The sequence below is a fragment of the Canis aureus genome, chromosome 11, assembly GCF_053574225.1.
Source record: "Canis aureus isolate CA01 chromosome 11, VMU_Caureus_v.1.0, whole genome shotgun sequence".
Classification (NCBI taxonomy): Eukaryota; Metazoa; Chordata; class Mammalia; order Carnivora; family Canidae; genus Canis; species Canis aureus.
Window position 1 is genome coordinate 9,371,213 of NC_135621.1, and position 71,623 is coordinate 9,442,835.

The 71,623-nt window shown below is 41.5% G+C and overlaps 1 protein-coding gene and 1 pseudogene across 3 annotated transcripts; both read left to right on the forward strand.

The window, feature by feature from the left end:
- Positions 1–424: 424 nt before the first annotated feature.
- On the forward strand, positions 425–42,384 carry TBK1 (TANK binding kinase 1). 3 transcript variants are annotated; one of them, XM_077913692.1, is made up of 21 exons: positions 425–579; positions 2,905–3,019; positions 8,511–8,651; positions 12,734–12,863; positions 16,106–16,287; positions 20,845–21,005; positions 24,328–24,438; positions 26,737–26,916; positions 30,349–30,545; positions 31,519–31,577; positions 32,014–32,105; positions 35,449–35,550; positions 36,339–36,417; positions 36,980–37,101; positions 37,201–37,277; positions 38,000–38,039; positions 38,538–38,639; positions 38,754–38,850; positions 39,248–39,354; positions 39,572–39,643; positions 41,590–42,384. In XM_077913692.1, the coding sequence occupies exons 2-21, from the start codon at positions 2,933–2,935 to the stop codon at positions 41,639–41,641; spliced, it is 2,190 nt and encodes a 729-aa protein (XP_077769818.1). In that variant the 5' UTR covers positions 425–579; positions 2,905–2,932; the 3' UTR covers positions 41,642–42,384. The 3 variants fall into 3 exon arrangements, with proteins under 3 accessions (XP_077769818.1, XP_077769819.1, XP_077769820.1); XM_077913693.1 differs by lacking the exon at positions 425–579 and adding an exon at positions 7,054–7,212 and having other exon boundaries at positions 2,907–3,019; XM_077913694.1 differs by lacking the exons at positions 425–579; positions 2,905–3,019; positions 8,511–8,651 and adding an exon at positions 15,125–15,272 and having other exon boundaries at positions 12,732–12,863.
- Positions 42,385–61,488: 19,104 nt separating this feature from the next.
- LOC144322944 (ATP synthase F(0) complex subunit k, mitochondrial pseudogene) lies at positions 61,489–61,984 on the forward strand (annotated as a pseudogene).
- Positions 61,985–71,623: the final 9,639 nt, after the last annotated feature.

Consider the following 71,623-nt stretch of genomic DNA (forward strand, 5'->3'; position numbering starts at 1 on the left):
ACTGCGCGGCTGCCCGCTTCACCCTTTGAGCGCGCGGGCGAGCAGGGAGGGTGAGGCCCGGGTCGGACTCCGGGCGGCACCCGCTCGGCCTCCGCTCCCCGCCCCGGCCCGCCCCACCCCGGCCTCACCCCCTACCCTGGTCTCCCTCCCTTCCACGCCTCCCCCGGCCTCCTTCCCCCGACCCCCCGCAGCCTCCCCCGCACTCCCGGAGCCCCCTCCCCTCCCCCCCCGGCCTCCCCCCGCCCCCCTTGCCCCCTGCCCCGGGACCCCCCGCCCTCCCGGAGCCCCCTCCCCTGCCCCGCCCCGCCCCCCTCCCCCGGCCTCCCTCTCCTCCCCGCCTCCCCCGCCCCGCCCCGCCCGCCGGCGAGCCCCGGGAAGGCAGCGGCCGCACCAGCGCTCCCGCCCTGTGTGCGCCGCCGAGGCCGCGGCCGGTCCGGCGGGTGTGCGCAGGCGCACCGGCGCGCGCCGGCCGTCGGTCACGTGGCCCCCGGCCAGGGCTCGCGAAGCCGGAAGTGCCCCGAGGCTCCGGGAGGCCGCGGGAGCCCGTCGGAGGTGCTGCGACGGACGTGGGCCGGCGCGGTGAGTCGGGCGGCGCGGGCGGCGCGGGCGGCGCGGGCGGAGGGGCCGAGCGGCGCGGGGCCCGGGCAGCGGGGGCGGCAGGGCCCGAGCGCCCCCGCCCCCGGCCGGGAACCGGGATGCTGAGTCAGGGCGGGGGGGGGGGGGAGGGGGGGCGGCGACCGGGGCCGAGCGCCTCGGGACCCCGGCTGCCCGGACGCGCCCCCGCGGGCCCGCATCCCCGGGTCGGCGCGCGGCGGCGACGGACGGGCCTCGGCCTCCTGGAGCGGGCCGCTCTGCCCCCGCGCCTGCGAGCGTGGACGGGCGGCCGGGGGGTCGGGGCCGGGGGGTCGGGGCCGGGGGGCGGCCGGGGGGCCCGCCCGGAAGCTGAAGCCGCGCGGCGATGCGGGCCCGCGCCCGGGTGTGGGGCACCCGCCGCGCCGCGACTCACCCGGCCGCTGCCGCCCCCGCGCGGAGCGGCCGCCAGCGCGGGCCCCCACCCCGCCCCCGCGGCCCGACCCCGCGGCCGGTGCGAGCTGCGGCAGTGGGCAGCCCGCCGCGCCCCGCCGCGCCCCCTCGCGGACCCGCTGAGTCACCGCCCCGCCGCGGCTCCCGCGGGCCTTCCCGGTCGTCGCGAGACTGCGCGCGCATCCCCTGCAGGCAGCACGCACCTTGGCCGACACAGGTGTCTCTCTCTGCCACTCACGACCCGGGACAAGGCTCCGAATGACACCGTTTTTTGCATTTTACAGTTATCTCAGCCCCTGGACTTGGGGCAGGTTTTTTCGTTCCTGGAAAATATCTGAGAAGACAGTGGAGGAAGTCCCCCCGGTTCCCTCCAGCAGCATATGTGTGTCTGCCTTACTTGTGAAACAGCGCATCTCCTTTTTCTTGCTTATTGCCACCACATTGCTGCGTGTGACATTTCCTTATCTAAATTAGACGGGCGGTAAGATTAGACGTCTTAATATGCGACCCTGTTGCAAATGGGCCATTCATGATGTCCCTAAGCCTTCCTGGAATATGGGTAGTCATCAATTAATTCGTCACTGAACACCCCACTCTGCTCTGATGGACTGACTACAAAGGAATATGAAGATCTGTCCTGATCTGATACTACCGCAGGTTGAAGGGGGCGTGGCGAGGCTACATTTCACGCTGATTTTTATTCCAACGTGGAGCTCAAGTATTTTTAATATCCTGATAGTCATAATAGCTTTTCTGTGTTAAAGGTGAAGGCTAGGTAGGGGGGGTGATGCTTTTTTTTTTTTCCTTAAATAAACTTTATTTCTTTTTTTTTTTTTAAGGTTTTATTTATTTTTTCATGATAGAGACAGGCAAAGACACAGGCAGAGGGAGAAGCAGGCCCCATGGCAAGAGCCTGACGCAGGACTCAATCCTGGGACTCCAGGATCACACCGGAACCGCTGAGCCACCCAGGGATCCCCTCAACTTTATTTCTTAGAGCAATTTTAGGTTTACAGCAAAATCAAACAGAGGTTACAGAGATTTTACTTAATACTACATAGCCTCCTTTCCTTGTTTTTTAAGACTTAGTAATAAACACTTAATATGTGTATTTTTATAGACTTGGAAGTTGGGCACATTATCCTCTAATTCCAGGAGAGTTGATAACCTTTAAGGAACAAAAAAATGTTTCACTTTTCTATTATGATTGTGAGGCTATGTGCTGGTGAAATTTTACCTCCTGGAAATGTTCTGCAGTGGCAACAGTTTTCATTAGTGTAGCCCTGCCCTTAAAGAAACAAAGTATTTTCTATATTTCTGTTACGTTTTACATTGTTACATTAAAGCACCTTATAATTCATCATTGAGGGGATGCCTGGGTGGCTCAGTTGTTGAGCATCTGCCTTCGGCTGGAGGCGTGATCCTGGAGACCCGGGATCGAGTCCTGCGTCGGGCTCCCTGCATGGAGCCTGCTTCTCCCTCTACCTGTGTCTCTGTCTCTCTCTGTGTCTCTCATGAATAAATAAATAAAGTTAAAAATAATAATAATAATTCATCACTGATTAATCTTCCAGGACATTTGAAGGAGTTAAGTGGCCAGTATCACTCTCTCCGAGATAAAATTAGAAGGGACATAAACATTTTTGCAGCTCTGTGATAAGTGAGTTAAAGCAAATATATAAGATGTCATTGGTTAATGTTTTTTTTCAGAGCCCACACAGCATTTTAGCCTTCAATATTGTTGGAAACTGATTTTTATGTGAGACTGTACGCTTCAGTTTAACAATAAGTGGTGATCTTCCTGGAGACTAAAAATAGCTCATGTTTGTTCCTTAAATGTATTATTCCCTTAAAACATGCAAATTTTTTCTTCTCTCTTAGCGTAACAAGATCTCCTGACCAAGCCGAGATGCAGAGCACTTCCAATCATCTGTGGCTTTTATCTGATATTTTAGGCCAAGGAGCTACTGCAAATGTCTTTCGTGGAAGGCATAAGGTTGGTTCAGAGAAAACCGTGAAGGCTTTTTATCACTGTATATGTACTCTTCTGAGAAGCGCACTTGTCCTAAAACGTGAGACAGAATGTTTTTGGTTATACTGTTTAAAGAGAGTTCCTGTTTTTGTGGTTAAAATATAGCTTGTGGGATCCCTGGGTGGCGCAGAGGTTTGGCGCCTGCCTTTGGCCCAGGGCGCGATCCTGGAGACCCGGGATTGAATCCCACATCGGGCTCCCTGCATGGAGCCTGCTTCTCCCTCTGCCTGTGTCTCTGCCTCTCTCTCTGTGTGTGTGTGACTATCATGAATAAATAAATAAAATCTTTAAAAAAAATAAAATAAAATATAGCTTGTGTCAGAGATAGTGATACTTACCCAGTGGTAGCACAGATTATGTGTTGGGAGTGGAGAAAAAAAGAAGATTGGTTAAAAAAGAGACTAGGAAAATTAGTGTTGTACCTTTTGATTTCTTTCCCCAACCTGGTCCTTCTATGGTAGCGAGTGATCTCACTAGCAGAGAAGTTGGCAATGCACTGAGGTGGGCTACACACAAGGGAGAAGTATGGGAAGGCAGACGTACAGTTTGAGGTCAAGCCACAGGATTCTGCTAGGCGGTACTACAGCTACGTGTCCCAGTAAACAGCATCCTACAGGGTAGATTGCAATAAAATGAGATTATCAGCAAGGAGCCCACCCTTAAAGGGTATAAGGTAAACAGAACTTGTTAATGGACATTAGAATAGAATAAAAGGGCTAATCTCGGAGGCACTTCAAGAACCAAAAAGGTTTTCTGTCAGATTCTATACTGGAGGATGAAAATAAAGATAATTAAAATAATTTAAAATGAAACTTAAGGTCATTAAAGTTCCTATTCTGGAAAGTAAGCTGGAAAAGTAATGGACTAAAAACATTCTTTTATAATGCAAATAATCCACTAATTTTTCACACTGTGTATTTGTTTTGAGCTTAATGATGTTCAGAGCCTTTTAAATTCTTATTTTGAGAAACAAGAGCTTAAAATATTTTAGTAGGGAGGAGTTTCTTCATGTTTTCCTTCGTGTTTTCCGGTAGCCTTGTGATTACCAATCAGTTCTGTCGGAAACCATAAGCACTCAGAAGGGAGGGGCTGTTTCCTCTGGAGAGAAATGAGGACTGTAAACAGCCTCTGGTTCATAGAGAATGAATCAGAAGTGTGATACGGCTTTTAGCCTTTGCCCCTCTGATTCCAGAATTGTCCACAGGTTCTAGTCCCTTGATTCAGTTTGTTATGGTCTCTGGGTCCTTTATCAAATCCATTGTGGTCGCTTTGGATATTCCTATCCTAGAAATTTTTGTGTTGTACTCTATCCCAAGAAGAGAAAAAAAATGGATGATGACACAGGATTTAACATTGAGACCCTATCTGACTGTCTTCCTGTGACCCAAATTAACTTAACTTTAATAATCACTTGGTATGTGACAGGCACTGTGATGGATTTAGTGAATGTGCAGTTCGTTCCCACAAAGAGTTTTGGGTTTAGTAGCAAGGTTGGTATTGGAAGGGATGTAAATTGGAAACTGATGGCTTGATAAGTGGTCAACAGTGACAGAAATTGGGTGAGGCATAATTCATATATTCTGGTCCTCTTTCCTTAGATACTCGGTGTCCTTAAGTTCCTGTATATAAAAAAAAAAAAAAAAAAAAAAAAGTTCCTGTATATAGTATGCATTCTGTAGATGTTTGTGGAATGAATGAATGAATGAATGGGGACAGATTGGACTACCCTAAGATAAGCTAAAGTTCTTCTTCAAAGGAAACAGTGTATTTTATTCAATATAGTCAGAAGGCCTAAAATAGGGATTTGAGAGTCCTAGGAATTTACTAAAAGATTGTGAAGAGTCAGTTTAGTATTCAGGCCCTAATATTCTTCCCAGGGATGTATTTTGAGAAACCATGTTTGTTCTCGGTAACATCAGTTTCAAAGGTTTAGGACTATACCCACAAAAATCTTACTTGCCCTTAGTAACTAAGGATTTTTAACCATGGTATTAGTTAAACCTTTTTATATTATTTTTATATTATTGCCTAGAATGACCCAATTTCCAAATTTACTACTGGTTATTCAAAGTATATTATCTCCTTCAGCTGTCTCTCACTGAGTTGTTTTTAGTTACTAGTTTATCTGATGAATGTGTATGTGTGTGATGACCATGGTGAAGTTGAAGAGAGCTGTAGGAAGGATATTTGATCTGCCTGTATTTATACATTTGGTCCTTGAACAACATGGGTTTGAACTGTACGGGTCTACTTACATGTGATTTTTTTTCAATAAATACAGTATAGTACTGTAAATGTATTTTCCTTATGAGTACTTTTTTTTTTTTTTTTTTTTTGAGATTTTATTTATCTGAGAGAGAGCACAAGTGAGAGAAGAGAAGCAGGGGCAGGGGCAGAGGGAGAGGGAGAGGTAGAAGCAGACTCCTTGCTGAACAGGGGGCCCAATTCGGGACTCAGTCCCAGGAATTTAGAATCATGACCTGAGCTCATTTAACCAGCTGAGCTACGCAAATGTTTCTTTCTTTAAAAAAAAAAAAAAAAAAAAAGGGATCCCTGGGTGGCGCAGCGGTTTGGCGCCTGCCTTTGGCCCAGGGCGTGATCCCGGAGACCCGGGATCGAATCCCACATCGGGCTCCCGGTGCATGGAGCCTGCTTCTCCCTCTGCCTGTGTCTCTGCCTCCCCCTCTCTCTCTCTGTAACTATCATAAATAAATAAAAATTAAAAAAAATAAAAAGAAAAAAAAAAGATTTTATTTATTTATTCACAAGAGACACAGAGAGAGAGGCAGAGACACAGGCAGAGGGAGAAGCAGGCTCCATGCAGGGAACCTGACATGGGACTCGATCCTGGGTCTCCAGGATCAGGGCTGAAGGCAGCACTAAACCGCTGAGCCACGGGGGCTGCCCCCAAATGTTTCTTAATAACATTTTATTTTCGCCGCCTGCAGCCCAGGGCGTGATCCTGGAGACCTGGGATCGAGTCCCACGTCAGGCTCTCTGTGTGGTGCCTGCTTCTCCCTCTGCCTGTGTCTCTGCCTCTCTCTCTCTCTCTCTCTCTCTCTCTGGCTCTATGAATAAATAAAATAAAATCTTTAAAAAAATAAATAAATAACATTTTATTTTCTGGTTTACTTTATTGTAGGAGTGCATGTAACATGCAAAATTTACCTTGTTTATGTTCCCAGTAAGGCTTCTAGTCAACAATGGGTTATTAGTAGTTAAGTTTTTGGAGAGTCTAAGTTAAATGTGGATTTTTGACTGCACGGAGGGTGAGCACCCCTAACCCTCACATTGTTCAAGGGTCGACTATATATATGCACATAGATCCTCTAAGTATTACTCATCTATGCTTTGACTTAGGGACAGTGACTGTGCAGTTGAAAAAGGGAGAACAGTACATTCCCACACATATGCCAGTGATCTCAAGGTATGATACAGACTACAAAAGTTTACAAAATACTAGCCTTAATGGCATTGGGCACTTTGCAACATTGTCTTATTTTCCAGTTGCTCCTCTGTTAGGAATCTCCTAATTTTAGACTAGGTTGGAAACAAGTATCTTCAAGAAAAATCTTGGTGGTATACATCTGGCAGTGTTCTTATACCGATTAAACAAATGGAAAAACAATGTAGTTTAACTGTGGTTCAGTTGTTACTCTATTTTCATATTGTCTAAAAATGGGTGGTGGGCAAGAGTGAGGGAAGTGTGATCACATCACATAGGTGGTGGTCTCCAAGTAGTGATCTTGACAAGATGTTGTGAAGCAGTTAAATGGTTTTAAGAAAAAAAAAGATCATGAGGTTTCTGAAGTGAGAAAAAGATTGTGAGCTTCTGATGTAATCATGGCTATAAGTGGTGAATCTGTACGGAAAGCTTTGGAAAGGGCATCAAAGCAGGCTCAGCACGGAGATCCTGACAGGCAGCCATGAAATATCTTTAGGCAGGTGGTGCTTGATCCCCAAAGTCAAAGAGGAAATGATCTTTCCACTTGCTTCAGGGAAGTTCAACCTTGGATTGTGGGAAAAGTAAGATTAAACTCAAAGAATCTGGACTGACCACCAAGGAGAGGCTTGCGGATTAGAATGATTGGAAGGAAATGGGAGGGTCTGGAAGAGAGAGAGCCTTAAAGTAAAGTTAATATGAAGAACATAAGAAGGTAACGTTTACCTGAAATTCAGCATATATTTCTACTTCTAAGAGTCCCAGCTACCGCTGTGCATTGTAATTTTCTGTGTAATCTATTTCAGTATTCCATGAGAGAGTAAGAGTGGAGTGCTGTAGCTACATCCAGAGAGAAAAGGAAATATCTTTGATTCTCTAAGAGAAAGCTCTATAAAGAAACAACCTGGGGCACCCGGGTGGCTCAGTGGTTGAGCATCTGCTTTTGGCTCAGGTCATGATCCCGGGGTCCTGGGATTGAGTTCCACATCGGGCTCCTTGCAGGGAGCCTGCTTCTCCCTCTGCCTGTGTCTGTGCCTCACTCTCTGTGTCTCTCATGAATAAATAAATAAATTCTTTAAACAAAAAAAAAAAAAAAGGAAAAGAAACAATCTGCCCTAGTCATCTAGATGAAGTCACAGAAAGATCTTCAAAGTAGCAGTGATGCAATCGATCCAAGGACGATAGGCAACTTGAATTCAGCTCCTACTTCCACATAACACATCTACACATACAGTATTGCAGCTAGGGAGTGTTTCTTTTTTTTTTTTTTTTTTTTTTTTTTTTAAGATTTCTATTTATTTAAGAGAGAAAGCACACTCATGCAGGGGGAAGGACAGAGGGAGAAGATCTTCAAGCAGATTCCCCACCAAGCGCAGAGCTCAGTTCCAGGACCCATGACATCGTAGCTGAAACCGCACCACCCGGGTGCTCTCAAGTGTTTCTTAACAGTTAATTTCATTACCTTGAGTTTCTTAGTGAAATTTCATATATGGAGTATTGTTTTCAATCTCTCTTTTGCTGTTTTGTTTAGTTTTTAAATTATTAGGCCCTGGAGAAACCCTTCTGAGTTTCTTATCTGACTTTCTTATCTAAAATATACTCTCAAAAAAAATACAATAAAAATAAAATATACTCTCACATCGGGTATTATTAGAGTTCTTTTTTTTTTTGAGTTCTTATCTTTTATGTAAATGGCTGTCTTTGCCTCAGGTATCATAGTGGAAGCTTTTTTTTTTCTTTTTTTTTTTTTTTTAACTTTTATTTACTTATTTTTAAGTAGGCTGTAGGCCCAATGTGGGACTTGAACTCACGGCCCTGAGATCAAGAGTTGCATGCTTTTAACTTTAAAAGGAAATCAAGAGCCCTACTACAATTACCTATGCTGAAAAATATTTGGGTGTTCTATAAGACAGATAAATTGTTATAGCTAATTCTAATAGTATTTTTTTAATCTTCATTATAATATTATAAATAAATAAGACTTTTCTCTCTCTCTTTTTTTTTTTTTTTTAGAAAACTGGTGACTTATTTGCTATCAAAGTGTTTAATAACATAAGCTTCCTTCGTCCAGTGGATGTTCAAATGAGAGAATTTGAAGTGTTAAAAAAACTCAATCACAAAAATATTGTCAAATTATTTGCTATTGAAGAGGAGGTAAGTAATCAAGTTTTAGGTAATCCTGTCCTATTTGTTGTAGTTATTACAATCCAGGAGGTATGACCTAATATAAAAAATTGTTTTATAAACAATGAGTTTTTTTAAATGGTGAAAATGAGAGCTCATATAACCAAACACTCTGTCATCAAAGATTCTTGAAGAGATAAAACAATGGAAATGAAGTATCATATAATCCAAAAAAGTAGTATAAGAACTAAGAGTAAAGAATATGGTTATCAGGGCAGCCCCGGTGGCGCAGCTGTGTAGCACCGCCTGCATCCCAGGGTGTGATCCTGGAAACCCGGGATCAAGTCCCACATTGGGCTCCCTGCGTGGAGCCTGCTTCTCCCTCTGCCTGTGTCTCTGTCTTTCTCTCTCTCTCTCTCTCTCTCTGAATAAATAAATAAATCTTAAAAAAAAAAAAAAGAAAGAAAAGAATATGGTTATCAGTATTTTTACTAAAACCAAAAACTGGGATCCCTGGGTGGCGCAGCGGTTTGGCGCCTGCCTTTGGCCCAGGGCGCGATCCTGGAGACCCGGGATCGAATCCCACATCGGGCTCCTGGTGCATGGAGCCTGCTTCTCCCTCTGCCTGTGTCTCTGTCTCTCTCTCTCTCTCTGTGTGACTATCATAAATAAATAAAAATTTTAAAAAATTAAAAAAAATAAATAAATAAAACCAAAAACTAGGTGAAGTTAAATTGACATAATTATAAAAGGAGCAAATCAAACAATACAAAGAAGCCTTTATAAAAGAAGAATCCAGAAATCAATACAGTATATAAAGTATATACTATATATGTTAATATAGTATGTAAAAGATAGAATTGACTTTAGGGAGAAACAGTGAAAATAAGAATGTCATTAGGAAAATTCTCTAGAAGTAATGGAAATAGAAATTTAGTTTAATCCCTTTAGATATGAGTAATCAATAAAATCATACATTTTGAATAATAGTTTGGCAGTTTGTATTCCTTATACTGATTTCATTTTTAGTGAGTACTTAGGAACTAATCAGAAATGTAAATTACAGTTTTATGCACAAAGATGTTCATTACTGCCCTATTTACAATAAAGAGTGGTAAAATAAGTTAGAATATGTGATGGATAGTTATGCAGTTTGTTTTGCTCAAGGTTAAGAGTGTAGCCCTCCAGATTGCCAAGTTTGTTCAAGACTTTTTTTTTTTTTTTTAAGATTTATTTATTTATTTATGATAGACATAGAGAGAGAGAGGCAGAGACACAGGCAGAGGGAGAAGCAAGCTCCATGCGGGAGCCTGAGGTGGGACTTGATCCTGGGACTCCAGGATCACGCCAGGGGCAAAGGCAGGCGCTAAACCGCTGAGCCACCCAGGGATCCCCTGTTCCAGACTTCTGACGCCAACGACCAAAGAGTTTGACGCCATACTACACAGTCAAAGAGAACAGTCCCCACAGGACTCCGCTCATTCAGACACTAGCTGAATGAGTTTCCTAGGGCTACCATCACTTCAGACCAGCTGGCTACAAATTTGGGGCTCCTCAGGGATTTCTGGGCGGCTCAAGGGTTTGGCCCCTACCTTTGGCCCAGGGCGTGATCCTGGGGTCCCAGGATCGAGTCCCACCTTGGGCTCCCTGCATGGAGCCTGCTTCTCCCTCTGCCTGTCTCTGCCTCTATGTCTCTCATGAATAAATAAATACAATCTTAAAAACAAACAAACAAAAAAAAGGCAGCCCTGGTGGCCCAGTAGTTTAGTGCCGCCTTCAGCCCAGGGCATGATCCTGGAGTCCTGCGATCGAGTCCCACATCAGGCTCCCTGCATGGAGCCTGCTTCTCCCTCTGCCTGTGTCTCTGCCTCTCTCTCTCTCTCTGCGTCTCTCATGAATAAATAAAATCTTTAAAAAAAAAAAAAATGGGGCTCCTCATGACTACTCCCAGATTTGACAATTTGTTAGAATGTTGAATGATTCAGGGCGCCTGGGTAGCTCAGTCAGTTAAGTATCCGACTCTTGGTTTCGGCTCAAGTCATAATCCTACGGCTGTGGGATCCAACCATGTCAGGCTCTTAGCTCAGCAGGGGGTCTGCTTGTCCCTTCCTTCTGCTCCTCCCCCTACTCATGCTCGCTCGCTCTCTCTGTCAAACAAATAAATAAAATCTTAAAAATAGAATGTTGTATGACTCTTAGAACTCAGGAAAGCACTATGCTCATAGTTACGGTTTTATTGTATAGCAAAAGATACAAATTAAAACCAAAGGAAAAAATTCATAAGACACTATATAGGAGGATTTCAAACATTAATCTTGCTTGTCCTCATAGATACATAATGATGCATGACAGTATGCACTGAAAATCACTAGCCTCAGAAACTCACTTGAGCCTTTGGTGTCCAGAGTTTTTATTGGGACTTAATCACATACTGCCTGCCTTTAGTGTTTAGCCCTTTCCAGAGGTTCAGGTCAATACCTTTAGTCTCAATTTCCTCTGGAAATTGAGATAGACGTGTACATCCTAAAACCCCTGTTGTAAAAGTCACATCATTAAACTATTACATGGCCAAAGCCCTCATTGAAAGAAAGACTTCTAGCAGACAAGATATTCAGATGCTTAGTGACCACCTCTTAGTAGCCGTGGGCAGACAAATGCTTTACCTTATAGGATAAAATTTATTCTTTGCTACACAATAGTTAAGCAGTAATGAAAAGAGAGATTTACCAAAGTTTTAATCACCTGGGAACGTGCTTGTGTGTAATGTTATGGTAGAAAAACAGGATTAAGACTAGATATGCGGTATGATCTGGAAAATACAGTATTATGTACAAATAGTGTTATGTATCTATAATGTGATTTGATATATAGGAAAAAGACTGAAAGGAAATGCACCAAAATACTCTCTGGGTGATGGAATTATGAGTATTTCCCAAATTTTCAACAGTCAACATATTATTTGATTATTTAGAAATAACAGTCTTTTAAAGTTATTTATCTCTTCTTATAACTAATAGTAGAGAAATACAAAATATTTTATAAAACTGTTTTGGGAATATGTAGAAAAAATTATAAAAGAAAGGATGAAAAATTGGAGATGAATGCTGGATTTTAACACTCCATAATCACATTTTCAAGATCCTGAAATGGGCATATATCTTATAATCAGTATATATATGTAATTTGGTGGTTACTTCTTTTTCCCTCTAAAGCTGTTCTTAAATTGATGGTGTATCTTATAATCAGTGATACATTAAAAGGTTTAAAACAAATCAGTAGCTCAAATGCAGATGGATAGACTAGAACGTTGTTACAAGAGGGACTACTCGGCCATCTATTTGTTTCTAAGACTAGCACTGCATTCCCTGAAGTAAAAACACTTGTCATGAGAAGAATTTCAGGTGTTTTAAAAGAGTTGTTAGAGGATTAATGTCCTAAATGAATTATTATGTATTTGAAGTTAAAGGTAATTTTTAAAGAACCATTATAATAGTATAGCAGTGATTTTCTAATTCAGATTAGGCAACTTTCATTGTGGTTTGATAGTCTTCAAAAAAAAATCCAGGGGTTCCTGGGAGGCTCAGTGGGTGAGCGTCTACCTTTGGCTCAGGGCGTCACCCCGGGGTTCTGGGATCAAGTCCCACATCAGGCTCCTTGTTTTGTTGTGTTGTTTTGTTTTGTTTTGTTTTGTTTTGTTTTGTTTTGTTTTGTTTTCAGGCTCCTTGTATGAAGCCTGCTTCTCCCTCTGCCTGTGTCTCTGCCTCTCTCTGTGCCTCTCATGAATGAATGAATGAGTGAGTGAGTGAATAAATAAATAAATAGATAGATAAATCATTTTAAAAAAACAAATCCAATAGTAGTTTAGATGTTAGTTTAGATGTGTTGTATATTTAGAAGATGTTAATTGTTAAAAAGGAGGGGAGCAAAGATGTTAATTGTTATATGTTAAATATTTACTGATTGTAAATATTTAACAAATCCCAGGTAAAGCAGTTCACAGTGCCTTCATCATTGTAATAGATTCTCCATTTAAGTGAAATCAGGTAAGTACTAGCAAATGATAAAAACTTATTTTTTATATTGAGTCCCAATTAGTGATTTTTTTTTTCCAGACAACAACAAGACATAAAGTACTTATTATGGAATTTTGTCCATGTGGAAGTTTATATACTGTTTTAGAAGAGCCATCTAATGCCTATGGACTGCCAGAGTCTGAATTCTTAATTGTTTTGCGAGATGTGGGTATGTTTATTTATATGATTTTATAGATATATGCATATATAATTTAATGACATTAAAAAAATTTTTTTATGGGCTCCACACCCACCATGGAGCCCATCACGGAGCTTGAACTCACTACCTTGATATCAAGACCCAAGTTGTAGGGATCCCTGGGTGGCGCAGCTGTTTGGCGCCTGCCTTTGGCCCAGGGCGGGATCCTGGAGACCTGGGATCGAATCCCACATCAGGCTCCCAGTGCATGGAGCCTGCTTCTCCCTCTGCCTGTGTCTCTGCCTCTCTCTCCCTCTCTCTGTGACTATCATAAATAAATAAAAATTAAAAAAAAAAAAAAAAAAAGACCCAAGTTGTAATTAAGAGTTGGACCCTTAACTGACTAAGCCACCCACATGCCCCTAATGACATAAGAATTTTTAAAGATAACATATTCTTTTTATATTCAAAACCAAAGACCTTTTAGCAATACTTTCTTAGATATGACATCAAGAGCATAGGTACAAAAAGAAAAAATAGGTAAATTGGATTTCATCAACATTAAAAACCTTTATGTTTCAGAGGATAATATCAAGTAAGTGAAAAGACCGGCCATAGAGTGAGAGAAAATATTTGTAAATCATATATCTAATAAGGAATTTTTATCCTGACAACAGTCAAAATACAAATGAGCCAATTTAAAAATGGGAAAAAGGAAAAAATAAAGTAGGCAAAAGATTTGATAATGATTTCTTTAAAGAAGATACACATAGGTGGCTCAGTGGTTTAGTGCCTGCCTTTGGCCCAGAGCGCGATCCTGGAGTCCCGGGATCGAGTCCCACGTTGGGCTCCTGGCTTGGAGCCTGCTTCTCCCTCCTCCTGTGTCTCTGCCTCTCTCTCTCTCTCTCTCTCTCTCTCTATCATGAATAAATAAATAAATAAATCTTTAAAAAAAAAAAAAAAAGAAGAAGATACACATACATGGCCAAGAACACATAAAAAGATGCTCAGGGCTATTGGTCATTAGGGAAATGCAAATCAAAACCACAAAATGATAGCACTTCATACGTACTAGCATGACCAAATCAAAAAGACAAAACAGGGGCATCTGGGTGGCCCAGTCAGTTGAATATCCGACTTCTGGTTTGGGCTTACGTCATGATCTCAGGGCCATGAGATTGAGCCCCGCTTTGGGCTCTGTGCTCAGCAGGGAGCCTGCTTGAGATCCTCTCCGTCCACCTCTTCCCCTCCTTGTGCTCACGCACACACATACGCGCTCTCTCTTTCTCTCTCAAATAAATAGAATTTTAAAAAGACAAAAACAGGTTTAACAAGAATGTGAAGAAGTTGGAAGCCTCATATAGCTGGTGGGACTGTACAAAGGTACAGCCACTTTGGACAACAGTCTAGTAGTTCCTCAAAAGATTAAACATAGAATTACCATATGGAAAAAAAAAAGAATTACCATATGACTTAGGAGTTCTATTCCTAAGTATTTACCTAAAAGAACTAAAAACATATGCACACAAAAACTTGTACACCAGTATGCATAATACCCAAAAAATGGAAATAGCCCAAGTGTCCATCGACTGGTAAATAAGCAAAATACCCATTATCCATGCAATGACATATTACTCTTTCATGAAAAAAAAAAAAAATGGGGCGCCTGGCTGGCTCAGTCAGTAGAACATACGACTCTTGGTCTTGGGGTCGTGAGTTCAAGTCCCATATGGGGCCTAGAGCTTACTTTAAAAAAAAGAAAAAGTACTGATACATGCTATCTCATGGATGCACCTTGAAAAATTATGCTAAGTGAAGGAAACCAGACACAAAAGGTCACAGTATTTATGATCTCATTTATAGGAAATGCCCAGGATGGGACACTTGGGTGGCTCAGCAGTTGAGCCGCCCAGGATGGGACACTTGGGTTGCTCAGCAGTTGAGCATCTGCCTTCGGCTCAGGGTGTGATCCCGGTCCAGGGATTGAGTCCCTCATCGGGCTCCCTGCAAGGAGCTTGCTTCTCCCTCTTGGTCTCTGCCTCTCTCTGTGTCTTTCATGAATAAGTAAAATCTTAAAAAAAAAAAAAAAAAAAAGAAATGCCTGGGATAGGCCAATCCATGGAGACAGAGAGCAGATTAGTGGTTGCCAGGGGCTAGAGGGGATGGCAGACTTGAGTGACTGCTAATGGGTATGGGGTTTCTTTTTGGAATAATGAAAATGTTCTGAAAATAGTGGTGATGGTTGTACACTTTGACTCTTCTAAAAATTACTCAATTGTATACTTTAAAAGGCTGAATTTTATGATGCGTGAATTTTATCTCAAAGCTATTAAAAAAAAAAAAAAAGAATATGGCACCCAAAGGGAATAATATCTTCTTGACGAGGAGTGAATCAGTATTTGAGGAATGGGAAAAGTCCAGTGATAAAGAAGGCATAAGGTTAGTGGGAATTCTTAAACTTGACACTAGAAGCAGTGTGGAGACCCTCTAGGCAAGGATAAGATGAGAGAGAAGCAATATATGCTACAGCCTGTTTAACCAAGTAGAAGTTATAAATAATCTATGACTTCCTAAGAATACCAGTAGCCCTGAGTTTCCATAATTGAATGTGATGCCCCTAAACTGATTTTCATGTTATATTTGGACATTCACCTGTCAGCTGTCAAATGTTTCAAACTAGCATTCAGTAGCACTGCCAGTCAGTTAGCTAAACAGCTTAATTTCAGCAACGTAGCCATCTTTATCCTGAAAAAAGGGGGAAATGGCCTTTGAAGAACAGCTTTAAACTTATAAGAAATATATTCTTAACGGAAGCAAATCTGACACTTTGCCTCTATTACTTTTTTACTGTTTTATGTATTGAGTCCAGTTTACTTTCTTACGGAATTTTTTCCCAAGCTAAAGAAATATGAAATTATGGTGAAAATTTGATATCTTTCTCAGAAATCATTATCCTTAAGTTTAGGCAGGTTACCTTCCTGTATATAACCAAAAGTAATTCAGAAAGTCATATGCTTAAGACCATTTTGTTCCTTTTTTCCTAATAGTATTTAATTAAGAGAGATTAGATTCTTCCCTAGACCATATTGATCCTTACTCAGACATGAGATATAAAATGTAAAATACCATCTATTCCTTCTTTGGCAAAAATGACTTTAGACCAACTTATGGAAAAACATATTGAATGAATATGAGTGAATGATATCAATGAATTTGATGTTCACACATATATGCATAGATGCCTACATTATGATTTCTTTTGTTTTATTAAGTGGGTGGAATGAATCATCTCCGAGAAAACGGCATAGTACACCGTGACATCAAACCAGGAAATATCATGCGTGTTATAGGGGAAGATGGACAGTCTGTGTACAAGCTCACAGATTTTGGTGCAGCTAGAGAATTAGAAGATGATGAACAGTTTGTTTCTCTGTATGGCACAGAAGAATATTTGGTAAGTCATGTATCACTAACTTATTTAAAGCTGAATATGCTGTAAATATGGGTAACTGCTCAACTAGTTCACTATAAAATGTAGCTTTTATGACAAAGATAAAAATTTTATTTTCATTATATGATATGTAATGAGGGAATTAGATATTGGTATCTAAGGATGCTGTTATTTTTCTGGTAAAAGATTCTTGTTTGATAACACTCATAAGTTAATTTTACTAATGATATAGATCTATATTAAAAGAAAAGGCTGGGGCGTCTGGGTGGCTCCATCGGTTAAGGGTCTGCCTTTGACCCAGGTCATGATCCCGGGGTCCTGGGATCGAGCTCCGTGTCAGGCTCTGTGCTCAACGGAGTCTGCTTCTCCCTCAGCCCTTCCCCCTGCTTATATTCTTTTGTTCTCTCTCTCTCTCTCTTTAATATAAATAAGTAAAATCTTTTTTTAAAGAGTATATTTATTTATTTATTTTTTTTTTTTTTTTAAGATTTTATTTATTTATTCATGATAGTCACAGAGAGAGAGAGAGAGAGGCAGCGACACAGGCAGAGGGAGAAGCAGGCTCCATGCACCGGGAGCCCGATGTGGGATTCGATCCCGGGTCTCCAGGATCGCGCCCTGGGCCAAAGGCAGGCGCTAAACCGCTGCGCCACCCAGGGATCCCTTAAAGAGTATATTTAATTTTTCAAAGAATCCCCATACTATTTCAACACAGTGGCTGCACGAGTTTACATTCGCAACAATGGTGCCCAAGTATTCCCTTTTCTCCACATCCTTGCCAACACTTGTCATTTCTTGTCTTTTTATACTAGCCATTCTGACTGGTGTGAGGTGATATGTCATGGTTTTGATTTACATTTCCCTGATGATGAGTCACATTGAGCATCTTTTCCTGTTGGCCATCTGTTTGTCTTCTTCAGAAAAATGTCTTTTCAGGTCCTCTGCCCATTTATTAATCAGATTATTTGTGGGGTTTGGTATTGAGTTGTATGAGTTTAGCTTTTGCCTCTTAACAGACTTTTAAAATGGAAAGAACTGAACATTAAATTAACTCCCCAGAGTTCATGCTGTACTACAGGTTGAAATTTTACTCTAATCTCTTTCTTATTTCAGACTATGCCCAGTCCTCTTTTCAAATACAGTATACCAAAAGTTATAAAAAGAGTTAATAGCCTGAAGCTCAGCAATCTAGAAGTATTTATGTTTAAGTGAATATTTTTCTCATTTTGGAATTCCCAGACCAGATCTTAAATCTTCCTTCCCTTTGTTTGTGGAAGTCCAAAGAAAACTTCAGTATTCTTTCTTCCACCATTTTTAATATGATGGATATCTGAATAATATACACTGAGAGCTTTACAGTAGCTTTATCCTTATGTTCCTATTCCATATGTGTAGACCCAGGCTCTACACAAACAAGAAGCACATTTAGGAGAGAGCCAGTGAGCACAGATCTGTCTAACCAGCATGTATTAAGCCAAGATCATCAGTCAGTCACTCTGTGGGGAATTCTACCAGTTAGGAAATGTATTATTGCACCTTTTGCGGTGCAATACGAATGATACATTCGTCTCTTTCTAGAATCGTTGTATCTCCTCTTCCCAGCGTGGCACCCTCGTGTGCTAGAGGATATCGGGCATATCCAGGTACTCTGTTCACAGCACCATTTATACACTAAGTACTACCTACTGGTCAAAGGTCTGGCCAGCACGTCTAAGGACAGTAGTTTCTGTGCTATACCACAAAACCAGCAAAACTGCATAGACCCCATATGTCTGATAGGCATATGTTTGGACAGTCAATTCAAACCCCTCATGTTTATCACGTCTTTTGGTTTCTCATTACAATGTATTTCCCAATTTCCCCCACCCCTACCCTCCCACTCCTTTTACCCCTTCCACCTCCCTACTCCCCCCCCCCATTACACACACACACAAACATACACACACACACACTGTCTCCAGGGATTGTGACCTTTTGGGAGTCAGATTCATAGATTGCATCATTTAGAAGCACCCTCCTAGTAGTGTTATCTGCATTGGTTCCCAGTCCTTGGGCCACAGCCACATACCACCACGTCATAAGGCATTTGTTTTGTTTTGTTTTGTTTTGTTTTGTTTTGTTTTGTTTTGTTTTGTTTTTAAGGCATTTGTTTTGATTTGGATGATGATTCTACTTTGGTCCAGAGTACACACTTATAGCTTTATCTTTCAAGAATCTTAAAGTTCTAATGCATAACTTTTATAAAGGCAAATGTCAGGAGGCTAAGCATGTATGACTCCTGGTTGTATTCTGCAGAACTAAATGTCCATCAGAATCTCTGTCTAGACCTTTAAGCTCCTAAGCCATGTCCTATGAGATGTATCTGTACTCCAGAACTCTAGTATAGTGTCTCCAGGGCTTAAAGTCATGTGTTTAACATCAGATTAGCTATTTGGCTGGGTTGTTGCTACATCCCCAGTTAACCCTCTGAAATAATTCTAAAAAATTTGATTTTTATCTCAGAGTCCATATGACTTGCTCTGATGGATTGCATGTGAGGGATGAGAAAAAGGAATCAAGGCTGCCTGTTAGGTTTGGGGTATAAGCAACTAGATAGATGATGTTACTTCTTTCCTAGAGGATAAAGATTAGAAGGAAACCAGTTTGAGAATGAAGACCAAAAGTCTGGGGATCCCTGGGTGGCTCAGCAGTTTGGCTCCTGCCTTTGGTCCAGGGTGTGATCCTGGAGTCCCGGGATCGAGTCCCACATGGAGCCCGCTTCTCCCTCTGCCTGTGTCTCTGCCTCTCTCTCTCTCAGTCTGTGTCTCTCATGAATAAATAAATAAAATATTTAAAAAAAAAAAAGAAGACCAAAAGTCTCTTTTAGATATGATGAAGTATGAGCTACTTTTTAGTCATTAAAGAAAATAGTATGGGCAGCCCAGGTGGCTCAGCAGTTTAGCACTGCCTTCAGCCCAAGGGCCTGATCCTGGAGACCTGGGATCGAGTCCCACGTCGGGCTCCCTGCATGGAGCCTGCTTCTCCCTCTGCCTGTGTCTCTGCCTCTCCCTCCCCCCCCATTTATATATACACATATATATACACACACACACATATATATATATATACGCACACACATATCTGCCTGAATAAATAAATAAAAGCCTTTAAAAATATAGTAGAATATATGAATCTGTAGCTCAGGGCAGGAAATAGTTTTGGGAGTTAAAGTATATAGATAATATTTAATGCCATAGGTCTAAATGGGAGATGAGGAAATGAGGCAGTTATCAGGTGAACAGCTATTTTGAGAAGTTTTGCTATGATGAGAAGCAGAGAATTGGGTCATAACTCAAAGGGTTGTGGAGTCAATTTAGGTTTTTTTTTTTTTAAATGGGAGATCTTAGGGATGCCTGGATGGCTCAGTCAGTTAAGCATCCAGCTCTTGATTTTGGCTCAGGTCATGATATCAGAGTTACGAGATGGAGCCCTGGTCTCTGCACTGGGTGTGGAGCCTGCTTAAGATTCTCTCTCTTATACTTCCCCTCCCGCACCATCTTCTTTAAAAAAGAAAGAGAGAGAGAAAAAAGAAAGAAAAAGGAAGGGAGGGAGGGAGGGAGGGAGGGAGGGAGGGAGGGAGGGAAAGAAAACGGGAGATCTTAAAGCATGTATGTAAGCTGAAAGAAATGATTCAGTGGGGGAAATTGAAACCTAAAAGGGTTAGGGCACGTGGGTGGCTCACATGGTTGGGCATCTGCCTTTGGCTTGGGTCATGGTCCCAGGGTCCTGGGATCAAGCCCTGCGTAGGGCTCCCTGCTCAGTGGGAAGCTTGCTTCTCCCTCTCCCTCTGCCACTCCCCCTGCTTGTGTGCTCTCTTAATCAAATAAATAAATAAATAAAACTTAAAAATTAAAATAAAAGGGATAATTGCAAGAATTGATTTCTAGAATTGTTGAAACGATAGGGTAGGTTCCACAGCACAGATGGAAAAGTTAACCCTTGATAGGAGCAGTTCCATCATACTGGAAAGTAGGCCTGGAGTCTGGACATGGATTCAGGTAGGTTGGTATTTGATAAAAGGCATAAGGGAGAATTGATCTCTGATTGCTTCCATTTCCTCATTGAAGTATGAAGTGAGGTTTCAAAATTGAGAATCAAAGGAAGGATGGTATTGGAGGTTTGAGTAAAAGAAAAAAAAAAAGTAGAATACTCTTTTCAGGAATGCCTGGGTGGTTCAGTCAATTAAACATCTGCCTTCAGCTCAGGTCATAATCCCAGAATCCTGGGATCAAGGCCCACATCAGGCTCCTTGCTCAAGGGGGAGTCTGTTTCTCCCTATGCTGCCATTCCACTTGCTTGTGCTCGTTCTCTCTTACAAACGAAGGAAGGAAGGAAGGAAGGAAGGAAGGAAGGAAGGAAGGAAGGAAGGAAGGAAGGAAGGAAGGAAAATAGTCTTTTCAGATTGGGGAAGTGAAATTATTTGGAAAATATGACAGAATTTGTAGGTGTTTTTGAACATCCATTTGTGTGTAACGTATTACCATGGAACACAAGTTAGTTTCTTCATCCTTTTTTTTTAAGCATCCTGATATGTATGAGAGAGCAGTACTAAGAAAAGATCATCAGAAGAAATATGGAGCAACAGTTGATCTTTGGAGCATTGGGGTAACATTTTACCATGCAGCTACTGGATCACTGCCATTTAGACCATTTGAAGGGCCACGTAGAAATAAAGAAGTGATGTAAGTGGTTTCTCCATCTGAAATTAGAAATAATTTTTAAAATGTATTTCCGTATTATTTTGTTTCATCATGCAATAGGGATGTACACTAATGAAAATTGCTTTTAGCCATCATTTCTGGTATTTCAAGCTATTTTGTTTTGAATAAGAATGCAACCTTATAAAGGCATAATTTTTCATATTGTGTTTAAGTATTTTATATACAAAGTGTAAATGGCATCAGTCTTTGGTCCATTATTAAAAATATACTTTCTGGATTCGATTTCAGCACACTGTTTATTTCTCTATGTGTACTACTTATCGGGGTGTTTTTCCTTTATATAACTGAAAAAAAAGAATAACTCTGTGAGGTACTAGAACCATTACCAGATTTAAGAGAAATAAAATTTTTTTAAAAAGGGGCAGGGGCCGGCCCCGGGTGGCGGCCCCGGGTGGCTTAGCAGTTTAGCACCGCCTTCAGCCCGGGGTGTGATCCTAGAGACCGAAATCAAGTCCCATGTTGGGCTCCCTGCATGGAACCTGTTTTTCCCTCTGCCTGTGTCTCTGCCTCTCTCTCTCTCTGTGTCTCAAATGAATGAATAATATTTTTTTTAAGTTTAAAAAAAAAGATTTTTACCCTGATCTGATTTCTTTTACCATTTCAGAAATAACATTTAATATACATATATAACATTTAATTATTTTTTCTAGTGTCGTGGTTTCAGTCCAAAGGCTAAAAATGTACTTTAGTAGTACATTATACTTTTATGAAATGCCATAATTATTGGGAAATAGTTAACTTGTATAAAATCACTGTTGGTAAACCAAATAAAGGAGGAAAGAGAAATGGAATTCTAGATGTGAAATTTTTTATAAACATCTCTACACTGACCACATGTCTTTTTATTGTAAGAAAAATTAGTGAATGACCCTGCTTCATGAGAAAGGGTCAGTCTATGTACACATAAAGCTGTAAGGTTATAAATGCTGTTTAGAGAATGTTCTGGGACAGTAACTCGCTGACAGCCCAGTGTGTCCAGTCATTCATTAGATCTTAATATTTCTCTCAGACCTTTGCATTTTACCTGCCTTTTGTAAGCAGACATGATTTAAATAGTCACAACTATAAGAATATAATCTTTTTTTTTTTTTTTTTTTTTAAGAATATAATCTTTAGGGACGCCTGGGTGGCTCAGTGGTTGAGCGTCTGCCTTTGGCTCAGGGCGTGCTCCTGGAGTCCCGGGATTGAGTCCCACATTGGGCTCCCTGCATGGAGCCTGCTTCTCCCTCTGCCTGTGTCTCTGCCTCTCTCTCTCTCTCTCTCTCTCTCTCTCTATGTCTCTACCATGAATAAATAAATAAATAAAATCTTTTAAAAAAAAGAATATAATCTTTAATCTCACTTCTGGAAATTGAAGGAGAATATTTTTCAATATGTTTGTTGATTTGAGGAGGTAGAACCAGTTGATACAGTGACTCTTGCTAAAACCTGTATATCTGAATGTTTTCAGCAAGGACAGTCTGAATATTCATGCAAAGAAGACTCATCCACTACTGTACTGATGGTCTTGGTATAATGTCATTTTGAGCCTGCTTTACAGCAGTGCCTCTTTTATAAAAATCTTTTCATTAATGAAGGCTGAGAGTCAGTTTGTGTTTTTCTCATTAAACCTGAATTGTGCCTAACAGTTAATCATGTTTTTGTAGTCATACATATATTTTAAAGATTTTGCAGGGATCCCTGGGTGGCGCAGCGGTTTGGCGCCTGCCTTTGGCCCAGGGCGCGATCCTGGAGACCCGGGATCGAATCCCACGTCGGGCTGCCGGTGCATGGAGCCTGCTTCTCCCTCTGCCTATATCTCTGCCTCTCTCTCTCTCTCTCTGTGACTATCATAAATAAATTAAAAAAAATTTAAAAAAAAAAAAAAAAAAAAGATTTTGCAGCATTTCTTGCTGCCCTAAAAATGGCTTAAATAAAAGCATGATGTTCCCTAATAAAGGAAACGTGACAAAATGATCATTTTTGTCCTCATGTGCACAGATACCCCATTAGAAGAATTTATTTCTTTATATGCACAGCTTTTCATGAACACTGATAACGTTCAGAGGTGCTTGAGATAGTAATGGACTGTTTTACTATTGAAGGATGCATTCATCACGTTATAGCAGTGTTCCCTTGGTATCTCATTTCATGTCATCAGTGTATTTATATATGGATCTTATCAAAATGAGTAAAGCTTTTCCAGAAATTGTAAGAATTGTGCCACTCATTCTGTTCATCACTTCTTTCTTGCATTAATCTCATATCTCTACTTACTTCTCCACAGTCAGATCTTTTCCCATGTGAATGCAACTTACTTTTCACATTAAATTCCTTCTTTGAAAAATGTTAAAACCGAACTCCTGGCTGCCTCTCCTGAGAAAGCAGCAGGTGGTCGAAATCAGTGGTACTAGTGTCTTCTGCTTTTTAGAGAATATATCGATTTGCTCAGAGCACATTTCTGTAGACATTAAACAAATGAACAAAAAGTCATGCCAGAAATAGTATCTATAAACTATGTAAGACTGCTGTATTATGTTTTACATTTTCATCTGGATGAAAGTATTTCTGAAGGCATGGAACCCTTATTTTTCTCCCACTCTCAGGTTTTGTTTAGGAAAGTGTTGAAACCTGCCAGATTTCATGGACTCTCTCTCATTGACTTGCTACATCTTTATGGTATTCCTTTGCTTTCCCCTCCAGCCCTTTCTTCACCTCTTTTTTTTTTTTTTTTTTATCACCTACCTCAAGGATCCAGTTAAATTTGGCTTTTCATGCCCGTACACACCCCTATTCCTATATGTCTATGTATTTTTTTTATTTTCAAAAAATCTTTCTTATACTGTGCTGTGTATAGTGTTGTTTTCTTAAAAAAAAAAAAATGCTATTGTTCATCCTGCAGTAATTTCGTAGTCTAGTTGACTGCCTTTGGATAATATGGGTAAAATGAATTTTTATGACCTAGAAACATTCTGTAACATAACTTTTTTTGTGTTTGCTCGATTTTTTCAGATGGAAAATTAATATTTTTGTTGTCAACATCAAGATGCTGTTATATGTCACTCTGAGATCCCAATGAAAATTAATTATGGCATATATAAAATAATCGTGCAACCACACTATTCTACTTCAGTCAGTCAGATTCAAAGTATTTTGATTGTTTTATGGATCCTGTGAACATCAATCACAAAGTTTCGTCTAGTAGATAATTGTAGGTGCAACTGAGGAAATATTTTTGCAAAGCCCATTGATACGCCATGCAATAATGAACTGCTTATTTTATTCTGCATTTATTCCTCCCAAGGTATAAAATAATTACTGGAAAGCCTTCTGGTGCAATATCTGGAGTACAGAAAGCAGAAAATGGGCCAATCGACTGGAGTAGAGACATGCCTGTTTCTTGTAGTCTTTCTAGGTCAGTATGGTGTATCCAGTTCTGTTTTACACTTCAGTGTTTGAAATCTTTATTGACTAAAATCACAAATACTTAAGTGTAGTTTGATTTGGGTTTTCGGGGGGGTTTTTTTCTAAGATGTTACTATGTTTTAGATGTGCTTTGATTTGTCATCTTTGGCCTTGTGGCACTATAAAGATTGATTCTGATCTATATAAATAGTTTTGTCAGATCTCTATTAGGACAGAGGACAAACATTTTTGAAATTGCTAATCACTAGTCTTAGAATTCTGTCCTGAGTAGAGATCCAGCTTAGGACCTTGGCATCTTCTGTAGTGACCATCCATATTGACAGACCACAAATAGTGGTACAGATGGGAGGGAATAACTAGAGTTCTAAAGAACACTCAATAAATTTAGTAATATCCTCATTTTTTAAAAGTCTTCATATTCTTGAAAAGGGGAGAATTAATCACTTTCTACTACTTTTTTCAGCATCTCAAATGTTCAGATGGGTCTTCTTTAACTTAGCAACCAGAACTCAAAAAAATTATATTATCAGACATGAATTCTGTTACCACAAAGAGAAACTTAAGGAGAAGGAAATTAAAAGTAAAGAGTAAATTATTTTAGATATTACTCTGGAAATAAAGCCAAGACACTTATCAATATTTGGAATTTCTGATTACTAAATTAACTTCCATTTTTCCTGAGTGTGGCACTTGTGTAATCCACAGGTAACGTAGGTTATGATTTACTAGCTTAACATCTATTATAGTTTGTGGGTACTTTTTGAATGCAAAATTTCTTTCTATAAATAAATTCAAAAGATATTTTAAATTTATTTTTATAAATACTTTAAGTAATACAAATTAGCAATGAAAACAACTGCAAAAAAAAAAAAAAAAAAAAAAAGATAACCATCATTATATGTATTAGCCAAAACTGTGTAACAAGTGAGAAAGACCTAATAACTTAGTGTGTAGGTGAAAAAGGATATAGATTGACCCTTCTCATTGAAAGTTCACATGTGTATGTGACTCAAAGCCAAGCTGAATCCTTGGACTCAGACTGTTGCGTCAAGACTTGGTCTCTTCAGATCATTAGATCTGCTTTTCTCTGATTTGTCTTTACTCTGGGTCAGGCTTTTTGCTGGTAACCACAAGGTAGCTGCTGCCATTCGCAGACTTACATTCTCAGTGCTTTGAAAGCTCAGTCTAAGACTCATAGCAAAGATTTCTGGGTTGATTCTCATTTAACTGACTTGCATGCTACCAACTGTCCACCTCCAACTAATGATAATAACTACACCAAAGAATTGTTCCAGTGTCTGTTACCATAGTCAATATATAGTTTAGGGACACCTGGGTGGCTCAGTCAGTTAAGCGCCCAACTCTTGATTTCAGTTCAGGTCTTGATCTCAGAATTTTGAGTTCATGCCCCATGTTGGGCTCTACACTAAGCATTGAGCCTACATTTAAATATATATATATATTTTTTTTTAACTATTTGAAATTGCTAATTGAGAGTCTGAGTATATTATATAATTCAGTGAAAGCATGAGAAAAAATAAAGGCCTTTCCATTCTTTTTTTAACTTTTTTTTAAATTTACGCTTTTTCTAAAAATTTTATTTGAATTCAGTTAATTAACATATAATGTATTAATTGGTTTCAGAGGTGGAGGTCCGTGATTCATCAGTCTTATATCATACCCAGTGCTTATTACATCACATACTCTCCTTAATATCCATCACTCAGTTACCCTATCTCCCCACCCACTCCCCCTTAAATTTAAGCTTATTAGTCAAAGATTATCTCTAGTTGAGTTGGCACTAATTGATTGCTGGAAAATTATATTAATTTTACTTTCTAAAGAAGTAAACTACAAAAGGCATATAAACTCAACATTAAAATTATATATTAGAGAGCCATATTAAAAGGACATTAAAGATTCTGAAATTCAACCATTATCTTATCATCATGACTTCCTGGTTCTAATCCATTAATCTTGCCTGGATGGCCATGGATATATATAACATTAGAATGTGTTTGGAAAAGTAAGAAAACTTGAGAAGGAGCAAATCAAAGAAAATAATCAGTAAAAGATAAGGTAACATAAAAATACCATAACCCCTGATTAATTGAGAAGTGATCTTAAACGAAGTTACCTGACTTTCTGAAAAGTTGGCAGATATTTTAAAATTTTAGATCATCTAAGTTGTAGCAGTTCCTTTGATTTGTTGGTAAATATTATGATTCTTGTACCTAGACAAAATACAACATTCACTCTTCAAGTAACTTTTTCAATACTATTTTAGGGGTCTTCAAGTTCTACTTACCCCCGTTCTTGCAAACATCCTGGAGGCAGATCAGGAAAAGTGTTGGGGTTTTGACCAGTTTTTTGCAGAAACTAGTGATATACTTCATCGAATGATAATTCATGTTTTTTCACTGCAACAAATGACAGCTCATAAGATTTATATTCATGGCTATAATACGTAAGTACCTCTTTATGTTTTCATCCTATATCATAACGTGTTCTATAATTATCTTCCTAAAAATAGAGGAAATGGGATCCCTGGGTGGCACAGCGGTTTGGCGCCTGCCTTTGGCCCAGGGCGCGATCCTGGAGACCCGGGATCGAATCCCACATTGGGCTCCCGGTGCATGGAGCCTGCTTCTCCCTCTGCCTGTGTCTCTGCCTCTCTCTCTCTCTCTCTCTCTCTCTCTGACTATCATAAATAAATAAATAAATAAATCTTTAAAAAAAAAAATAGAGGAAATGGAAAAGATGTCTCAGCTTCTCCAAAGACACCCACTTCCCACTTAGGAAATTACATTTCAGTGCTTAATAAGTTCTTTTTCTCTTATTTTTGAAGTAAAAGGATTAATTTTCTACTTATAAAATTTACGGGTAAATTAGTTCTTAAACTGCAAGTTTTGCAAGACAATTCTTTTTTCTATGCCTTCTCTCTTACATAATCTACCAATAAATGGGCTGGGTTTTATTAAGAGTACTGCCCTGTCAGGGTTGCCTGGCTGGTTCAGTCAGTAGAGCATGCAACTCTTAATCTCTGGGTCCTCAGCTCAAACCCCATTTGGTCGTAAAGCCTATTTTTTAAAAAAAGAAAACTGCCTGTTTTGTTTTGTTGGCACTGCCCTGTCATTTAAAAAATATTAAAACAGGGCACCTGCGTGTCTCAGTTAGTTGAATATCTGCCTTCAGCTCGGGTCATGGTTCCAGGGTCCTGGGATCAAGCCCCTTCTCAGGCTCCTTTCTCAGTGGAGAGTCTGCTTGTCCCTTTGTTCCTTCTCCCTGCTCTTGCATGCTCTCTCTCTCCTCAAATCTTAAAAAAATTTAAAGCATAAGTCTTTTTTTTTTTTAAGATTTTATTTATTTATTTGAGAAACAAATAGGCAGAGACACAGGCAGAGAGAGAAGCAGGCTCCATGCCGGAAGCCTGACGTGGGACCTGATCCTGGGTCTCCAGGATCACACCCTAGGCTGAAGGCACCGCTAAACCGCTGAGCCACCCAGGCTGCCCCTAAAGCATAAGTCTTAAATATAGTTAGTATGGTTATTATTTGCATACGTGGCATAAAATCCTTATTAAGTGCTAGAGAAATAATCATTTGTGTTAACTAAACAAAAACACATTATACCTATATTATTTTTGTTTAATCTGCCTATGTGTTAGAACTGCATGTAACTGGTGCCTGGGTGGCTCAGTGGTTGAGCGTCTGCCTTTGGATTGGGTTGTGATCCTGGGGTCCTGGGATCAAGTTTTGCGTCGGGCTCCCTAAAGGGAGCCTGGTTCTCCCTCTGCCCGTGTATCGGGCTCTGTCTCTGTGCCTCTCATGAATAAATAAATTAAAATCTTAAAAAAAAATAAAAAAAAGAAGTGAACGTAACTAAGTATCACACGCTTACATGTAAAACTAGGGAAATCTGAATATCATAGGTAGATTATATCAGTATCAATATCCTGGTTGTAGTATACTATATTATATGCAAGATGTTACCATTGGGGAAAACTGGACAAAGGGTATATAGCATCTCTGTATTATTTCTTACAACTGCATGCGAATCTACAGTGGTCTCAGTGTTTTTTAAAATGAAGAGGAAAAAATAAAATAAAATAAAATAAAATAAAATGAAGAGGAAAAAAACATTTCACCCATTCTATAAGCCTTAGTGTCTGTTTTTACAAGATTCAAATAGCAGTTTTGATGTCTCATAAAACTCAAAAAGAGACCTTTACTGGCAATTAATTAAGGAATAAAATCAATTAGATAAAATATTTTAGATTGTAATGTGTACCATGTATAATATACTATTAGTATTATAAACTTAAATATATAGCAATATAATAAAATAAAATGACATATCAAATATATTTTTTTATCTTTGTCTTGTTATATAATAGCCTAAGTAAGTATGTATCATAGGGGAATGCCTGGGTTGCTCAATAGTTGAGCATCTGCCTTCAGCTCAGGGCATGATCCCAGGGACCTGGGATCGAGTCACACATCAGGCTTCCTAAAAAGAGCCTGCTTCTCCCTCTATCTGTGTCTCTGCCTCTCTCTGTGTCTCTCATGAATAAATAAATAAAATCTTTTAAAAAAAAATGTATTGGGATCCCTGGGTGGCGCAGCGGTTTGGCGCCTGCCTTTGGCCCAGGGCGCGATCCTGGAGACCCGGGATCGAATCCCACATCGGGCTCCCGGAGCATGGAGCCTGCTTCTCCCTCTGCCTGTGTCTCTGCCTCTCTCTCTCTCACTGTGTGCCTATCATAAATAAATAAAAAAAATTAAAAAAAAAAATTTAAAAAAAAAATAAAAATAAATAAAAAAAAAATGTATCATAGGGGCACCTGGGTGTCTCAGTCACCAACTCATGATTTCGGCTCAGGTCATGGTCGCAGGGTCCTGGGATCAAGCCCCACCCCACATTGGGCTCTGAGCTCAGCAGGGAGTCTGCTTGTCCCTTTTCCTCTACTCCTCTTCCCGCTCATGCGCACTCTCACTCTCTTTCTCTCAAATAAATAAAATCTTTTAAAAAAACAAAATGAACCGTAGTTAGGTACTAGCCACTATTTCATTTTAAGAGTACATCTGAACATCAAAAGCCCACCTAAGCCTGAGCCAAATCACAGCATTGCTGCTGTTATGTCTCTTTGATTGCATAGGTCTATTCAGGGAGAACCTACCTTTTTCCCCAAAACATCATTTTGAAAAAAATCTTGTTTTATTCATTTAACAAATATTTTACAGTCATGTCTCAGAGATGGTTCTCAACTGTTTAAGGCATTTAATCCTCACCATGGTTCTGTGAGGTAGGTGATACTGCTTGCGTTTTATAGATGAGAAAACTAGCACAGAGGAGTTAAGTAGCTTGATAACTCAGCAAGTAAATAGAACTGGAATCTGAACCCAAGTAGTCTGATCCAGAGTCCGTGCTTGAAGTGCTCTGCTATGTTGACTTCCTGTTATTAAACATTAAGAATCCTCTGTCGTGGGACGCCTGAGTGGCTCAGTGGTTGAGCGTCTCCCTTCAGCCCAGGTGGTGATCCCAGAGTTTGGGGATCGAGTCTGTGTCTCTGCCTCTCTCTGTGTGTGTCTCTCATGGATAAATAAAATCTTAAAAAAAAAAAAAAAAAATCTTAAAAAAAAAAAAAAAAGGTTTCTGTGTCTTACACATATCCAGCATGGGTATTCAGACATAAAAGTATTTTAGAATTGATTGCTGTCTAGACAGGTTATGTGGAATTTTCAGTTTAATAGACATTTTAGTACCCACATCAACAGTGTTTCTATAGCCTGGCCATGATCTGAAGTATCACATAGAAATGAATGTTGTTGTACTCAGCCCAAAAATTTTTTTACGTTTAATCTCAATTGTGTTGTCCTTTTGAATTTTTCTCACACAGTGCTACTGTATTTCATGAACTGGTGTATAAACAAACCAAAATTATTTCTTCAAACCAAGAACTTATATATGAAGGACGACGTTTAATCATAGAACCTGGAAGACTGGCACAGCATTTCCCTAAAACTACTGAGGAAAATCCCATCTTTGTAGTAAGTCAGGAACCTCTGAGTACCATAGGATTGATATATGAAAAAAGTAAGTTGGGATTTTCCTGGCGATCTTGCTAGCCATTAAAAAAAAAGATGACCTATAAAAATAATTGGCATTTTCATAAAGTTTATTGATGATAGTAATGTAGAATTTTCATAAACATTAAAATTTTGTAAATTAGTTGAATTAGACTAGTAATAAAAGTGAAAAGCTTTATAGGCTACAGAATTTGACTTTGAATAGTTTCAAAAAATGGTGAAATGGTAAAATAGTTTGTCATGCATGTTTTACTGTAGCTCTCTGCTTTTAGTATTTATTCACACTCAAAATAACCTTTTGTATCATAAATATGAGCAAATATTTATTGTATCCAGTGTGAATAGGATACTTTGCCAGGCTTTGGAGTCTAAGAAAAATTAGATCTACATTTGGAATCAAATTATTAATCCTACTGGTGAAAAAAAGATTACCCAGATTTTACTTTTCTATTTGGATCTTTGGGATTTGATTTAAAGAGAAGCATCAGGGATCCCTGGGTGGCGCAGCGGTTTGGCGCCTGCCTTTGGCCCAGGGCGCGATCCTGGAGACCCGGGATCGGGTCCCACGTCGGGCTCCTGGTGCATGGAGCCTGCTTCTCCCTCTGCCTGTGTCTCTGCGCCTCTCTTTCTCTCTCTCTCTCTCTATCATAAATAAATAAAAAAATTAAAAAAAAATAAATAAACTTATTGTGTTGGAATATATTTAAGAAAAAAAAACAGAACTTCTTAGAAATATTTCAGGGAACTTCTTTATTGTTAAGGAATGGGCATTAATTGTTTAAAGTGATTTATTTATGTTTTTCTAAGTGATTTTTTTTTTAACCTGGAGAAGAACGTTAGAGTTTTGCTACTAATGTTTAATTTAGAGGTAATCTAGAGGTTAATATTTAATTTTTTTTAATTGCTACATAGAGGCTCTAATAATTTATTCAAAATATTTTATTTCTGATTTTAATTATTTTATTATTTTATTATTTCAGTTTCCCTCCCTAAAGTTCATCCACGTTACGATTTAGATGGGGATGCTAGCATGGCTAAGGTTAGTATTTAATTAAATTACTATGAACAAAATTACTGTGTAAACATCTGAATTAAAATTATCAATAGTAGAAACAATAAAATGTATTATCTGTACATATGCCTATATGATTTAGGAAATTATTCATTTAAATGGTTATCCATTGCAAATTATTTTGTGTTCTCTTCCTTCTTTGAATTCCTAAATCTTGAACTCCTAAATCTTGAATCTCTCTCCTAGAGAAAAAATTTTCTCTCTAGAGGCAGTGCATGTTTAACATTATCATGTTAATAATGAAATATTTATTGTATCTCTCTATAGCTTTTAGAAATTGGTAGTTTGTGGTTTTTAAATTACCTGATAAAAATATATAAGCTTGAAAATTGATATGTAGAAGCTTTTCTTACCCTGTACCACAATTAGCACCAAATATTCACATTTTGTGTTTCTTCATTAGGCAATAACAGGAGTCGTGTGTTATGCCTGTAAAATTGCCAGTACTTTGCAGCTTTATCAGGAATTAATGCGAAAGGGGATACGATGGTTGATGTAAGTAATAGATTGAAATTTGAAAATAGGGGATCCCCAAAAAAAAAAAAAAAGAAAAAGAAAATAGGGGATCCCTGGGTGGCTCAGAAGTTTACTGCCTGCCTTTGGCCCAGGGTGTGGTCCTGGGGTCCCGGGATCGAGCCCCACATCAGGCTCCCTGCATGGAGCCTGCTTCTCCCTCTGCCTGTGTCTCTGCCTTTCTCTATGTATCTCATGAATAAATAAATAAAATCTTTAAAAAAAAAAAAAAAAAAAACGAAATTTGAAAATAAGTGGTAACTTATCATTGACACTTCACCTCTTTAGGTAAGGTCAGGTGCTTGGGGTTTTTTGTTTCTTTTTGTTTTTGTTTTTGTTCTGTTTTGTTTTTAAAGATTTTATTTATTATTAATTCAGAGAGAGAGAGGGAGAGGGGCAGAGACATAGGCAGAGGGAGAAGCAGGCTCCATGCAGGGAGCCTGATGTGGGACTCAATCCCGGGTCACCCAGGTATCCCCAAGGACTTTAGTTTTAACTAATCTCGCACCCAACGTGGGGCTGAAACTCACAACCCCGAGATCAAGAGTCACATGTTCCACCAGCAAAGCCAGCCAGGTGTCCCTTAGATTTTATTATAATACATTTGTTTCACATTTAGTTTATAAAACATTTAGCAACTATGTTTTCATTTGATTCCTACAATAAACTTGTGAGACAGGGAGGACAAATACTATTTGAATTTTAAAACTTATGCTACACTCTACAATGTCATAAATGAAATCTTTTTCCAGGGCCCTTACTTGGCTGTCATTTCACTATCTTGGTAGGCTTTAGGTTTTGTTGTTGTTAAAATTTTATTTATTTATTTGAAAGAGAGCATGTGCACACAAGCAGAAGGAATGGCAGAGGCAGAGGGAGAGGCAGGCTCCCCACTGAGCCACCCAGGCACCCTGGCTTTTTTTTTTTTTTTTTTCTTTTAAGATTTTATTTATTCCGCTGAAAGAAAGAGAGAACACAGGCGACAGGGAGGGGCAGAGGGAGAGGGAGAAGCAAACTCCCTGCTGGGCAGGGAGCCCAACTCAGGGCTTAATCCTGGGACCCCAGGACCATGACCTGAGCCAAAGTAGACACTTAACCGGCTGAGCTACCCAGGCATCCCCACTTTGGAGTTGTTATAATGCAGTACAATCTGTACTTGTTCTAAAGTTTATATCCTCAGAATCTTCCTGTTTCTTGCCTTTTTCCCAAATGAAGTATACACTCAACTTTATTTTTGTAACAGCATTTTTGAGCTATAATTCACATACTGTTTAATTCACCCATTCTTAAGTGTATAATTCAGTGATTTCTAGTACATTCACAGAGTTGTGCAGCTGTCACCACTCATTGTATTTTTGTCACTCCAAATAGAAACCCTGTACCCACAAACAACAACAAAAAAAGAAACCCTGTACCCATTAGCAGTCACTTTCCATTTCCCCTGTAACCTCCTAGCCCCAGGCAATGACAAATACACTATCTATATAGATTTGCCTATTCTAGACTTTTCATAGAAATGAAATTATTCAGTGAAGTACACACTTACTTTGACAAGCAATAAAAGCATGTTTTTACTAAATAACTTATTCTAGGTCAGAATATTGATCATCTAGTTAAGACCATCTAGTTAAGTTACTAGTCTAGTAAGTCTCTTCCCTGAAAGTAACCACCATAAGAAATGTTTTGTGGATGAATATGACTTGCCCTTTTTGGTTTTTTGTTTGTTTGTTTGTTTGTTTTATCTCTCTTGATTTGTAGATGTTATCTCTCATCTGATAGAAGCAGAGAATAAATGGTCTCCCTGGAACATTACATCTCCAGTTTCTATACATCACTTGAGGCTTTTGAATTTTATGTACGTGTAGTAACGGCCTCATGTTCTCTGGGTTTACAGTGCTCTTTGGCTTTAATGCTTATGACAGCTTATTTATACCTGCCTCATGCCTACCCTTCCCTTCTTGCACAAACATGCATGAAGCATCTCATCATACTCGTTCTGGCTCTTTAAGAAGAAAAAAGAATGATGACACTTTTTCCCGCCTCTCATTTTTATGTTTAGTCCATAGGTTGATGGAGTTTCTTGTGTTCACATATCCACTTTGTAAGCTTGCGCTCTTCTCTGTCCCTTGAGGAGCCTCTCATTTTTACTAAACACTTTCTGGAAAAGTAAACTCTTACTTTTGTGGTATTGTTACTAACAGTTCTCATGTTCTCTTGCTCTTGCTATCTACCACAGTCACTACTCCAAAAAGCTTTTGTTCCCTTTATGTCCTAACTTTTCATTTCATAAGTCATGAGAAGATAGTTTTTGGCTTTTTTTCCTTTTTTTTTTTTTGTTTTTGTTTTTGTTTTTGTTTTTGTTTTGAGGGGTTTTTTAAAATAGTTTTTATGTAGATCACTGTTGGCAAGCTTTTTCAGTTAATAGGTATTTTAGACTTTGTGGGCCACATAAGGTTTCTTCTGTTTTTACAACCTTTGAAATTATAAATATTATTCTTCACAAGAACAAATTTAGTTTGTTGACCCTTAATGTAGACCAAAAGCCTTCCAGTTTTATTACATACTATGTTATCCTGCTTCTTCAGAGTCATAATCTACTATGAATAGTAAAAATTAACTCTCCTGGTGTAAAGCATAATGCTATTTATATTTAGGTATTCATGTGATTGTAGATTAATTTCATTCCTTAATTTTTTTTACCTTAATTCAATTTTTTAATGCCTTAGATTTCCAAACTGTTAACCTACTAAGTAATAATTAATGGTTTGTGCCCTAGATAGGGGTCAGAGCGATGCTTTCAGTAATAAAAAGTGAATTGGCAAGATTAATCCCAAGGGGGAAAAATGAATTAGCTTTCATAATATAACAAGATTGTTAATAAATTTGTCTAAACAGTAGTAACACAGTGTAATTAGTGATAGACAAGAGAAAACAAATCATTCTTTAAAGCAAACAAATCTGGGGCACCTAGGCGGCTCGGTGGTTGAGCATCTGCCTTTGGCTCAGGTCGTGATCCTGGGGTCCTGAGATTGAGTCCCACATCGGGCTCCCCACAGGGAGTCTGCTTCTCCCTCTCCCTATGTCTCTGCCTCTCTCTGTGTCTCTCATGAAAGAAAGAGAGAGAGAGAGAGAGAGAGAGGGAAGGAAGGAAGGAAGGAAGGGAGGGAGGGAGGGGAGAGAAAGAAAGAGAGAGAGAGAAAGAAAGAAGAAAAAGAAAGAAAGAAAGAAAGAAAGAAAGAAAGAAAGAAAGAAAGAAAGAAAGAAAGAAAGAGAAAGAAAGAAATCATTCTTTAGATAATCTAATGAGAATATTATTATTTTTTAGAGAATTAGTTAAAGATGATTATAATGAAACTGTTCACAAAAAGACAGAAGTTGTGATCACACTGGATTTCTGCATCAGAAACATTGAAAAAACTGTGAAAGTGTAAGTAGATTACTTAATAAATTGGTTAAAATGATAAATATTGTCCCATTTCTCTTTCATTTATTTAGCTATCTTTGGCATAATATAGTTGCCATGGAAATGTTTGTAGTATTAAGATATAGTCTTAGATTAAGTTAATTCCTCACAAAGACAAAAATACTTAGTTGTCTCAGTAAGAAATGAACATTTGGTGGCATTTTCTCCTTCCCTTTGCAAAGGAAAAGGTAATCTTGACATAGAAATATCTCATTTTTTAACCTTGCAAGGTAGACACTCTGAATAGGGAAAATATAAAAACTGCAGTCAACGAAGGAAGTAGGAAAACATATTCTAGAACTGTATTTTGGTAGTGTTTATAGAATTTGGGGTTTACTTGTAGTTTACTATTATTTATTAATTAATATTATCCCTGAGACTATTTTTTGAAACAGAATATTTTAGACTTACCTGTTCCTAGGCTGTGTTATTTATACTGTAGAGGAAATACAATTAATGAAATTAGTATGTACTATTGACTGCCATTCCACAATCTAGTATTTTGACTGTTCTGCTGGCATAAGACTTAATAATTGTCTTTTTTATGTTATCATACATTAAAATTTATTAGTAGAAGTATATAAAATTCCTTCTTTATAGAGACATCAGGTTTTCTTGGAATCTGTTACTTTTAGTAGTCTTTGCATTCAGTATTCTAAATAATTATAATAACATATAATTTATAAAACATCTTTTAAAATCTGTATATTCATAATGCTCATTGAATTTTTTCGTACTTGTTTTGTATACAGATATGAAAAGTTGATGAAGATCAACCTAGAAGCAGCAGAGTTAGGTGAAATTTCAGACATACACACCAAATTGTTGAGAGTAAGTATTTACAAAATTATGACTGTCATTGGAACTATGCTAATGGTTCTCCTACTTGACTTTCACAACAATGCTATGAGATACAAAGTATTGGGTAGCCCCAGTGGTTCAGCGGTTAGCGCCACCTTCATTCCAGGGTGTGATCCTGGAGACCTGGAATCGAGTCCCATGTCGGGCTCCCTACATGGAGCCTGCTTCTCCCTCTGCCTGTGTCTCTGCCTCTCTCTCTCTCTGTCTCTCATGAATAAATAAATAAAATCTTTTTTTAAAAAAGAAACAAAGTATTAACCATATTTTACAGGTAAAGAAACAAGCTTAATTAGATGATTAAAAGTATTTTAAAGGATATTTAATGTAAGAAATGTTTTATAAAACGTATTGTCTTGTTTTATTATATGATACTCTTGGTGGAAAATCAGGCCAAGAAACAGTCCTTGCATTTTTGAATTTGAATTGACGTAATATAAAAAAGAGTATGATTCAAACTTTAGACTCCATTGGCACTGTGATTATCATTTCTGTATTTGGCTAATCTGAATCTGATCCCATTGGTTTTATTTAGCTTTCCAGTTCTCAGGGAACAATAGAAACTAGTCTTCAGGATATCGAAAGCAAATTATCTCCAGGTGGATTACTGTCAGATACATGGGCCCATCAAGAAGGCACTCATCCAAAAGATAGACAGTAGGTTATATAACTTTATTAATAGTTTCTGCTCTTATAATTAAATGTCCTTTTTCACATTGATTTGATTAATTTATTTGGATTTTTTTCTTTATATAGTGTAGAAAAGCTACAAGTCCTGCTAAATTGCATCACAGAGATTTACTATCAGTTCAAAAAAGACAAAGCAGAACGTAGTAAGTAAAATTTGCCACTTGTTAATCTAATGAATCAGCTCTACTAGTTGTAATTCCGTTGAATTAATTTGGTATATTTATAAGGGTGGCTCCTTAAGTTATTTATTTCAGAGATTTGATTCTGTTGGAAAAGAGGTTCAATATAAAAAAATTATCCTTAAAACCAACCTTTTGAATATTTTAAATAAAGGGTCCTGAACTCTAAAATCTCTAGAGATCAGTCGTGTAACAGAAAGAAATGAGATTGGACATTGGAGACTGAGGAGAACAGGAGAGGAGATACCCATCTAAAGGGGAGAATCACTACTCAGTTCACCGGATTCATTGCCCACAATCCTCCTATTCTCAAGAGAGGCTGGAAATACAGATTTTATTAGAAATATCCTGCAGGCACCTGATTGACTTAGTCAGTGAACATGTAACTCTTGTTCTCAGGATCATGGATTTGAGCTACACATGGGTATAGAGGTTACTTAAATAGTCAATAAATCTTTAAAAGAAAGAAGGAAATATCCTGATGTTAAATGTTGGCAGTTAATATTCTTTAAGTTAACACCGTACAGATCAGTTAAAAGGCTATATATATATATATCTAACCCATTGGTCATGAGTTTGTGTCATCTTAAGTTCTTGGCCTTTTTGAAGTCATAATCTCAAAAGAAAAAGAAATGTGCATGATTTTGTTATTCTACATTAACAGAAGTAACATTTCTTATTTTCAGGATTAGCCTATAATGAAGAACAGATCCACAAATTTGATAAGTAAGTGTCCATATTATGTTTAATAATAATTATTTTTGGTTATGTTATTAATACAATTCCTCTTAAAGTTGAAATTGTAATAAAAGATACATTTTAACCTTGGCTTCACAGAATCGTTATTATGTGTGCACATATTTGAGGCCCCCGTGTCTGGTCCCTGGTTGAGAGGTTAAGGAGAATGGAGAATGAAGGGGCATCTTCTGCATCATGTGCTCTGATTGCAGAAGGATGGTTAATAGAAAACATAGGCAAGGGCAGACTTAACCACTTTCTTTACCTTAACATCATTAAATATTTTTTGGCCGTTCTCCATTATGAACCTTCTCTTTTAGTTCTTGCTACTGTAATATCTGTCTTAGAACCCTTTGGCTTTCTACTATAAATATTCTAAAGCCAGAACAGTCATTAAGAAACATAAATTTTATGTATTTGAAAAGTTTTTATCAGAAATAGAAACCGTCACATTGGTTTAAGCCTGTGATTATTTCTAAATTATAGGCAAAAACTGTATTACCATGCAACAAAAGCTATGACCCACTTTACAGATGAATGTGTTAAAAAATATGAGACATTTTTGGATAAGTCAGAAGAATGGATGAGGTAAGTAAACTTAGTGGTTGACTGTACAATGTACAATTCAGTGTACATTATATACTTTAAATAAGATTAATATTTCATTAGGCTGCTTATTAATTGATTCTTTTTGGTTTTCAGAAAGATGCTTCATCTTAGGAAACAGTTATTATCCCTAACTAATCAGTGTTTTGATATTGAGGAAGAAGTATCAAAGTATCAAGACTACACAAATGAGGTATAACTGGCAAAGTATCTAGAAAAAATCTTTTTCCTGTTAGGAGAAAATACATTTCTTCTCAGTTTATATTTGCAATGACCGAAAGGAGAGAAATAGGACATAATAAACCTTATATTTATTTGTCTGCTCATTCGTAATACATATTTTGAGCCAACTTTTCAGAACTTAGATGTTTTACAGTTAAAAGCATCTGATAAAATATAAAAAACTAAAGAAGCTTTTTAAAAAAACATCTGACCATTCTTTAATCATCTTTGAAAAAGTTTTTTAATACTGTATCATTCATAGTTTTGAAATTAAAATTTGAAGCTATGAAGGGCATACTGAAACATGTAACATTTGATGTAGTCTGTACTTTGTTCAGTGATTGATGTGGGGTTTTTTTTTGTTTCAGTTACAAGAAACTTTGCCCCAGAAAATGTTTGCAGCCTCCAGTGGAATCAAACATACCATGACCCCAATTTATCCATGTTCTAATACCTTAGTGGAAATGACTCTTGGGTAAGAAATTTATTATGTGTAGCTATGATATTTCCATTCATTTTTATTTCAGTTTGTGATTTTCTTTTATTTTGAAATTTTGGTATTTGTTGTGAATACATTTGCTAATGTTATTTAATGGCTTCACCCTATCTAGAGAACTAAAACATAATGTATTTCTAAAACATTTGCATACTTTTTTTGAGCAGAGGCATTGATCTTTGTTTTGTTTACATAGTATGAAGAAATTAAAGGAAGAAATGGAAGGGGTGGTTAAAGAACTTGCTGAAAATAATCATATTTTAGAAAGGTAAGTAATGTAAATATCCTGCCCTGTGATTTTTTTTTTTATTTTTTTTTATTTTTTTTTAAGATTTTATTTATTCATGAGAGACACAGAGAGAGAGAGGCAGAGATATAGGCAGAGAGAGAGGCGCAGGCCCCATGCAGGCAACCTGATGCGGAACTCAATCCTGGGTCTCCAGGATCACGCCCTGGGCCAAAGGCAGGCGCCAAACCGCTGAGCCACCCAGGTGTCCCCTGCCCTGTGATTTTATATGCAGCAGAGTACATACAGATCTGTGCTTGTACCTGTCTTCCTGTATCCAGTAGGTTAAGTAGTGGGAAAAGGACATAAAGTCCATAAAAAAACCCTGTTGTTTTGTGATTTCCAAGATACCTTTTAGTGTGTTTGGGGTTGCTTGGATAAGGACAAGTCAACTGTGATTGATTCCATTTTATAGTAGCACTGGTTAATAGAATTATTTGCTTTTTTAAATCAGTTTGTGAAAATGAAAATGTTTTGCACATTATTTTTCATACATCTCATTAGAATTATAATTTATTGGAGTGCCTGGGTGGATCAGTCAAAGGTCCAAATGGATTTCAGCTCAAGTCATGATCTCAGGTTCACTGGATGGAGCCCAGCCTCAGGCTCCATGCTCAGTGGGGAATCTGCTTAAGGATTTCTCTCCCTCTGCCTCTCCCCACCCTCATTCACTATCTCTAAATAAATATATCTAGAATTGTTATTTTATTTTTTAAATATTTATTTGAGGGACGCCTGGGTGGCTCAGCGGTTGAGCATCTGCCTTCGGCTCAGGGCATGATCCCAAGGTCCTGGGATCCTTCTTCTCCCTCTGCCTATGTCTCTGCCTCTGTATCTGTGTCTCTCATGAATAAATAAATAAAATCTTTTAAAAAATAAAAAATCAATTCACACTTGAGTTTAAAGAACAAAATACTCTGGCCCAGCCTCTTCACTCAACTTTACTTCCCACTAGTTCCCAAAATCACATTCTGTTCCAGCAAGATTGCATTCCTAATTGTCCATTAAATATGTCATACTTAATCCCAACTCCTTATCTTTGCTTTTCTAAATCCCACCCCACCAAAAAGAAGTTACCCAATTCTTCATAATACTTTCTAGATCACATCCTTCATGCTTTTCTCTTAAGAAGTCCTCCCGGGCAGCCTCGGTGGCACAGCGGTTTAGCACTGCCTGCAGCCCGGGGTGTGATCCTGGAGACCCGGGATCGAGTCCCACATCGGGCTCCCTGCATGGAGCCTGCTTCTCTCTCTGCCTGTGTCTCTGCCTCTCTTTCGCTCTCTCTGAATAAATAAATAAATAAATCTTTAAAAAAAAATTATTAAAAAAAAAAAGAAGTCCTCCCAAGCCACTGATTGATATTTTTTCACTTATTTATAATAATACCACTGTGTTTCGGTAAGAAATAGAACAAATCATAGTTGCTTAAGCTCTTTAAAAATAACAGCTTAGGGATCCCTGGGTGGCGCAGTGGTTTAGCGCCTGCCTTTGGCCCAGGGCGCGATCCTGGAGACCCGGGATCGAATCCCACGTCGGGCTCCTGGTGCATGGAGCCTGCTTCTCCCTCTGCCTATGTCTCTGCCTCTCTCTCTCTCTCTTTCTCTCTCTCTCTCTCTCTGTGACTATCATAAATAAATAAAAATTTTAAAAAATAATAACAGTTTATTCATCTGAAAAATATCCTATATTCTTCTTTAAAATGTCAGGGGCTGGGACACCTGAGTGGCTCAGTGGTTGAACATCCGCCTTTGGCTCAGGGCATGATCCCGGGGTCCCTGCATGGAGCCTATGTCTCTGCGCGCCTCCCTCCCAATCTCTCTCTCTCTCTGTCTCTCTCGGTGTCTCATAAATAAAATCTTTTTTTAAAAAAATGTCAGCGGCCAAACAAATGAATCATCTGAGATTTCCTGTTTTCTTTTGTGTTTTAGGTTTGGCTCTTTAACCATGGATGGCGGCCTTCGCAATGTTGACTGTCTTTAGCTTTCCGGGAGTTTAAGAACAGTTTTAGTTTGCACAAGAAAAAATGCTGAGGCATTAAATGAATGCCTGTATAAGTGGTCTCTTATTTCTACAATTCAGTATTTGATGTGGTCATGTAAATATGTACAGTATTGTAAATACATAAAAAATATATAAATTTTTGGCTGCTGTTAAGATGTACTTTTACCTTTTAACATTTATAATTAAATGAGGACATTTGACCTCAGTGAGCACTAGAAGAAAGCCATGACTGATATGTTGAAATACTGATCCTCTACTCTTCTGAGTAAGGCTGAGTTCTACATCTCTGACTGCCTATTGGAAACATTTTTTAAATGGAACCAAAATTGTCATCCTTACAAATAGAAAAGACTGATAGTTGACACGTTTATAAGTGATAAAATGGAGAAGTGGCTTCTTTGGGTGAGGAGCCAAACCGAACCACTATTTTATTAGGATCACAATTTTGGGGGAAGGATAAAGTGACATCATTTCATTTTACAAGGTGCCAAGATCCCAGTTATCGTCATTATCTGTTTAATTTCAGATAAAGTATTGAGCAAAATTTTTAAAGTGATTTAATTATTAAAAACTATTGATTTTATTTTGGCCATAAGTGTATAACTCATAAAAATTTTAGAATTATTTCCACTGTGTTTCAAGCTGTATGTTTCTTGTTTAATTTAATTCTGCTTACTCCATCATGAAAAAATATCAATAAATTTCTCAATTTTAATGTAAAACTTTGTATCTTTCTGTGTACAATAGTTTGACAATTTGTCTTTTAAAAATAGTATCTGTAAAAAAAAAAAAAAAAATAGTATCTGTAGTGATGGTAAATCATTCTCAGACTATTGAATATAGGGACAGTCTTGTTTCTCTTCTAAATCTGATTCTAAGTTTAGTATAAATTTCTCCCATAAATATATGCTATCCAAACCCAAAGAGAACATTCTCTTTGAAACATCTACCCAGAGTCCTATGCTAAAGGATATACTCAACAAGAAATTATTCCATCCAGCAAGTATGTGGTTTTGATTTTGGTTTTGGTTTCTGACTTACCAGATTATTGAAGTGTGAGTGTGCACAACCTGCATATCATGAAGATACCAAGTCCCAAAGAGTAAATAAATTTAACTACCATGAACATTGGAAAACTGAAAATGGATTAGGTTTTAATTTGAAATCTCAAATCAATGCATTATTGTAGTAGAAAATTTTAAGTTTCACCTGTACACATTATAGAAAAAAATGCATGGGTGAATGGTCCCTGTCAAATACCTGTTTAGTCTGAGAGTTTGTCGGGTGAAGGGGTGTTTAATCCCTTTTGATTTCAATTTTCCTTTGATTATCTAACATGTATGTAGTTATACAGTTTAAATGTTTGTCACTGAACATTAGGTAAAATTTTACTTAAATTTATGTGATGAGTTTATATATTTGCAGATTCAGTTTTCAGCACCTCTAGAAAAGATTACCAATAGACAAACCCATGCTGCAGGAACTGAATTTTTATGAGTTGTATGGATAAGAACAAATCCATTCCACATTAATATTGGTTAAGATTTACTGTTTTATTCCCCATTACAGCAACATGGAAACCAAGCATTCTTGCTTTTAATATTTTATCTTCAAAAATACAATCCTGAGATGCCTGGGTGGGTCAGCAGTTGAGCGTCTCCCTTAGCTCAGGTCATGATCCCACTGTCCTGGGATCAAGTCCTACATTGGGCTCCCTGCACAGAGCCTGCTTCTCTCTCTGCCTGTGTCTCTACCTCTCTCTTGGTGTCTCTCATGAATAGATGAATAAAAAATAAAATCTTTTTTTTTTTTAATTTTTATTTATTTATGATAGTCACAGAGAGAGAGAGAGAGAGGCAGAGACATAGGCAGAGGGAGAAGCAGGCTCCATGCACCGGGAGCCCGATGTGGGATTCGATCCCGGGTCTCCAGGATCGCACCCTGGGCCAAAGGCAGGCGCCAAACCGCTGCGCCACCCAGGGATCCCTAAAAAATAAAATCTTAAAAAAAGAAATACAATCCTCTTTCAGAACATTTTAAGTTAATGAATATCTGGTAATACTAGTCTGCTAACCTAATAATAACCTAGTAAGTTACATCTTCAGTTTAGTAGCCTTTTTTTCAATATTGGAATATATTTTCAAAAGGTAAGAAATTAATGATATAAAAATAATACGTAGTTCATGGATTTAACTATTTACATAAGCTATATAGTTCTAGCAGCAGAAGAAATAAAATAAGTGAACATAATAAAGTATGTGGGTAAAAAGGGCTGTTTCTGAGTGAATAAAAAAGGATGTAGAGGTTAGGGAAAAAATACGAAAGATAATCCCATAACATCTTCTGAAGTTCCAGGTTCTATGATTTTGGAAATTACCAAACACTGTATAATTGGCTTATAGACCTATGCCACTATGTCAAGCAGGGTACCTCTTCTTAAATATCAAAGATCTCATAATATTTATTTCAAAATATATTTATCAATAAGTCCTCCAGAAAAGAGCTATAATAATGCTGGGTTTATACTGCTATCCTGTTTTTTTGTTTTGTTTTGTTTTTGTTTTTTTATTTATGATAGTCACGAGAGAGAGAGAGAGGCAGAGACAGAGGCAGAGGGAGAAGCAGGCTCCACGCACCGGAAGCCCAACGTGGGATTCGATCCCGGGTCTCCAGGATCACGCCCTGGGCCAAAGGCAGGTGCCAAACCGCAGTGCCACCCAGGGATCCCGCTATCCTGTTATTTTTTTAAGCAATGGTTTCGCTTTTCTGGTGTTCTGTGCTAAAAATAAGAGGTACATTGTTTGGAATTAAGAAAAAGGTGCTGTCAGTAGGAATGAGCAATCTCAACTGATCTATCAGAAACTTGGGATCCCTGGGTGGCGCAGCGGTTTGGCGCCTGCCTTTGACCCAGGGCGCGATCCTGGAGACCCGGGATCGAATCCCACATCGGGCTCCTGGTACGTGGAGCCTGCTTCTCCCTCTGCCTATGTCTCTGCCTCTCTCTCTCTCTCTCTCTCTCTCTGTGTGTGTGTGTGTGTGTGTGTGTGTGACTATCATAAATTAAAAAAAAAAAACAACTGAGGAGTGCTGAAAATCTAAAGTGTTGAAAATATAAAGGAGTTGTAGCACTATTGTTTTAGCTGGATCCACCACCCACATCCCGCTTTTAAGAAGGCTAAAGTTGGGATGCCCGGCTGGCTCAGCGAGACCATGCAAATCTTGATCTCCGGGTTGTGAGTTCAAGCCCTACATTGGGGGTAGAGATTACTAAAAAAAAAAAATTAGACCAAAGTATCTTCCAAAGGCTTACACTGCTGTTTTATTTGGACTTCCTCCCCAAGTGTCACTTCCAGGAAGACTCATAGTCCAAATTCCTAAGGAATACCGAAAAGGGAATAGGAAACAAAGACACCAACGTGGAAATAAAAACTGGTAAAATCGTTTATGTTTTTTAGTATATAAACCAGTAGCAAAGGTTTAGTGTGGTGTATAAAAGCACAACTCAAATATTACATCAGCATGTTTAGGGACTAAGCAAGCCATCATAAGTTTCTTTTGACATTAAGAGAATAATGATTAGACATAGCTTCAGGTGGGATGACCAGAATGTCAGTCCCAGTTGCTTAGTAGGCAGCTAGACGTTGGTGTCTGCTGAGATAATATACAATAATGTTAAAGGTCTAGAAAAATATTGAACAAAGGGTCAAATTCCAAAATAGGACCCTAGAAAAAAATCTTGTTCTTTTACACTTTTCTTGGCTTGTAAGAATCAGTCAATTTTTTTTTCTGGGATAAATTCCTGCCAGAGTTTAAAATACGTATCACTTTATCCCTGGAAAAATTCTCAGTTTGTACAAAATAAAACATTTTTAATTTGTACGAAACAAATGCAGTCAAGGCTGTGGCTTTGGGAGGTAGCTTGTTGATCACCACCAAACCCTACAAATTGTGTTGAAATTCTGCTGGATGCTGAACTTTACTGGACGCTGGTTACTTCGTTCCTCTATGGAAGTAATTGTGTTTTTATGAAGCGGGGCGGGGGGGGTTGTCTGTGCTTAAAAATTATCAAGTGTTATAATAGGTTAGAGTTTCTGGAGCTTAAAGCTCTTTCTTTAGAAAGAACGTCTATTAATACAGTTTCTAGTTATGAGGGCTAAGGTCTAAAGGACAAACCAAAGGAATGACAGGGGAAGGGGATTTAGGGCTAACAGGTGGTCCCCAGACATATTGGCTGGAAGAGAGTTCACAGCTAAAGTGTCAGATGTGGGTGTTACTGTGTTTTCTTCATATTCTCTGTAGGGAGTCATTCTGGAACATTCATATTCTAGCTATGGCCATAAGAAGTGACTTCAACAAGACCTTCAGAAGAATAGCTCGACTCTTCTACTGGTTCCCCAAATCACTGACCTGCTCAAAGAATCGGAAATCCAAGTTGGTCTGGAGCCAAGGTAGAGGTAAGTTTTCTCAAGCTAATGCTTCATTTCAGATGCTTCCCTCCACCCCCCCACCCCCACCCCCGTTACTAAAATGGAGCCTCCTCAAGTATGGAGAAAAAATAAAGCTCTTAAGGCATTATTCAACACGATTGAGGAAAAATTGAGAGAAAAATGAAAGCAATTGAAAGTAAGGTATTTAAAAGCCACAAAGATTTCTGTAATTCCAACTTTATGCTTCATAGGCGTTTAGGTTCAGAGTTTTCTACAGAAAGATGGAGGAAACTTTAGCTTTGAAAAAAAAAATAGCTTTTATTTTCAATGAACCTTAATTTGCTTGTACAATTAAAATACCTCAGAGCAAACAGAAAAGAGTAAATCAGTAGTAAGGTTCACCCCCTTTTCCTAGAAAACTAAAAAGGGCAGTGGACCTTGAATTTCTTTGACTGGGGTCAGTTTTATGCAGCATATTTAAGTCAGGAGTTTTTGTGTTTGTTTTTTAGAGTCTTCTTAGGCATTGATAGGAGATTTTAAAGTACCTTAAATACACTATCACACAAAGCTCTGCATTTTCTAGCCAGTCCTACCTGACTGGAGTGAGACAGGGCCCGAGGAGAGGGGAATGGAGGGAGTAAAGGAGCTCCTGGGTCTTGTTGAAAGTGCCTCCTGCAGAGCCAGCTTTCCCCCTTGTGCTCTGCAGGGGTGGGGGGGGGGGGCACAGCACCCAGAGCAAGGTGAGCAAATTCTCTTTCTCTTTATAATGTCTCATCCTACAATGGGATTAAAGTTATAATCATGTGCTCTTTGATACCCACGTAGTTCTGCATCTTACGTTAGAGCATAACGGTTTCCCCTTGTCTGGAAGATTATCAGACACAATGATGCTATGACAGATGATCTAGAACCACATCCTCTTTTTTTTTTTTTCTTTCAAGTAAGCTCTATGCCCAGTGTGGGGCTTGAACCCACGACCCCTAGATGGAGAGTCACATGCTGTACCTACTGAACCAGCCAGGTGCCCCCAGATCCTCTTTTAATTAAAACAGAAATGACTACGGTCTGTAATCACTAAGGAACATATCTGATTAAGAAACCTTGGGGGATCCCTGGGTGCCTCAGCGGTTTAGCACCTGCCTTGGGCCCAGGGCGTGATCCCGGAGTCCCAGGGTCAAGTGCCACGTCGGGCTCCCTACATAGAGCCTGCTTCTCCCTCTGCCTATGTCTCTGCCTCTCTCTCTCTCTCTCTCTCTCTGTGTGTGTGTGTGTGTCTCATGAATAAATAAATAAAATCTTTTTTAAAAATCTACAAAATGTGAGGCCCAGTACATTTCAAGCATCTATTTTTCTTTTAATTAATATTTTACCCTTTTTCACTGTCAAAATATGGGGAATCTAACTTAATAGTTTATTTTTTTAAGATGTATTTATTTATTTATTCATAAAAGACAGAGAGAGAGAGGCAGAGACACAGACAGAGGGAGAAGCAGGCTCCATGCAGGGAGCCCAACACAGGACTGGATCCCGGGACTCCAGGATCGCGCCCTAGGCCAAAGGCAGGCGCCAAACCGCTGAGCCACCCAGGGATCCCCTAACTTAAATAGTTTAAAAGTCCCTCTGTTGAGACACCTGGGTCTTAACCTTCCAAAACTATTACATGGGAAGAAGTTTATCCTACGTTATACTTATTGACCCGGTGCTCTTGTTACCACACCACAGTGCTGTGTGTGGTATGTGCACATCAGAGAATGTGAACATATAAACCCTCACAGAATATTTCAGACAGAGCCTTCGTCACTGGATAACCTATACCCATAAAGTCTGGTTATTTATTCTTCCAAAGCAGAACTTGCTAGTCATTAGTTTGGAGATGAATAACCTGTTTCCAGAAATATTTTTACTTACAATCTAATAAAATATGGGATGCCTGGGTGGCCAGTTTGGTGCCTGCCTTCAGCCCAGGGCGTAATCCTGGAGTCCTGGGATGGAGTCCCACGTCAGGCTCCCTGCATGGAGCCTGCTTCTCCCTCTGCCTGTGTCTCTACCTCTCTGTGTGTCTCTCTCATGAATAAAGTCGTAAAAACAAAACAAAAAAAGTCTGATAAAGTCTTTAGATGAGAAATTACCCTATTCTAAAGACATTACTTAAATACATTGTCTTATAAAGGTTCCTGGCTGGCTCGGTCGGTTGATGGCCTACTCTTGATTTAGGCTCAGGTCATGGTCTCAGGGTCCTGGGATTGAGCCCCACATCGGGCTCCGTGTCAGTGGGAAGTCTGCTTGAGAATTCCCTCCCTCGTCCCCTCCCCCTGCTAATGGGTACACTTTCTCCCTCTCTCTTTCTCACTCTCTAAAATAAATCTTTTTATGAATGAATAAATGAATGAATGAACGCCTTATACAATTATATCCCCTCAAAAGCAAGAACTATTTCTATCCTGCCTCCCGTGTTTGACACAATGTTTTGAATAGTGGGCAGTTAATAACTATTTTTCTGGGGATCCCTGGGTGGCGCAGCAGTTTAGCGCCTGCCTTTGGCCCAGGGCGTGATCCTGGAGACCCGGGATCGAATCCCACGTCGGGCTCCCGGTGCATGGAGCCTGCTTCTCCCTCTGCCTATGTCTCTGCCTCTCTCTCTCTCTCTCTCTCTCTCTCACTGTGTGCCTATCATAAATTAAAAAAATAAATAAATAAATAAATAAATAAATAACTATTTTTCTTACTGAATTGACTTATGAAGACAGCCATATGGGATCTGAATTGGATGAATTGACTCTTAGCAATCAGCTAATCCCTTGTTCCAGCTTTTTGTGTAGATTGATGGATTGTGGCCACCTACAAAAGATAGCTCAACATCAGGTCCCCGCTGCCACTCATCAATATGTTATTGTCTAAAGGTGCCACAGAAATTTGTCAAGGGTTCCCTACATACCTCTATCCCAACCAACCCCACATGAAAACTTAAATGGTCTCAAGGCAAGACTAATGATTGATATTCTAATACTAATTAAGCAGAAGCTCTCAAATAATAGCTTTATCACCCTGTAACTTGACCTCACTCTCCTTTATTTCTTCTCTATCTTCCCACCTTACAAAGCAGTTAAGTTATAGCAAAGCACAAACTAGCGAGAAATAGAGAAAGTCACAAATCTGAATTCAGCACATATTTTAAGTACCTCGTTAATCTATGATCTTGAAGGGGAAGAATGGGGAAAAGTGTATGAGAAAATCCACATTCGATGGCCTGGAGCCATTCTAGTCAAGTTGAGAAACATTAGCTACGTGTGAAAAGCACCCAGCTCGGGGCCTGGGCGTCTGATGGGGCGATCACGGGACTGTGGCAGCAGACCTTGCTCCTGCCGCTGACAGCTCTGTGGCTCTGAGTGAGCCACTTGTGATTTCTTATCTGCAAAACACAGAGATCAGACTTGATCTTAAATATTCCTTCCAGGGCGCCTGGGTGGCAGGCAGTTAAGCATCTGACTCTTGGTTTTGCCCCGGGGTCCTGATCTGGGGGGGGGGGGTGATCTCAGGGTCGTGAGATCAGGCCCAAGTCTGGCCCTGTGCTCAGTGCGGAGTCTGCTTGGGACTCTCCCACTCCTTCTACCCCTCCCCAAAACCACCCCTTGAGTGTGGACTCTCACTCTCTCTTGCTCTCTCTCAAACAAAAGTAAATCTTTAAGATCGTATATTTAACTAAACACTCACTGGGCCCTTTCAAACTGGAAACATGTAGCTTTCAATTCTAGGAAATTTTCTTGCATTATTTCTTTGAGAATTCCCTACCCTCTGAGTCTTCTATTCTCTTTAAGGTTATCAGCTCTCCTAGTCTGATCCTCTAACAATTTCTCCCCTGGGCCACCTCTTTGACTTTTCTTTCTTTCTTTCTTTCTTTTTTTTTTAAGATTTCATTTATTTATTCCTCTTTGACTTTTCATCCTGCATTATCCTAGCAGCTGGCTGTGGGCCCCATGAGGATGAAAACATGTCTTACTCCCTATCCCCAGTCCCTTTCCCAGGACCAAAGAAGTTCTGGACAATTACCTATAAACCTAATAAACTCTAGAGGGACCAGAAGTACTTCTTTTCAGTTTTGGAAGCTCTTAATTATATAATGACTTAAGAAAAACAGAAATATCGGGGGGAAAGGGACTGAAAAGTAATGAACTTAAAAACAATTAATTGCAGTCTCTTCTGACTCATAGCATCTGGGCTGGACTGCTGTTTGCTTTTGTGCATGCTGTGAAGAAAGACTTGGCTAAACAGATTATTTGAGAAGTAGTTGGGATGTTAAGCTGGTTAAGAAAGCAAGCTTTTTGTAAGTACTTTATTATTTTTAACAAAGACCGTTGCTAATTATAAAATTAATGTTCACTGATTTTATTAAAAGGAACTGAGGGGTGCCTGGCTAGCTCAGTCAGTGGAGCATGTGATTCTTGATCTCAGAGTTGTAAGTTTGAGCCCCACGTTGAGTGTAGAGATTACTAAAAATATTTTTTTTTAATTTTAAATTTTTTTTAAGATTTTATTTATTTATTCATGAGAGACACAGACAGAGGCAGAGACACAGGCAGAGGGAGAAGCAGACTCCCTGTGGGGAACCCCATGTAGGACTCGATCTCAGGACCTTGGGATCATGACCTGAGACAAAGGCAGATGCTCAAATGCTGAGCCACCCATGTGTCCCTATAATATAAAGTTTATATCAGACTTCTAAATACTGGTTACTCTGGGGAGTGAGATTGGAAGTTGGAACAGGTGAAAATGAACTTTTCTTTTTAGTGTCTTTTTTTTTTAATAAGATTTATTTATTTGAGAGAGAGCACACACACTCAAGGTGAGGGGAAGGGAGACAGCAGACTTGTGAGGAGCCCTCCTGGGGCTCCATCCCACAACCCTGAGATCATGACCTGAGCCAAAATCAAGAGTTGGATGCTCACCCAACTGAGCCATCCAGGCACTTCTACTCTCTATTGTTTTTATGGTTTAACTTAAAAAATTAGTTAGCCATAGCTAATGAGAACAAAAAACTAATTAGAAAGTCAAAATCTTTTGCAGGATGAATTTCAATTCAGCACTTTCTATGGTTGGCAGCACACTCACTGGCCTTTGATGTACTCTATCATAAAAGATTCTGTGCTCAATGAGTTTCAGAAACACTACATACCATATCTCCTTGGGGACACCCCACATAAATTCAAGTTGTTGGTTTTTTTTTTAATTCAAGTTCTGCAGTAAAGAAAACTATTTAACTTTATTGAACCATTGTTTTAAAACTCATCTTCATTTAATTATGGCTTCAGTGTATTTACTTTTATTGTCTTTTTCTTTCTTTCTTAATTTTTTTTTTTTTTTTTTTTTTTTTTTAGATTTTATTTATCCATGAGAGACACAGAGAGAGAGGCAGAGACACAGGCAGAGGGAGAAGGAGGCTCCTCGCAGGGAGCCCAATGTAGGACTTGATTCCAGGACCCTGGGCCCTGAGCCAAAGGCAGACACTCAACTGCTAAGCCACCCAGGAGGTGTCCCTCTTTCTTAAATTTTTTTTTTATTTAAGTAATCTTTACACCCAACATGGGGCTCGAACTCATGACTCTGAGATCAAGAGTTGCATGCTCTGACTCTAACTGAGCCAGTCAGGCACCCCTATTGTCTTTTTTCCTAATAGGACACCCACTAGACACCAAGAACATATTCAAGAGAAGATATGGTACAGGATGGGGGGTGGTGAAAGATAAGACAAATGCCATTGTATGACCCAGTTACTTATATCACCAAACATCATCTGGAGGGAACACATATTGGAAAATGCTTGCAGATTCATTACTTTTCTTCCATAACTAAAAGCTTGAAACTTCTAGAAATCACAAGATTGATCCTACATGGGCACATGATTTGAAGACCTCTCTCCCACCTTCATCACATTATTTTCAAAAAAAAAAAAATAGATTAGCTCTTAGGGCAATAGAAATCAGACCAGTGTTCACCTGGCAAGAGGTGAGGAGGATTGAGTACAAAGGACCATGAGAGGGATCCCTGGGTGGCTCAGCGGTAGAGCACCTACCTTTGGCCCAGGGTGTGATCCTGGAGTCCCGGGATCGAGTCCCACGTTGGGCTCCCTGCATGGAGCCTGCTTCTCCCTCTGCCTGTGTCTCTGCCTCTCTCTCTGGTCTCTCATGGGTAAATAAATAAAATATTTTTTTTAAAAAAAGGACCAGGGATCCCTGGGTGGCGCAGCAGTTTAGCGCCTGTCTTTGGCCCAGGGCGCGATCCTGGAGACCCGGGATCGAATCCCACATCGGGCTCTCGGTGCATGGAGCCTGCTCCTCCCTCTGCCTGTGTCTCTGCCTCTCTCTCTCTCTCTCTCTGTGTGTGTGTGTGACTATCATAAATAAATAAATAAATAAATAAATAAATAAATAAATAAATAAATAAATAAATAAAATAAAAAATAAAAAAAGGACCATGAGAGTTGATGGAAATATGTTAAATCTTCACTGAGGTGGTGGTTACAGAGGTGTGTACCTCAAAACTTATGCAACTGAAAGCCTGTACATTTCCTTGTATGTAATCTATACCACCAGGAAGTTAACCAGGATATTTATGTACTCTGAAGAGAGTAAAATCAGAGCAGCATTGCGACGAAGAGCTCTGGTGTTAGAACCAAACTGCCTAGGTCCATAATCCCACCCCACCACCTTCCACGTGTGACCTTGGTCAAGTTCCTCAGTCTCTCTCTAAAATGGGCATCCTAATAGTACTTCCCTTGTAGGATTATTTGTGAGGACTGAGTGAATTGATAGAAAGAATGTATTTACATCAGAAACTGTCACAAAAGTATTCCATATAGGTACTAGCTTCTCCTTCTGGTTATAATGGTGCTTTCAGAAAAGCTGCTAATTTTTCATCCCTTAAAGGAAAAAAAATGTGGATTGTACATTTCCAGACTCGAAGCCTAGATATACGTGTTAAATATGAATGTGGTATTTCAGTTCTCTGGTTTTCTGTTGCTATTCCTGCCAGCTAAAAGTATATTGAGGTCATTACTGAAAAGAGGACACTGGGGAAAAAAAAAGAGAAACCAAATGACTGGTTGAAATAGTGGGTGTTGGTAGTCTCTGAAGAGTCTACATTAAAGTCTTAAAATAGATGGATTTGAAATGTCTATGAGCCCAGCAACAAATGCAAAAATAGACAAGTGGGACTACATCAAAGTAAAAAGTTTCTACACAGCAAACAATCAGTAGAGTAAAAAGGCAATCTATGGAATGAGAGAACATATTTGCAAACCATATACCCCATAAGGAGTTAATTTCCAAAATATATAAATAACATCTACCACTCAATGGCAAAAAAAAACCTAATTACCCAATTTTTGAAGGGGCAAAGGACTTGAATAGACATTTCTCCAAAGAAGACTTACGGATGGCCAACAGGTACATGCAGAGGAGCTTGATATCTCCCACCATCAGGGAAAGGCAAATCAAAAGCACAATGAGATACCACCTCCCACGTGTTCGGATGGGCATTATCAAAGAGACAAAAAGCAAGTGTGGATGAGGGTGTGGAGAAACTGGAACTCTTATACTCTGATGGGACTGCAGTATGTGCAACAAAATAGAAAATAGTATGGAGGGGCCCCTGGGTGGCTCAGTTGGTTAAGCATCTACCTTTGGCTCAGGTCATGACCTCAGGGTCCTGGGAGCGAGTCCTCTATTGGGCTCCACACTCAGCAGCGAGTCTGCTTGAGATTCATTCCCTCTGCCCTTCTTCCCTGTCTCCCACACTCTCCCTTTGTCTCTGTCTAAAATAAATAAATAAATCGTTACTTCCCCCCAAAAAAGGAAAATTGTAAAGTAGTATGTAGTTTTCTCAAAAAATTAAAATAGAACTTCCCAAGTCCCAAGTCGCAGCTTCCCAAGTCCCAGTATTAATTTCCTCCAAACGTGAAATCAGGATCTCGATTTTAGCACTCCCATAGTCATTGCAGCACTGTTCACAATAGCCAAGGTGTGGAAACAACCTAAGTGTCCGTTGACAGATGAATGGATAAAAAAGTGTGATAAATAAATCTATATGTATATTGATATGTGATCAATACATATAGATGATTGATAGATTAGATGATAGATGATAGATAGATAGATAGATGGATGGATGATAGATAGATTGGACCCAGTGCCACTTCCTCGTGGCCTCCAATGTTAGGGACCAGCCCCCACCATCCGTTCCCTGTAGTCGCACCCATGCCAGGCGTGCCACTCACACGGACAGGTAGGAGATGGGGGTTAGAGCAATGGGGAGCTGAGGAATGCTGCTCTTTGATGGGGAAGCATGTCCCCCACTCCTTGGACGGTGGCAAGAAAGCAGCATCCCTCCTGTGAGGCTGAGCTTGGGCTCCTGATCAGATGATGACATCTGCGGCTCTCCCCGCTGGCCCACATCCGCCCTCCATGCGTCCTCTGTGTCAGCGGGGTGTGCTAATCACACAGAGACTGAAACATCGGTAGGTTGGCCTTGGCCAAAATTAAAGCCAGAGAAGTCTTTTTTTTTTTTTTAATTTTTATTTATTTATGATTGTCACAGAGAGAGAGAGAGAGGCAGAGACACAGGCAGAGGGAGAAGCAGGCTCCATGCACCGGGAGCCCGACGTGGGATTCGATCCCGGGTCTCCAGGATCGCGCCCTGGGCCAAAGGCAGGCGCCAAACCGCTGCGCCACCCAGGGATCCCCAGAGAAGTCTTTTGATTTTGAAAATCCCAACCTGCAGATGTAATGCAGACCGATCACATGTGGGCCATAAACATGCTCAGAGGAGGGAAGACTAGAAAGTCCACGGGTAGCGGGATCGTGGGTTATAGTTTTCTTCCTTCCACGTGTTTTATGGTTCAGTTTCCCAAAGTTTCATCCTGGTCATTACCTTCATCACTTTAGGGGTGATGAGTCTGCGTCTGTGGCCTGAACTGCAACACCGCAGGTCTCCTTATTCCTCACCCCATTTTATTCTGATCAAAGAAGCACAAAGGCTCAAAGAGGCTTAGTGGCTTGTCCAGGTCCCACGGCTGGGGGTGGCAGGGGCTGGGGATGCGCCCGAGGCTGAGCGCTCCACCCGCCTCCGGGTGCCCTGCTCCAAGCTGGGAACACAGCCCCCCCGCGCTGGGCTGACCCCCCTCCAGAAGGGAGGAGGAGCGTGAAATTGTACAAAGTTCGACTTGTGAAGCTTCAAAATCTTAATTTCACACTTGTAAGTTCCTTGGAAACAGCAGGCTCTTTTGGAACCCAGGAGGCACGAAAGCAAATGCCTTTGGCAATGCCCTGTGTTTCCTGTGACGCGGTTTTCCAGATGGACCCGGGCCGTGCAGTCAAAGTAGAGCAGCTCGGAGAACACCAAGGAGCCTAGGTGACAGGATGCAGCCCCTCCAGGCTCGAAACTACCTTCCTTCCTTCCTTCCTTCCTTCCTTCCTTCCTTCCTTCCTTCCTTCCTTCCTTCCTCCTCTTTTCTTTTCTTTTCTTCTCTTTTTTTCTTTTCTTTTCTTTCCTTTTCTTTTTTCTTTCCTTTTCTTTTCTTCTCTTCTCTTTTTTCTTTTCTTTGTTCTTTTCTTCTTTTCTTTTCTTTTCTTTTCTTTTCTTTTCTTTTCTTTTCTTTTCTTTTCTTTTCTTTCTTTCTCCTTTTTTAGGAGCATATAAAACAAAAACAAATTGCAACAGGACTTCTGTTCTCCAGATGTCAAGTCTACTATTTTCCTCTCAGCCCCTTGGGCGTTGGGGGGGGAGACTGGCAGCTCTGGTCTCAGCTCGTCCAGCCACCCACTGTGCGAGGCCGTGGTAGGATGTGCTCAGTGCTGTTGGTGAAATGGTTAACTTTTTTTTTTTTTTTTTTTTTAAGATTTGATGTATTTGAGAGAGAAAGAGCAGGGGGAGGGACAGAGGGAAAGGGAGAAGCAGGCCCCCCACTGAGCAGGGCACCTGACTCTGGGCTCGACCCCAGGACCCCGAGATCATGACCCATGACGGAGCCACCCAGGTGCCCCTACAGTGCACGTTTTCAATCCCGGGCCTACCTGCCCCCTCCTCCCACCGAGCCCACCTGCACACACACACACACACACACACACACACACACACACACACGGCTCTTGCCGAGGCACTTTGCGCATTGGCCACCATCAGAGGGTCGGCGATCGCCCCTTACGCCTTGTGTCCAGAGCACTGAGACCTGCTGGTGAGAGGGCCGCGCAACCCAAGGCACAGGAGCCCACGGGTCTCTCCCATCCCGCCCGAAGGTATCCTCTTGGCTGCATCTCCAGGGCCGGCGGCCTCCTCGGTCTCAGCTAAAGAGGCAGGGGACACAGAAGTTTTGTGTCCTGCCTGGGGTTTAAGATGCAACAAAGTAAAAAAATAAAAATAAAAATAAATTAAAAAATAAGATGTAACAAAGTATACCACCTGACAATCCCGTTCCCTGGGAAAGTGGGGAGGGAATACCGTCCTCTCCGTCCCCCCGCCCCATTACTCTGGGCTGCTGAACCCCTCTGGGAATCCAGGAATAGTGTTGCTTCTAGACCCACTACCCTCCCCAAATCCAGGGTGGGGGGCTTGGTGGCGGGCGGGGGGCGGTGCTAATTGATGTCTGGGCAAAGATGCCCATATTTTTTAAACTGCCACCCCGTTCTTTCTCTGAAATCCCTGTCTCCTCTCACTTGCTGCAAAGAATGGGTTTCCCAACACAGGCATTGCCTCCCGGACAAAGATGTTCCCTAAGGTCCCAAACAGCTCTCCCGCTTTGCCCCACAAATCCACCAGCCTGTGACACCAGCTTCATTTATTTGCTCATCAAGCTTGCTCCATCCGTGTGTGAAAATGTTTGCACTAGTCTTTTTTTTTTTCTTTCTTAAGATTTTATTTATTGTGATGCCTGGGTGGCTCAGTGGTTGAGCATCTGCCTTCGGCTCAGGTCGTGATCCTGGGGTCCTGGGATGGATCCTGCTTCAGGCTCCCCACGGGGGAGATGTCTCTGCATCTCTCTCTGTGTCTCTCGTGAATAAATAAAATCTTTACAGAATAAATAAAATAAAATAATAAATCTTGTAAAAAAAAAAGAATTTTAAAAATTAATGCAAGGGTACCTGGATGGCTTGGTCTGTACACCATGCAACTCTTTTTTTCTTTTGAGCATGGGACTCTGAATCTCAGGGTTGAAAGTTCAAGCCCCACATTGGGCCTGGAGCCTACTTAAAAAAAAAATGCATATAAAGTGCAAGGTTCCCAGCACATAGTAAATGTTCAGTAAAAGGCAGCTCTTGTGTTCCGTCCAGCACTTCCCAAACTTCACTCATTCACAGGCCACTGTCACAATTTTTGTCTTGCCTGGGTAACCCTCTACTGGAGTTTATGTAATACTGGTTACTAAATAACTCGCCCTTTTTATTTAGCATCATCCTAAAAAGTGATACCTGGGAAATAATTGATGTCATGTACTAACATTTTTTTACACATTAAAATTAATACATAACTACCAAAAATCTAAAACTCTTGTTTTAGGTACTGCCATGGTATGTCTACCACCAGTGGGAAATACTGGTCTAATCCAACTTCAGCTCAGGAAACAGACTCAGAAAGGCTCAGTGGATTTTCCAAGGTCACACAGGGAATTGTTGGAAAAGCCAGAAATAGAGGAATTCAAGTCTCTTAACTAGGGCAGGACTCTGTATCCACATCAAAGGGATGATTTTGCAGAGTTCTTAAAACACACTGGGGGGGGCGCCTGGCTGGACGGTAGACCATGCAACTCTTGATCTCAGGGTTGTGAGATCAAGTCCCATGTCGTGCGTACAGCTTGCTTAAATTAAAAAAAAAAAAAAATTTTTTTTGAAATGTACTGGAAAAGGAACATTCTTTTGTTAGTCTGATGTCAGCAAATTGGAAATAACTTTTATATGTCAAACTGGCTACGAAGTCAATCTCCATTCAGCATTAAGCAGAAGAGGACGTGCAAAGGGCAGGTTCACCTCACTGCATCCCTCCCTGCTCCCTCCCTGCTGCTGGCTCACAGGACGGGAGGCCCCGGGACACGGGGCGGTGGGCCTGCCGGCAGCTGGTGACGCTGCAGATGGGGGTCTGCGTGGGGCAAGAGAGCTAAGGGACGAGCCCAGGGTCAGGCAGGCTGGGGTCTGACGCTCGCCGCTCCAGGCTTGTCCTCCCGTCAATCACTTTGCCCCCCTGAACCTTGCTCCCCTCTGTGTAATGCCCTCACAGGGTTCCTGGGAAAGTTAGGCGCCATCTAGAGACAGTGCCTCGGGCAGCAGGGGTCGCCTTTTTTTTTTTTTTTTTTTTTTTTTAGCAAGGGAAAGAGGGGGGTTGGTGGAGGGGCAGAGGGAGAGAAAGAGAACCTGAAGCAGGCCGCATGCCCAGCACGGCTCCATCTCAGGCCCTGAGAGCATGAGCTGAGCGGAAATCTACAGTCAGGCTCAGGGGTGACTTTTATTTTTACTTCGATGTGCATTTTTCTAGACTGAATAATCATATGCAATGAAATACAACTAGATTTTAAGCTGCAGGTTTAAAAGAGTAGGGTATAGAAAACCTGCCACGGGGGCCCCGAGGGCTCAGCGGTGGAGCATCTGCCTTGGGCTCAGGGCGTAACCCTGGGGTCCTGGGATCGAGTCCCGCATCGGCCTCCTGAAGGGAGCCTGCTTCTCCCTCTGCAGGATCAGGTGTCCCTGCCTCTCTCTCTGTGTCTCTCATGAATAAATAAATAAAATCTTTGTTAAAAAAAAACAAAATAATAATAAACAAACAAACAAACAGGGCAGCCCAGGGGGCTCAGCGGTTTAGTGCCGCCTTCAGCCCAGGGCCTGACCCCAGGGTCCCGGGATCTAGTCCCACATCGGGCATGGAGCCTGCTTCTCCCTCTGCCTGTGTGTGTGTGTGTGTATGTCTCTCATGAATAAATAAATAAAACAGGAAGAAAGAAAGAAAGAAAGAAAGAAGAAAGAAAGAAAGAAAGAAAGAAAGAAAGAAAGAAAGAAAGAAAGAAAGAAAGAAAGAAAGAAAAGAAAGAAAGAGAGAAAGAAAAGCGAGCAACGTGTCACTGACCCTAAGAGGCGAAGCACAGGTGGCCTGGAGCCTTTGGGGACCCACGACAGTGTCTGTCCCGGAGTCGCCCAGCGCTGAGGCTCCGGGAGGAGCGCGGAACCCCAGGGATCTTGGGGTGACCTGGAGGCCCCACGACAGGAGCAGCAGGAGCAGCATGGCTCTTCGCAGGGGAGGCCCCCGCGCCCCGGGCCGGGCCATGGTCCCCCCGCGGAGGACGAGGGCCCACGGAGGGGCCCTGCTCCCACAGACACGGGGTACTCCAGGCCGGGTGGCTCCAGTGTCGCTGCGAGTAGCGGGGACGTCCCTGGCTGGAAGTGCTAAGGGGCTGCTTCCTTCTTTGCAAGGGTGGTTAATTTTTTTTTATTTTAAGATTTTCTGTATTTATTCATGAGAGACCCAGAGAGAGAGAGAAAGAGAGAGAGAGAGGCAGAGGGAGCAGGAGGCTCCATGCAGGGAGCCGGATGGGGGAGTCAATCCTGGGACCCCAGGGTCATGCCCTGGGCCCAAGGCAGGAGCTAAACCGCTGAGCCACCCGGGCTGCCCTATTTTTTTTTTTTTTTTAAGATTTTCTGAATTTAAAAAAAAAAAAAAAAAAGATTTTCTGTATTTATTCATGAAAGACCCAGGCAGAGGAAGAAGCAGGCTTCCTGCAGGGCGCCCGACTCGGGACTCGAACCCGGGACCTGGGGTCTCGGCCTGGGCCCAAGGCAGACGCTCCACCGCTGAGCCCCCCAGTCTCCCCGCCTAGATGCCATTATTACAAGTGGTCCCTTCCCCCCAACACTGAGAATCGTGCTCTGCTTCACCGCGAGGAGTGCGCGTCCTTGGAAGCAGCTGGAAACCATGACTCCAATCAGTCACGAACCCTGCTCACAAATGCAAAGTTAAGTTTATTTATTATTATTATCATTATTTTCAGTAATGTCTCTCCCGGTCGTGGGGCTCCAACTCACGACCCCGAGAGCAAGAGTCCCAAGCTCTTCTGAGCAGCCGGCCAGGGGCTTCCGAATGTAAATTTCATCACGAGAGAAGCGCAGGGCCCCTTGCAGCCCTCACAGGACGCTGCGGCGCTCAGCGGGCTGGGGACCCCAGTCCCCCCATTCTGCGGAACAAACCAAGGCCCAGCGGGGCTGACCGAGGCCACCAGCTGCCTGGGCCGCGCAGGCCCGTCGCCCCTGAGCCCGGAGAGGCTCCCCGGCCGGTCTCGGTGACCTGGGGCCCCGCGGTGAATGTTCCAGAGCCCCCGGGGCAGAGCCGGGCAGCGGGGAGCCCCGAGTCACCGGGTCAGCCGGGCCCTCGCCCACGGAGCCCCGGACACTTGCAGGTGAAGGACCTCGGCCGCAGGTGAGCTGTGCCCCCGAGGCCGGCGCCGGGGCTGCGGGAGGGGAGGAGCGGGGAGCCCCGCCTCGGCTGCGCTCCCAGGCCCGGAGGCCTGCAGGCTGCGGCCAGCGGGCCCGGTCGGCCCTTTGGGTTCCCATCCGAGTTTGCTCACAAGAGCCCTTTATTTCCCATCAGGCACATTTCTCCTGAGTTAAATGAGGGGTGGAGGGCAGCCCGGGGCTCAGTGGTTGAGCACCAGCCTTGGGCCCAGGGCATGACCCTAGAGACCCGGGTTCGAGTCCCGCATCGGGCTCCCTGTGTCGGGCCTGCTTCTCCCTCTGCCTGTGTCTCTGCCTCTCTGTGTGTCTCTCATGAATAAATAAATAAAATCTTTAAAACAAATAAATAAAATAAATGAAAGGTGCAGACGACAGAGCCCTGCAGCTTCTATTACAGGACAGCCCAGTGGGTCGAACTTTCTGGAATAGATGGAACATTAACTCCAGCATTATTTTGACTAGTTATAAATATCGAAGACATATGTTTGCAGTTCAGATTCTTCCTAAAAGGACGCAAGGACTTTGAAGCTTTAGTCCGCAGCTCCCAAATCTTTCTTTTCTAAAAAAATTTTTTTTTAATTTTTTCTTATTTATTCATAGAGACAGAGAGAGGCAGAGACACAGGCAGAGGGAGAAGCAGGCTGCATGCAGGGAGCCTGATGTGGGACTCGATCCCGGGTCTCCAGGATCACACCCTGGGCTGCAGGCGGCGCTAAACCGCTGAGCCACCGGGGCTGCCCCCCCAAATCTTTCTTGAGAAGCGATGGAAAATGTGTTTGGGCTTGGGGGTGGGGGGGTGCTGGAAGGAGGATGGTGGGGGTGCTCGGGTGCAGGGCACGCCGGGGAAAGCCAGGGCTTCTACTAGCTTCCAGGCATGGGCACATATAGGTTCCGTGTCCCCACCGTAATGTCACAGCACTTGCCACACTGTGAGCATTGCCTCTCGTACCCGTTCCTCCCACTGAGGGCTGAGCCTGAGTCTCAACAAGCCCTGGGGTGAAGGAGGCACTAGCATTTTCTGCATGGATTTAAGAATGTGCACAAGCATTTCTTCCGGCCGGCCGCAGGTTAGCTGCATAACGTTGAAGGACACAACCAGTGGAATTGCTACCTTTTGCAAGATTGAAATCATGGCAGGTCCAGAAACTGATGCCCAATTCCATTTCACTGGCATCAAAAAATATTTCAACTCTTATACTCTCACAGGTTGAATGAATTGTCTATTGGCCACATATGGAGGAAATTGTTTTGATGATTTTATACTTCAAATTAAGGTCTTAAAAAAACACCAGTTGTGAAAGCAACATAAATGGACTTTAACTTGGACCTCATCTGTTAAATTCCCATGCTTGGAGAAGCTAATGTCAACTCATCATGTGATACTCAATTTGTACAATAAATTATGAACGTGGAAAAAAAAAGAATGTGCACAAGCATGAGAAGTAAGTCTCTGCAAATTAGTTGAGTTTGACTCTCAAGCCTCTGGCTTCCAGGTCACCTTTGTTTTTGTTGTTGTTATTAAGATTTTATTTATTCATGAGACACACAGAGAGAGGCAGAGACACAGGCAGAGGGAGAAGCAGGCTCCATGCAGGGAGCCCGATGTGGGACTCGATCCCGGGACCCCAGGATCATGCCTTGAGCCAAAGGCAGATGCTCAACCGCTAAGCCCCCCAGGTGTCCCCCTAGGTCACACTTGGATGCTGTTTTGGAAGCCAGGTCTCTGACACTGTCCTGTAGGTTTAATCAAGGCATCAGCACAGAAGACATTTTAATGACAAGGAGGATATAGACTGCTTTATCCTTGGCTAGAATAAAAACTGTGAATAGATCCCCACTCTAAATTTTCCTGCAGGGTCCTTCTTACCTGGATAAAACTACTTTGATCATTTTTTTTAAAGATTTTATTTATTTATTCACGAGAGACACAGAGAGAGGCAGAGACACAGGCAGAGGGAGAAGCAGGCTCCATGCAGGAGGCCAACACGGGACTCGATCCCGGGACCCCAGGATCATGCCCTGGGTGGAAGGCGACGCTCAACCACTGAGCCACCCGGGCTGCCCAAGATAAAACTACTTTAATGGGTAAAGTTATCTCATGCTCAGGCGCCTTCAGACCTTCATAACGTAACGGACTCCATTCCTAGACCAGTTCTGTGAGGATTCTGTTTGCCGGTAAACAGAGTTGCAGAATTTCTCCTGTATGTGCTGTAAATGTGGCTGGAAAAGCTCTGTTAAAGGTGTTTATCCTGGAAAATGGCTTGGAAGTTCCTCAAAAAATTAAACAATTACCACATGACCCAGCAATTCTATTCCTAGGACTGGAACCAACCCAATGTCTATCAACCCACAAGTGGATAAACACAAGGTGGCCCTTCCAGGCAAGGGAATATTAGTCAACAATAAAGAAAGAATGGAATTCTGATATGTGCCACCACCTGCGGGGTGAAAGAAGCCAGACACAAGAGGCCGCAGATTGTAGGATTCCGTTTATAGGAAATGTCTGGCGGGGGGAGGGGGGATGTCCTGAGAAGGCAAATCCATAGAAAATAGATCTGTGGTTGGCAGGGGCTAGAGGAAGAAGGAAATGGGGAGGGACTGCTAACAGGTAAGGGATTTGTTCCTGGGGCGATGGAATGTTCTGGAATTTGATCGTGGTTACACAACATGATGAATATACTGAAAAAGACTGAATTTTACTCTTCACCGTGGTGAATTGTACATTATGTGACTTTTTACCTCAATTGAAACATTATATATATATATATAATATGCATATTATATATACTTTTATACATATATTATATATATATTATATATAATATGTATATATACATATATTGAATGTGTGTATATATATATACAATGTTTCTCAATTCAAACATTATATATACAACATACATATTATATATATATAAATATTTCTAGTAGCCTAATCTGTCTCTGTGGAATACATTCACCAACATATCATGTTTAGATTTCAGTGAAGGCCAAGACAGCCGGGTTTAAGTGGCCCCACACACTGCTGTGAACCAGTGGGCCTTGGGGGATCCCCGGGTGGCTCAGCGGTTTAGTGTCGCCTTCAGCCCACAGCCTGATCCTGGAGTCCCAGGTTCGAGTCCCGCACCGGGCTCCCTGCATGGAGCCTGCTGCTCCCTCTGCCTGGGTCTCTGCCTCTCTCGGTCTCTGGGTATCTCATGAATAAATAAATAAAATATTTTTTAAAAAAGAGAAAGAAAGAAAAGAACCGGTGGGCCTCACACAGACAGGTCCGGTACCCGGGGTCCCAGCCGCCTTTGGCTGGGGGCCGGTTTGCTCCGGGCGCCGTGAGCCGACCAGGCACCGTGGCCCTCTCTTCCAGGGGGCAGATACGTCTGTCACTCTCGCTGCCGAGACCTGGTGCACCTGGACTGTGCGCGGAGTGGGGAGCTGCCGAGCTGCGGGGCGGCCCGCGAAGTGAGACCGTCGAGCCGCAAGGACCCCCAGGTAGGCTCTGCGGGTGTCGCTCTGGGCGGGCCGGGCCCAGCTCGGGCCTCCCCACCCCTGGGTCGCCGGTGGCCGCACGGCCCCAGCCCGCCGCCACGCTCTTCTCCTCCTCCTTTCCTCGGGCCCGGCCAGCACGAGCTTGACTGCGTGGCCTGGGATTTTAGAAGCAACAGGGTAGAATGTTCTGAGAGTTCTTCTAACAGACTGGGGATAAGATCTGAGGCTCCGGGTGCACAGCTGCTCGTCCACGTTCTCTGAATGTGCTCCTGCTGCCAGGCGCGCTCACTGCCATGAGCATGGGCCGGCAATGCGGACGTGCGTGTGTGTGCACGCGTGTGTGTGTGTGGGGGGGGGGGGGGGATCTCTGATCAAGAGGCTCAGCAGGGAGGCCCTGCAGGGGCAAACTCCAGTTGTTCCATCAAAGCAAGGACCTGGGGCTCCCGGGGGTGGGGGGCTCAGGGGTTGAGCATCTGCCTTTGGCTCAGGTCATGACCCTGGGGTCCTGGGATCGAGTCCCACGTCGGGCTTCCTGCATGGAGCCTGCTTCTCCCTGTGCCTGGGTCTCTGCCTCTGCCTGTATGTCTCTCATGAATAAATAAATTAAAAATATATATATAAAAAAAAAAACCCAAAGCAAGGACCTCTAGCAAGGAGGTCGTGATCTGCTTCCCAGCAGATCCTCCGCACTGTCCTCCCTGCCTCGCTGAGATTCTCCAAGGGTGGGGGGGCGACAGGCCGTGACGCCGGCTCCCCTGCAACCTCAACTATTTCTAGCATCTTCTCTCCTGACACATGGAGGGTTTTCTTTGAAAGACGGGGTATATTTGTTAGTCTGTCTGTCTGTCTCACCATAAGGTTGAGGACGCTTGCTGAGGATGTTTGCTGCCCCCCCCCCCCCCCAGTTTCTGTTAGCTCGTTGCTGGCCCTGAACAGGATTACAAGAATTAGGCGGCACCCCTCCAGCTTTCCTACATGAGCAGCGCTGTTGTTCAATTTGGGGCCACTGAGGCTGACTCCCCATGAGCCCCCCCGCCCCCCCGACCGGCGCTGAGTACAAAAGACCAGAACCAAGGTCTGGCTCCTGGTTTCCCCCTAACGGACTCGTGATCGGAACAGTTAAGAGCTGTTGGGAGGACTTGGTTCAGCGTGTGCGGCTCCCATCTGCTGAATTCCCGTTCGGCTTAATTATACGTGGCAGGAGCACAGGGCACGAGTGGGGAATCTGGAGGGGCCACGACTGGCACACCGACGGCTTCATTATGGGCAGTGACCCACGTGAACTTTACCACTGGAGCCGACTGGGGTTCCTGTAAAACTAACCCCACAGTGTGCCTTCATCTTAGGAGGAAGAGCTTGGGTTAGGGATCACTTTGCAATTTAATAGGATGACTTGGGAGTCAAGTCATCCTATTATTATGTATTATGTATGTATGTATTATGTATGTATGTAAAATAGTATTATGTTAATACTATTTTAAGAAAGTATTAACATTAAAAATAAGAAAGAAACAAAGAGGGAGCAAAGAGGCTAATAGCGGTGTGATGAGGAGCTCTGGGGAGGAGGAACAGAAGCTTGTTGGCCTCAGAAAAAAATTTCTGAGTTCAAGTGCAAGCTTTCAACAAATGCTTTAGGAAGTTGCTGAGAAGATACCTGCACTTCCAGGGCTTAAACACTTCACATTCCTTCCTTGTATAGAGTCTTTTACTTGTATGGATTTTTTTTTTTTTTAAATAACACCGAGCTGTCTCTAAAAGCTTTAGAAAATGATAATTTGATACTTATTTTAGTTCAGTCATTTTGAGATTGTAGAACATTAAGCTGTAGCAGTTGACATTTGGGGGAGTCCCAGATTTGGTTTTGCAGGATGGAGCCACACAGAACATGGTGACAACAGCCTTCCCAACAGGCTGCGTATAAAATCCCTCTGTATCACAGTAGGAATAGGGAAATAGGGAATGCCACACTAGCAGATCATTTCCTGTATGTACATCTCGGGGATAATGATCCGTGCTTGTCCAGGGTGATGAGAATCGTCTTAGAGCTTGAATATTTGTTTTTCCATGAGGCATACCCCAAGACGTGGCGCGTGCTCTCAATGGTCCACCTAATCAAGCTCCTCTGGTGAATTGGGATGTGATACTTAGATTTTTCCCCTACTGGCTTTACACGTACAAAATGATCAATGCAGTCGTTCCAAAGTCATCCACAGGATTCTGAGTGTTGGCAATGTCTCCAGCCTCAGGAGGTGTGTGTCAGCCGATTGTGCGACAAGATCTCTCGGTCTAACCATAATCCCCAACGCGGTTCGTGTTGGCCACTGATAGTTGGAGAGACTTCAGGATGGTTTCAGTTCAGGGAAGACCCTGGAAAAGAATGATTCGAGCCGAATCTCCTAGAAGCCATAGAATTTGGCCAAAGAGGCAAGAAAATAATTTGCTCTTATTTTCCTGTGGCCTTCTGATACGGTGAGGACCTTGAAAGATTGTTGAAAAGCACTTTTCAACTCTAAACCATATTTTAAAACCTATGTAGTTACTTGTCAACCTCAGATTTTGATGAAGCCTTGTGTTCAGTTTTTGCATTCAATACCATGAAGACTTTGCAAATTGGTTTTATATTCCATATAGTTGGGATGCTGGGGTGGCTCAGGGTTAAGCGTCTGCCTTCTGCCCAGGGCATGATCCTGGGGACCCAGGATCGAGTCCCACGTCAGGCTCCCTGCATGGAGCCTGCTTCTCCCTCGGCCTGTGTCTCTGCCTCTCTCGCTCTCTCTCTCTCTGTCTCATGAATAAATAAATAAAATCTTGGGATCCCTGGGTGGCGCAGCGGTTTAGCGCCTGCCTTTGGCCCAGGGCGCGATCCTGGAGACCCCGGATCGAATCCCACATCAGGCTCCCGGTGCATGGAGCCTGCTTCTCCCTCTGCCTGTGTCTCTGCCTCTCTCTCTCTCTCTCTCTCTCTCTGTGACTATCATAAATAAATAAAAATTAAAAAATAAATAAATAAAATAAAATAAAATCTTAAAAAAAAAGAAAAGAAAAAAAAAAGAAAGAAAATCTTTAAAAAAAAATACTCCATATGGTTTTGTGATTATGAAAGTAATACATGATGATTTGGGAGAATGTAAAAAATTTTAAGAAAGTATTAACATAAAAAAAAAAAGAAAGTATTAACATAAAAAAAGAAAGAAACAAAGAAAACAGGGCGCCTGGGTGGCTCGGTCAGTAGAGTGTGTGACTTTTGATCTCTGGGTTGTGAGTTCAATCCCCATGTTGGATGTGGAGCCCACAAACCCAGAAGTAATCCCTGTGTATTTCAGTATCTTTCCTCTTTTTAAGTGTCTATTGTCTATATATATTTCTTATAAAATTAGGAGCATTAGACAGATATAGATATATCTTCACTCTTCATTACAATGTGATCATTTTCTTGAAGATTCAATATTTCATCTTATTCATGTTTTGTAATTGATTTAATGACTTTATTTTACTGAAGAAGAATAGCAATAGTTGCTTCTTACTACTACCAAAAAAAGCTGCAATAACATATTTGTATGAAAATCTTTTTGCATGTTTCCATTTATTTCCTTAATACAGATTCCCAAAGGAGAATTATCTGGTCAAGTGCTTTCATGAATCTTCATACAAATTGCCAGATTCTTTTTTTTTTTTTTAATTTTTATTTATTTATGATAGTCACACAGAGAGAGAGAGAGAGAGAGGCAGAGACACAGGCAGAGGGAGAAGCAGGCTCCATGCACCAGGAGCCCGATGTGGGATTCGATCCCGGGTCTCCAGGATCGCGCCCTGGGCCAAAGGCAGGCGCCAAACCGCTGCACTACCCAGAGATCCCCAAATTGCCAGATTCTTTAACAGAAAGTTTCTATCGGTTTGCACCCTCATCAGCCCTTCCTTTTTTTTTTAAATATTTTTTTAAAGATTTTATTTATTTATTCATAGAGGTACAGAGAGAGAATGAGAGGCAGAGACACAGGCAGAGGGAGAAGCAGGCTCCATGCAGAGAGCCCGACGTGGGACTTGATCCAGGGTCTCCAGGATCACGCCCCGGGCTGCAGGCAGCACTAAACCGCTGCGCCACCAGGGCTGCCCTCATCAGCCCTTCCTAACCAGGCTTATCCCACTATAAATTCACCTATAGTCTCCTGCATAATGTATTCCATTAAAATTTTTTTTTTTTTTTGGCAGGGCGTGGGTGGCTCAATCAGTTAAGCACCTGACTCTTGATTTCGGCTCAGGTCAAGATCTCAGGGTCCTGGGATGGAGCCCTGTGATCAAGCCCCACCTCAGGCTCCCTGCTCAGTATGGGGAGTAGGCTTCTTCAACTCCCCCTGCCTCCCCTCAACCCCACACTCATGTTCTCTCTCAAATAAATAAACGAAATATAAAAATTTTTTATTTTTTAGAAAATTTTAAAAGATTTTATTTATTTATTCATGAGAGACACACAGGGAGAGGCAGAGACACAAGCAGAGGGGGAAGCAGGCTCCCTGCAGGGAGCCCAATGTGGGACTTGATCCCAAGACCCTGGGACCATGACCTGAGCCAAAGGCAAATGCTCAACCACTAAGCCACCCAGGTGGCCCTAAAACTTTTTAAATTTTTTAAAAGATTTTTATGTATTTATTCATGAGAGACAGAGAGAGAGAGAGAGAGAGAGGCAGAGACACAGGCAGAGGGAGAAGCAGGCTCCATGCCGGGGACTCGATCCCAGGTCTCCAGGATCAGGCCCTGGGCTGAAGGCAGGCGCTAAACCACCAAGCCATCCAGGGATCCCCCCACAAAGTCATTCTTAAGTTGTCGTGTGTTTGTTTCCTTGGTTTAGCACTTGACATACCCAGATTTTTAATTTCTCCCCATAGAGCAGCAATTAATAGCTTTGACCCTATGAAATTGCCACCTTCATGGGTCACAGGTGGCTGACCAGCAGCTAATTTCTCGGGGCTCAAACTCAAATGTGCGGAACTCCTCTTCATCACTATCGTTAATGGTAATGTTCGGTGCTGGGAACCCGGGTAGTGTGGCTTCGGCCCCGCTCCTCTTGCGGGGTGCACACTGGTGGTCGGTGGGGGCCCCCGCCTGCTCTGCGGGCCACGGAGAGGGAGAGGGAGGGCAGCTATGCCAGCAGAGGGTGCTCTAGCATCGAGTGCTGTGTGTTTGCACGGTTGCCAGATTCCAATGGAAAACACTAAATATAGGATCACTGCTAGCATTTAATGTGCATTTATGGACAGAGCTAAGGTGTAGGGGGGCGTCTGGGGGGGCTCAGTGCTTGAGCGTCCCGCTTTGGCTCAGGTCATGACCCCAGGGTCCCGGGATCAAGTCCCACATGGGGCTCCCTACATGGAGCCTGCTTCTCCCTCTGCCTGTGTCTCTGCCTCTCTCTGTGTTCTCTCATGAATATATAAATAAAATCTTAAAAAAAGAGAACTAAGGTATAAACATATTATTGTTTTTATTGTTGACATTGATTAAACTTCCATGTACTTACCACGCATTATTTCATTCCACACTTACCATAATTCTGTCAGCAAGATACTATTATTTTTATTTTCACAGATGGGAAGGCCAAAGCTTGCAGAGGCTAAATGGTTTTACAAATGAGAAAAATAAAACAGATTTTATCTACAGGCTCAACCCTCTACTAAAGCTTTCTCTCCTTCCCTCCCTCTTTTTTCTCTTCTCCCACTGGCAAGTCAAGGAGATCTAGCCTTGCTTAAAAAGAAGGGGATCCCCGGGTGGCTCAGCAGTTTAGCACCTGCCTTTGGCCCAGGGCGCGATCCTGGAGTCCCAGGATCGAGTCCCTCATCGGGCTCCCTGCATGGAGCCTGCTTCCCCCTCTGCCTGTGTCTCTGCCTCTCTCTCTCTCTCTGTGTGTCTCATGAATAAATAAATAAAATTAAAAAAAAAAAAAAAAAGCAAAAGAGCTGAAGCTTATTCCATTGAGCCTGCAAACTTTCCAGCCCTGCCTGCCCGCTGCTAAAGCAGTATGGCAACCACCCCCCGCCGTGCCTGGTCCCACACATTTCTCAGGCTCCTGCTTCTATGACTCCTTTCCTCCAAGCTTGCCTGAGATGGCTTATTTGATCTTGGTTTCACCCTTATTCACATCCCAAGGGGTGGAGGGCAGACAGGAGGAAAATGTTAGGATTCTCCATAACCCCTCAAAGATGGCGGCTCTACGTATTCCCCAGCGCTTCACAGGAGGTGCCCAGACCACCTGCCCACTGTGACCCAGCAGGATCCAAGGCATACCTCCCCACTGGCTGGCCGGCCCTGGTTAAGTCATTTAACCTCATCCATCACGTTTATGCAACATGGAACTATCTCATTCTTGAGATTTTTGTGGAGATTCAATCAGCACGTGGGAGTGGTAGCGAACCCTAATTGAATAGCTCTCTGGCAGGCCCTGGATTGTACTTTTCTCTATGAATAAATAAAGAAATTTTTTAAAAATTTTATTTATTTATTCATGAGATACACAGAGAGAGGCAGAGACACAGGCAGAGGGAGAAGCAGGCTCCATGCAGGGAGCCCGATGTGGGACTCGATCCCAGGTCTCCAGGATCAGGCCCTGAGCTGAAGGCAGCGCTAAGCCGCTGAGCCACCCAGGCTGCCCCGGTTATACTAGGTTCAGTCACTAACTGAAGAGAAGAGGTGAAGTCATTTTGTGGAGTACAGCTGAGCAGTAAATAGGAAGCAAACTACCATATGTCTAAGGGCTTCTGGGGTGCAGGGCTACTGCACAGTGGGGTGGGCCAGAGTGGCTGTGTGGCCCTGGCCCTCGACAGTATTTGTGAAAATTGTGCTGCTGATAAAGTACTGCTAAGACATTTGCAATTTTTGCTAAGAATTATAATAAAGTACGTGCTTCGGGGTAATCTGCTATTTGGGGTCAAGAAACGTTTGATGCTTGAGGTGCCTGGCTGACCCGGTCAGTAGAGCATGCAACGCTTGGTCTCAGGGTCATTAGCCCTGAGACCTCAGCCCCACATTGGGTGTAGAGCTTACTTGAGAGAGAGAGAGAGAGAGAGAGAAAGAGAGAAAGAGACAGACAGACTGACACCTGATGGTCAATCAAGGCCACAGAGGCACCACATCTCAGAGACAGGACCTTGGGCGTCAGTCACCTGACCTCCTTCCCAGTCAGGCTTACAACCTGAAACAGATGACCATCCGGTCTCCACGTAAACCTTTCCCCTGAAGGGGAGCTTACTAATTCAGGAAGCAGTGCCCAGCGTGGTTAGGGCTACAGATTCCTTGATACTGCGTAGAATATATGTCTCCCTGCAATTTCAGCCCAGTGGCCCAATCCCTGATCCAAGGAACAAAACTCAACCTCTTCTTCATCTCTGTTCACACACTTGACCACCTCCCTCTTCTCAGAGTCACTGTTCCTCTTAAAATATAAGGAAAACAGGGGCGCCTGGCTCGCTGGGTCAATGGAGCATGAGACTCTTGATCTCGGGGATGTAAGTTTGAGCCCTATGTTGGGTGTAGAAGTTACTTAAAAATAACATCTTAAAAAAAATAGATGGATGGAAACAGAATTT

Bases quoted from the DNA above. Each gene is read 5' to 3' on its own strand.
- TBK1 (XM_077913692.1), top strand. From the start codon at position 2,933: ATGCAGAGCACTTCCAATCATCTGTGGCTTTTATCTGATATTTTAGGC. The intron at 31,578-32,013 runs GTTAGTATTTAA...TTTCTTCATTAG, and splicing joins GGGATGCTAGCATGGCTAAG to GCAATAACAGGAGTCGTGTG. The intron at 39,355-39,571 runs GTAAGAAATTTA...TTGTTTACATAG, and splicing joins TTAGTGGAAATGACTCTTGG to TATGAAGAAATTAAAGGAAG.